Source organism: Syngnathus typhle, linkage group LG3 (genome assembly GCF_033458585.1).
Source record: "Syngnathus typhle isolate RoL2023-S1 ecotype Sweden linkage group LG3, RoL_Styp_1.0, whole genome shotgun sequence".
NCBI classification, from domain to species: Eukaryota; Metazoa; Chordata; class Actinopteri; order Syngnathiformes; family Syngnathidae; genus Syngnathus; species Syngnathus typhle.
In genome coordinates, this window is record NC_083740.1 from 22,371,268 (window position 1) to 22,439,667 (window position 68,400).

General features: G+C 46.8%; 1 long non-coding RNA gene across 1 annotated transcript; it reads left to right on the forward strand.

The window, feature by feature from the left end:
* The first annotated feature begins 47,261 nt into the window (after window positions 1–47,261).
* On the forward strand, window positions 47,262–53,406 carry LOC133152062 (uncharacterized). Its single transcript, XR_009714042.1, has 2 exons — window positions 47,262–47,600; window positions 48,888–53,406. It is a non-coding gene; the product is annotated as an uncharacterized LOC133152062 (long non-coding RNA).
* The last annotated feature ends 14,994 nt before the right edge of the window (window positions 53,407–68,400 follow it).

Here is a 68,400-nt window from a genome sequence, read left to right on the forward strand (position 1 = left end):
CACACAGTGTGGAGGCCCATTCATTTACTTTTGGGCGTTGGCCAGAGTGCGACATATCCCCGGTGGCGGTCCATGGACCCCCACTGAGTGAGAGCCGTGGCCATTGAGGCCGTCATCAGCCGTGCACAACGGCCGCTCCAAAGCCGCACACTTCCTCCTGGTTGAAATTGCAATGCCCATTCATTTACTTTGGGCGTCGGCCAGAGGGCGACATTTCCCTGGCGACGATCCAGCGGGAGTGGAGAAAATAGTCAAGCTAGACGCCTGGAACCCTGCCCGGGCGTTGGGCGCAGGGAGGCCTCGCCTGGATAGTCTCAACAGCCACCGCGTAAAGTGTGTGACACTCACTCATGCAAAATTACAAAAATCTAATGTAATGTAACATTATTATAACTACTGTAAATTAAATATTTCCTTCCTGAGAATTTTGCAGTAATCCATGTATCCACCATTTTGTGTTCCCACCATTTTTAAATGTCTGCCATCCAATACAACACTATAATACAGTTGAACCCCGGAACGAATTAACATTGAGAAGTGAAGCCGTCGCATTCTGAAGAAACAGTACATAAAGCCACAAAAATCAATGAAAATACACTACAGCAAAAGCTTGGAGCAGAGCCTTACGTGGTCCGTATGCGACGCTTGACACGTCAAACAAGACAAATAATGAGTGAAATAAAGTTGACAAAACAAAATAACATTATTTAAACTCAAAACCTACTGACCCATGGTAGAAGAGTCAAAGTCCAGGAAATCATGTCCCAAAAGCGAATCAATGTGAACGAAAGGATATTGATTATTTACAAATACAGTGTGACATAGGTAGTATATACCGTAATTGTCGGACTATAAGTCGCGTTTTTTTTCATAGTTTGGGTGAGGGCGACTTATACTCAGGAGCGACTTATTTATGTTTTTTTTCACAAATTTAGTATATTTAGTATAGTTGATCACTTCACATGCTTTGATATCTTTATCTTGAACAATTTAATAATTTGAACTGCGGCGCGGCACACGGCATTGTTGACAAAGGACGATCGATAGATTTAATGAATTTGAGTGACACAGATGCTTTTATAAACGTGTTATTTATGTAACTGTCACGCTTTGGAGTGGAGAAATGGAGCAGGGCGACCAAGTGCAGCTTGGACCAAGGTTTATTGCAACAAACTCAAAAAGACTAGGCAAACTGACGTGACTAACCAACAAACTAACAGACTAAATTGTGAAACAAAAGACAGGATCAAAACCAACCGTGAGACATGCATGGTCCACGTGTTGCACGCACGCACACGCACGCGCACACGCACGCACACACACACACACGCGCGCACACACACACACACACACACACACACACACACACGCGCACGCGCGCGCGCACGCGCACGCGCACGGATCTTTTTACGAGCAAGCTTAAATGCAGGGTCTATTCAATAATGATCATATTCACGAGATGCAATACACCAGCTCAACTTCTGCACATGCACGATGACACGGTAGGTATGGGTGCCTGTGTGCACATAGTACCGTAATTGTCGGACTATAAGTCGCTCCTGAGTATAAGTCGCACCAGGCATAAAATGCCCAAAAATGTGAAAAAAAAAACATATATAAGTCGCTCCGGAGTATAAGTCGCATTTTGGGGGGCAATTTATTCGACAAAATCCAACACCAAGAACAGACATGAACGAGCAACAACAGGCTAAACGATACGGTATGCTAACGTGACAAACACAAACGAGGAGCTGAGAACGGGCCTGAGGTAACATTCAGTTATTTAAAAAAAACTGTTACTGTCATGCCTCGTCCCCAGTTTTGGTTGTGTCATCGTTTCTGTGTCCGTGTGCTCGCCCCTCCCTTCCTGTGTGTCCTTCTTTAGAGTAATCACACGCACCTGCCTCTCGTTACCTATGTTGTATTTAAGTTCACGCTCTACTACTAGGTCACTGAGCTGAGATGTAGATGCCATGAGCTTCACAACTATGTAGAGACATGTTTACAGTCACTTGTTTATTCTCTTGTCCCGATGCTATATTTTATTTTTAATTCCACTCTGCACTTTCAGTGTTTAGAAATAATTTTGAATGTTTTTTTTTTTGTGTTCGACTAAGCAGAGCTTGTTTTCAGGGAGCACTTCTCATTGCTGCTTAAATGAGCATTTAGAGCAAAGAACTGTGTAGTCATGCCTGATGCCATTGCCTTTAGTCTTTTCTGTTCCACATGTAGGGGTATGTAGCTTGTTAAGTCAACCATAATATCGGATCGGTATCGGGTATCGACTGATACGCAAAGCCACGGCATCGGTATCGAAACTGAAAAAGTCGGATCGGTGCATCTCTAGAAAGGAACAAGGATAAGTGTTGTGAAATAAAATATTACCTGTAATACGCATTTTGTTATTTGCTGATTGAAACTGCTAATTAAACTGTGAATTGAAACTAATAGGTTGAGAACTGAACTCTCGCTCTTTGTATAGTGCGTGTGTGTGTGACGTGTCTTGCGCATCCGTTCTGCGCATACTGTCATGGCGGCCTCCGTATGATATCCGGTCTGCGATGGAGATTAAAAAACAAACAATATTTGACAATAACACACCATCAAGGATTGCACCATTGCATCAAACGATGTCGTCAATTATGAATTTTACTGACTAAGTGTGTTGGGCAGGATGGCTGAATGCGATGTGCGATCGACAACAAACATAGGTAGAGAACTGAACTCTCGCTCTTTATATAGCTGACGTGTCTTGCGCATTCGTTCTGCGCATCGGATCCATAGTGTGCATGCGCAGTGATACTTCCTCCGTATAATATCTGGTCTGCGATGGAGATTAAAAAACAAACAATATTTGACAATAACACACCATCAAGGATTGCACCATTGCATCAAACGATTTGTCGTCAATTATGAATTTTACTGACTAAGTGTGTTGGGCAGGATGGCTGAATGCGAAAGTACCAAAGACAGGAACAGAATGACAGTAACACATGCAATGATCCAACGGTGAGCGAGGGGCAGACAGGACTTAAATACAAAACACGTTACATCGATTGAGGTGACACAGGAAGAGAGGGGTGAGGCGAACAGAAACTATGGCAACCTAGACACATAGCAAAACTGGGGACGAGACATGACAAATCTCCCCCGAAATAAAACTCACCTTTCTTCTTGTTTGTTGTCAATCGCGCATCGCATTCAGCCATCCTGCCCAACACACTTAGTAAAATTCATAATTGACGACACATCGTTTGATGCGATGGTGGAATCCTCGATGGTGTGTTATTGTCAAATATTGTTTGTTTTTTAATCTCCATCGCGGACCGGACGTCATACGGAGGCCGCCATTACAGATGCGCAGAACGGTTGCGCAAGACACGTCGATCCAGATATCGGATCAGTGCATCTCTATTCCTTTCTTCTCTGCTGTTGACTTCAAACACGCTCCATACGAACACAATGCTCTCGTATCAGACGCTTGCTCGATCACCTCCTCGTTTGCTGTCACAATGTACCCTACACAAATCCGAAACATTTCTTCGCTATTGAGTTTCCTAGCGCAGTGATACTGATCGGTAGAATAACATCCGGTTGTTCCCAAAGATGATCTTTTATCTGAAATAATTTTACGTTTACGGACTTAAGTTGTAGTCAGTGCAGCCGCCACCCCAAACAGCAATACAGCTGGAGAGGACGCTCTCAATGGTGCCGCGGTAAAATGCAGTCATGACGGCCAGAGGAGCCCTCGCTCGCCTGAGTTTCCGCAGGAAGTACAGGCGGCGCTGGGCTTTCTTTGCCAGTGACGCGGTGTTGGTGGACCAGGAGAGATCCTCACTGATGTGCACCCCCAGGAACTTGGCGCTGCTCACTCGCTCCACCACAGCACCGTCGATGGTCAGCGGCAGGTGTTGGGTGTGACCCTTCCGGAAGTCCACAACAATCTCCTTGGTCTTGTCGACGTTCAGCAGGAGGTTGTTGTCCCTGCACCACGTGGTCAGAAGGTCAACCTCCAGCCTGTATTGAGTCTCGTCTCCCTTGGTGATGAGACCCACCAGAGTCGTGTCGTCAGCAAACTTCACGATACGGTTGTCGCTGTAGGTTGCAGTGCAGTCATGCGTCAGGAGGGTGAAGAGCAGCGGACTGAGCACGCAGCCTTGGGGGGCCCCCGTGCTCAGCGTGATGCTGGCGGAGATTTTGTCGCCAACACGTACTACCTGTGGCCTCTGACAGAGGAAGTCCAGTAGCCAGTTGCAGAGGTAGGTACTGAGGCCCAGCGCGTCAAGTTTGCTGATGAGGCGTTGTGGCACAATGGTGTTGAAGGCAGAACTGAAGTCCACAAACAGCAATCTCACATACGAGTCCCTCCTCTCCAGGTGGGTGAGGGCCGAGTGGAGGGCAGAGCAGATGGCATCCTCAGAAGACCGCTTGGCTCGGTACGCAAACTGGAAGGGGTCAGTGGTGGGGGGGAGAACGGATCGGATGTGCTCCATGACAAGCCGCTCAAAGCACTTCATGATGATGGGCGTAAGTGCCACGGGGCGGTAGTCATTGAAGCAGGACGGAGCGGGTTTCTTCGGCACAGGTACGATGGTGGCAGCTTTGAAACACGACGGGACGATGGCCTGCTGCAGGGAAGTGTTAAAGATGTCCGTGAAGACATCCGTCAGCTCACCAGCGCAGTCCTTCAGCGCCCGACCCGGGATGTCGTCAGGGCCCGCCGCCTTACGGATGTTGATGGCGGCAAGCGCCCTCCTCACGCTGTCGGCGGAGAGGCACAGGGGCAGCTCGTGTGAAGGGGGAGTGGCCTTCAGCGGGCAAGTGCTGTTCTGAGCGTCGAAGCGAGCAAAGAAGCGGTTGAGGCCATTGAGCAGACGGACGTCGCCTTCACAGCTCTGCGGCGCGGGCTTGTAATCCGTGATGGTCTGAATGCCCTGCCAAAGGCTCCGTGCGTCCCTGCTGTCCTTGAAGTGGGCGGTAATTTTGCACGAGAACGCCCTCTTTGCTTCTTTGATGCCCCGGGACAGGTCGGCCCTCGCAGTCCTCAAGCCAGCCTCATCCCCTGCTCTAAAGGCTTTGGAGGAAGAAAAAAAATCTATTTGATACAGCGAAGGCTTCAGCAATATAGTCCTCTTCTCTTCTTGACTGACAATTAATGTGATAGTTTAATACAATCAGCAAATAACAAAATGCGTATTACAGATCGGTCATATTTTATTTCCCAACATTTTGCCTTGTTACTTTCGTCTCTGCTGTTCACTTCAAACACGCTCCATACGAGCGCAATGCTCTCGTATCAGACAAGGCTTGCTCGATCACCTGCTCGTTTGCTGTCTGTCACAATGTACCCTACACAAATCTGAAACATTTGTTGCGGCTCTGAGTCACGACGAGGGGCAAGTTTTGGTTTCCAAGGGTGTTTTTATTCCTCTTCAACGTCTCTCCCATACAGAGCCGCCTTTTTAACGTCCGCACGCCTCTTTCCCGTGCACGCATTGGTGGTGGTGCGTTTATGGGCAGTCGGAGAAATCATCGCCAACAAAAAAAATTACATCCAGCCTAGTTAAGACCATACCAAAGACTATAAAAATGGGACCCATTGCCTCCCTGCGTGTGTGACGATCATTGGGACTTAAAAAAAAAAAAGAAAAAAAAAAAAAAGAAAAATTTCATTACAAAAATTTCATAAAAATTGGGTGCGTATTATACATGGGTACAGGCTTTTTTCCAGCATCAGCATGCCATTTTTAGGGTGCGTATTATACATGGGGGCGCACTATACACGGAAAAAAACGGTAAATAATATCTTGTTTACAAAATAAATTGATAACTTAATAATAAATAAAGATTTGCTCATAAAAAATAATCAACTACCTCTTTTGGGATACAAAAAAATGAAACTTTTTTCTCTTAAAATTGACTTGTTGCATTTGATTTTGATTTGACAAGCACTGAACAAGCATTGAACAGTCTTGAAGCTTGAATGAGTCTTTTGCACTCATACTACATTTTAGTGAGAAACATGGGCTTGTACCTCACTGAGGATCTTTGTCATCCTTGGTAGCAGGAAGGCAACTGCTGTGATCAAGTTCTTCTCGAGGCTCAGTCTGTTTATTTGCTTTGTTTTTATCACAGTCATTGCAGAAAAGGAGGTCTCACATAAATATGTGGAGGCAAAGGGCAGCAACTGCTCCAAAGCTTTCTGTCCCAGCTCAGGGTGCTCCTGCCTCACACACACCCAAAACTGTGTGAGAGTGGATGCGCCAAACTTCATCTGGTCAGATGCCACTTCCATCAGTTTTTCCTGTTGAGTGACTTGCTTCTCTTTGCTTCAGACAAGAGAAATGGGTTTCTCACCCAATTCAGCTGTGCAGATTTCTCCTCCATGTCAGCAAAGTAGCAATGAAAGCCCTTTATCAAGTTGGCCAAATGTCCCACTATGACTAACTTTCACTGGAGCTGTTTCCACATCTTCATTGGAGAGAAAAGCATCCACCTGAGGAGAGCAGGTGAAATTCTCCTGACCACATGCCCTTTTCCACAGCTCTGCTTTCTTCAGGAAACCACCCACCTTGTCATACAGGTTCAGGATGCTGGTGTCTTTGCCCTGCAGAGACACATTCAGTTCGTTCAGTTTGCTGAATATATCTGCCAGATAACATAGCTTTTCAAGCCAGTCCGTGCTCTCGAACAAGGTGGCATGGGGAGATCCGTGCTCTGTCAGAAAGGTGTGCACTTATGCTCGTAACTCCAACAGCCTGTTGAGTATCTTCCCTCGAGAGAGCCAGCGCACTTCTGTATGCTAGAGGAGTTGCGTGTGTTCAGCTCCCATGTTTTCACAGAGGCGCCGGAACAAACGTGCATTAAGTGGCCTTGACTTGATGAAGTTGATCACTTTGATGCTGTCGTTCAAAACATCATGCAACACGGGGCTCATTTTCTCTGACGCTAACGCTTCCCTGTGTCATGTAACATGGAGTGTGGGGGGAACAAATGGTGCAAAAAGTGAGTATGGATTGCTCCCAGGAATAAATTGGCGGCGCTGACATTCCAATTTGTAACAGCAGATGGTGCAAAATTTGAGTTGGGAATTATTGAATGAATTGGCAGAGTTGAAATTTCAAAATTTTCCAAACGGACCAAAATGGAGCGGGGTCGGATTATGAGTCACACATGAAAGCACAAATGTGGTTTTTATTTTATTCTATTTTATTTTATTTTACTTGCTTGGCTAAAATATATTCTGTAACCGCTTAAAGCAATATTATCACAGAATTAGACTAAGCTGCCCACCCATATAAGAATAGGGGTGTGTTAAAAATTGTTGAAAAGGGTGAAACAAATGAGTTCTTATTTTCTTTTAATTTTATTGTCTTTGCTTGGCTGAAATGTATTCTGTAACCGCATAAAGCAATATTATCACACAATTAGGAAAAGAGGCCCACCACGAAGTGGTGTGTTAAAAAAATGGTTAAAAGATTAATTCAAGGGTTTTGATTTCTGATTTAATGGTTGAGTAAAGTGAAACTTTGAAGTATTGGTTTTATGAAAGGAGAAGTGAAGAAAAGAGGAAGTAAGGGGCTGGCCAGGGTTTCTGCAGAATTTTGGTGGAAAGAGAGTGGGGAGGAAACAGCTGCTCGGAAAACCGCAGGGTGATGAGCGTGGGAAACTGGACAGTATAGAGGCCAGCAAAAAGGGGGGGGCAGAGAAGTCTATAAAAAGGTCGCCTTGGACATCTACAAGGCTCTCTCCCGGACCGCGGTCATATCCAAGAAGCCCGGAGGAGTTTCAAGACTTTTTACAAAGCCTTCGAGATCTTTGTGTGAGACGCAAGATCGCTGGCAGGGATTAACTTGGATTTACTCAAAAGAATTGGACGGGACAACTTTGCTTGAGAAACTAGGTGAGGGGACCGACTCTTTCTGTATTTCCGTGAGGGGAGGGAGACCGTTACCGGGTAGTTGGTCCTCCCGAGGCCAAACTAGTTTCCAAATTGGATTTTTAGAAATCAAATCAAACTGATCACTCAACTTTATTTCCACCAAAAAATAACACCCAATTGGTACCCTTTTACAATCAAAAGTACTCCGGGATTGAATGATTATATTTCAAAGTCAGCGTTATTGTCAATCCCTTCATATGTCAAGACACACAAAGAAACCGAAATTCCGTTTCCTCCATCCCACGAAGACGAGACACAGTACCGTTTTTTTCCGTGTATAGTGCGCCCCCATGTATAGTACGCACCCCTAACAATGGCATGCTGATGCTGGAAAAAAGCTTGTACCCATGTATAATACGCACCCAATTTTTATGAATTTTTTTAAAAATTTTTTTTAATTTTTTATTTTTTTTTTAAGTCCCAAAGATCGTCACACACGCAGGGAGGCAATGGGTCCCATTTTTAAAGTCTTTGGTATGGTCTTAACTAGGCTGGATGTCATTTTTTTTGTTGGCGTTGATTTCTCCGACTGCCCCTAAACGCACCACCGCGCTCCGTGCGCGCAGGGGAAAGAGCTCTGTATGGGAGAGACGTTGAAGAGGAATAAAAACAACCTTGGAAACCAAAACTTGCCCCTCGTCGTGACTCGGAGCCGCAACAAATGTTTCGGATTTGTGTAGGGTACATTGTGACAGACGGCAAACTAGCAGGTGATCGAGCGAGCGTCTGATACAAGAGCATTGCGGTCGTATGGAGCGTGTTTGAAATGAACAGCAGAGACGAAAGGAACAAGGCAAAGTGTTGTGAAATAAAATATTACCTGTAATACGCATTTTGTTATTTGCTGATTGAAACTGCTAATTAAACTGTGAATTGAAACTAATAGGTGGAGAACTGAACTCTCGCTCTTTATATAGCTGACGTGTCTTGCGCAACCGTTCTGCGCATCTGTAATGGCGGCCTCCGTATGACGTCCGGTCCGCGATGGAGATTAAAAAACAAACAATATTTGACAATAACACACCATCGAGGATTGCACCATCGCATCAAACGATGTGTCGTCAATTATGAATTTTACTAAGTGTGTTGGGCAGGATGGCTGAATGCGATGCGCGATTGACAACAAACAAGAAGAAAGGTGAGTTTTATTTCGGGGGAGATTTGTCATGTCTCGTCCCCAGTTTTGCTATGTGTCTAGGTTGCCATAGTTTCTGTTCGTGTCACCCCGCTCTTCCTGTGTCACCTCAATCGATGTAACGTGTTTTGTATTTAAGTCCTGTCTGCCCCTCGCTCACCGTTGGATCATTGCATGTGTTACTGTCATTCTGTTCCTGTCTTTGGTAATGTCACCCTGTCTTTTTGTTCCACGACTTTGTCGGTCAGTCCTGTTGTTGGTTTTGTTGTACCATGACTTTCTTTAAAAAAAAAAAAAAAAAATTAAAAAAAAAAAAAAAATTTTTTTTTTTCTTTGTACCCATGTATAATACGCACCCCAGATTTTAGGACAATAAATTAGTAAAATATTGCGCACTATACACGGAAAAAAACGGTACACGATAAACATACAAGTAGACGACACAAAATAAAAACAAGAAGGCACAAACAATAACTAATAAATAATAAATAAATAAAATGAGTGATGAATAAATAATGAACAAATAACCCAATAAATAGGAGGAACAAAACTGAGCCAGTGTGCATACAGCAGACAGTAAGCATAGCGCAAAGTACAGGACGCTACGCAGAAAGGGAGGAGAGAGTTCAGGATCCTAACAGCCTGGAGTATGAAGCTGTTGGAGAGTCTGGTGGTGCGGGAGCGCAGGCTCCTGTACCTCTTCCCAGAGGGCAGAAGCTCAAACAAAGAGTGAGCGGGGTGACTCACATCGCTCACAATCGTGATCGCCTTGCGGGTGAGATGGAAGGTGTAAATGTCCTTCAAGGAGGGGAGCGAAGCACCAATAATCTTACCAGCCGTGTTCACTATGCGCTGCAGGGCCTTCAACTTGTAGTCAGTGCAGCCGCCACCCCAAACAGCAATACAGCTGGAGAGGACGCTCTCAATGGTGCCGCGGTAAAATGTAGTCATGACGGCCGGAGGAGCGCTCGCTCGCCTGAATTTACGCAGGAAGTACAGGCGGCGCTGGGCTTTCTTTGCCAGTGATGCGGTGTTGGTGGACCAGGAGAGATCCTCACTGATGTGCACCCCCAGGAACTTGGCGCTGCTCACTCTCTCCACCACAGCACCGTCGATGGTCAGCGGCAGGTGTTGGGTGTGACCCTTCCGGAAGTCCACAACAATCTCCTTGGTTTTGTCGACGTTCAGCAAGAGGTTGTTGTCCCTGCACCACGTGGTCAGAAGGTCAACCTCCAGCCTGTATTGAGTCTCGTCTCCCTTGGTGATGAGACCCACCAGAGTCGTGTCGTCAGCAAACTTCACTATGTGGTTGTCGCTGTAGGTTGCAGTGCAATCATGCGTCAGGAGGGTGAAGAGCAGCGGACTGAGCACGCAGCCTTGGGGGGCCAACACGTACCACCTGTGGCCTCTGACAGAGGGAGTCCAGTAGCCAGTTGCAGAGGTAGGTACTGAGACCCAGCTTGTCAAGTTTGCTGATGAGATGCTGTGGCACAATGGTGTTGAAGGCAGAACTGAAGTCCACAAACAGCAATCTCACATACGAGTCCCTTCTACACGGGAAGATGGATGAGCTCGCGGCCCTGACACGATTCAACGGACTATACAGGGACGCGAGTCTGCTGTGTTTTTCTGAATCGTGGCTGACTGACACCATCCCGGACTCCGCTGTTTCTCTACCCGGGTTCAGACTGGAGAGAGCGGATAGGAGTGCAGCTCAGAGCGGTAAGACGAGAGGCGGTGGAATCGCGGTTTACATAAATGAAGCGTGGTGCAAGCAGTCCCATGTTTACGTCAGAGAGAAACACTGCTCCGAGGACATCGAGTTTCTGACTATAAGCATGAGACCTTACTACCTCCCGAGGGAATTTGGACATATTATTCTGGTGTGTGTCTACATTCTCCCGTCTGCAAATGCGGCGCGCGCGCGTGACGTCATTCACAGCGCCGTGTGCAAGCTGCAGACAGACCATCCACGGGCCTTCATTGCCATTACCGGTGATTTCAATCATGCCTCTCTGTCTTCCACGCTGCCCACCTTCACTCAGTACGTAAACTGTGCTACCAGGGACAATAAGATACTGGACCACTTCTATTGCAATGCTGAGGGAGCATTCACAGCCTCTGCCCTCCCCCCACTGGGCCGTTCAGACCACAACCTGGTACTACTCACCTCCCAATACTCACCCAAGGTGAGAAGAGACCCCCCGCAGGTAAAGGAAGTGAGGGTTTGGAGCGAGGAAGCCATCGAGCATCTGAGAAGCTGCCTTGAGTCTACCGACTGGGAAGTTTTCTACAGTGATCATGGCGAGGACATCGACGCCCTCACTGACTGCATCACGGACTACATTAATTTCTGCGTTGAGAGCACTATACCTACTAAGCGGGTGCGTTGCTACTCAAATAACCACCCCTGGATGACCCCGCATCTGAAAGCCCTTATCAACAAGAAGTGGTGGGCTTTTAGACGCGGGGACAGAGAGGAGCAGAAGAGGCTGCAGCATCTGCTCCAGAGGACGATTCGCGAAGCAAAGCGGGAGTTCGCTAGGAAGGTGGAGGAGGAACTCGCACAGAGGAACGTGCGGGATGTGTGGCGTGGCCTGAGGACTATGTCTGGTTCTGGACGGAGAGCGTGTGGCAGCATTAACGGGGATCAACGCTGGGCGGATGAGCCTAACCAGCACTTCAACCGGTTTGGCCTGTCCCCACTCCCTCTCACCCCCCTGTCCGCTGCCCCCCCCAGCCTCCCATTGCCTGGATACCTGGATCCACCCCCCCGCCTGCCTCATGGACAATCAACCCACTCCCCCCTGCTTCATGGCCACTTAACACCCTCCCGCCCACCACATGGACAATCACCCATCTCCCTCAATGACTCACCACGGGCTTCAACCTCATCTCAGCCCCCTCCCCTCTCCTTCACTCCTGCTCAGGTGAGGAGAGAGCTGGGGAAGCTGAAACAGAGAAAGGCCCCGGGTCCGGATGGCATCTCCCCCAGGCTGCTACGGACATGTGCTGATGATCTCTGCCATGTTCTGTGCCACCTCCTCAACCTGAGCCTCAGCCTGGCGAAGGTGCCTAGCGCATGGAAGACGTCCTCCATCGTCCCAGTTCCCAAAACACCGCACGCCAAGGAACCGGCCCACTTCAGACCCGTCGCCCTCACTTCCCACATCATGAAGGTGATGGAACGCCTGGTCCTCAGCCACCTCCGCTCCGTGGTGAGCCCCACTCTGGATCCGCTGCAGTTTGCCTACAAGATCGGCATTGGGGTGGAAGACGCCGTCATCTACCTGCTGCAGCGGACGCTCACCCACCTGGAGTCCGCCGGCAGCGCTGTGAGGGTCATGTTCTTTGACTTCTCCAGTGCCTTCAACACCATCTCGCCGGCCCTGCTACGAGTGAAGCTGCTAGATACTGGAGTGGACCATCACCTCACTGACTGGACCATTGACTACCTCACTAACCGGCCCCAGTACGTGCAACTGCGTGGCTGCCGATCAGAGGTGGTAGTCTGCAGCACTGGAGCACCTCAGGGCACAGTCCTGTCCCCATTTCTTTTCACACTGTACACCTCGGACTTCACGTATAACACTGACATCTGTCATCTCCAGAAGTTCTCCGATGACTCAACTATAGTTGGCTGTATGTCTAAGGGGGGCGAGCTGGAGTACCTGTCGGCCATCAGCGCCTTTGTGGACTGGTGTGAGCACAATCACCTGTGCTTGAACACCAGTAAGACGAAGGAGCTGGTGATTGACTTTAGGAGAGGAGCACCTCCCCACTCACCGGTGAACATCCAGGGTCAGGACATTGAGGTCGTGGACAGTTTCAGGTACCTGGGTGTTCACCTCAACAATAAACTGAACTGGACGGATCACATGAACGCCGTCTACAAGAAGGGACAGAGCCGCCTCCATCTCCTGAGGAGACTCTGCTCCTTTGGAGTGAGCAGGCCTCTGCTAAAAACCTTTTATGACTCAGTGGTAGCCTCTGCTATCCTCTACGCTGTGGTCTGTTGGGCTCCGAGCAGCACAGAGAGGGATAGGAAGAGGCTCAACAAACTGGTTAAGAGGGCTAGCTCTGTGGTGGGCTGCCCTCTAGACACTGTTGAGGAGGTGGGCGAGAGGAGGGTGCTAGCCAGGCTTGCATCCATCAGGAACAACCCCTCTCACCCACTGCATCTGACCTTGGAGAACTTGAGCTGCTCCTTCAGTCAGAGACTCAGACTCCCCCCGTGTAAGAAGGAGCGCTACCGCTGCTCCTTCATCCCCACCGCAATCAGGCTGTACAATGACAACCTGTAAACACATCCTTCCGTGCAATACTTTCCCCATAAAGTGCAATTCTTAATCCCAATGTGCAATTTAAGACCAATGTGCAATATCCTCTGCCACATAATGCCTAGATCTATTTCACTTCCATAACCCGTGCACTATTTCTTTTATTAGCATTACTAAACTCATACACTTCATACACTTTACGACACTTTACCACTACATTTTTATCTTCTTCTTTTTGTAAATATTCATAGCTTATATTTTTAGTTTTTACTACAATTGTTGTTATTTTTCCATATTTTTCTTTTTATATTGTACTCTATTTTTTATGCCGGAGGACTAATAATAATAATAATAATAATAACTGGGATTTATATAGCGCTTTTCTAGATACCCAAAGTCGCTTTACATGTGTGTGTGTGGGGGGGGGGGGGGGGGGGGTGCTGGGGGGGGAGGGAGGATAAAGAACAACTTTATTGGGAAAGAAAACTAAGAAAAGAAAGAAAAAAGAAAATAAGAAGAACAAAGAAACACCGAGGGCAGGGTCAGTTAGGAAAGGCTAATGTGAAGAGGTGGGTTTTTAGGGTGGTTTTGAAGGTAGGGAGGGTGGGGGCATCTCTGATGTGCCTGGGGAGAGCGTTCCAGAGAGAGGGGGCAGCCACGGAGAAGGCCCTGTCGCCCCAGGTTCGGCCCCTGGTCTTGGGGACCTCCAGGAGGCCGGCATCACTCGACCTGAGGGAACGGGATGGGACGTGTGGCTGGAGGAGGTCAGAGCGGTAGGGTGGAGCCAGGTTATGGAGTGCCTTGTAGGTGGTGAGGAGTATTTTAAAGGTGATTCTATATTTGACAGGCAGCCAGTGGAGGTCATGAAGGACAGGTGTGATGTGCTCTCTGGAGCGGGTTCCGGTGAGCAGGCGGGCAGCGGAGTTCTGGACATATTGCAGTTTGTTGAGGGTTTTGGAGGTGATGCCGTAGAGGATGCTGTTGCAGTAGTCTAGTCGGGATGAGATGAAGGCGTGGATGAGGGTTTCGGCAGCAGAGGATGTGAGGGAGGGCCGGAGACGGGCAATGTTTCTGAGGTGGAAGAATGCAGTTTTGGTGATGTGGTTTACGTGGGGGAGGAATGAGAGGGTAGGGTCGAAAATTACACCTAGATTGCGGATGTGGGTGGAGGTAGTGACAAGGGAGCCGTCGATGTTTAGTGAAAAGTCCTGAGTGGAGCGAGTGAGGGAGTCGGGGCCAATGATGATTATTTCAGATTTTTTGCAGTTGAGTTTTAGAAAGTTATTTTGCATCCAGGTTTTTATGTCTGTGAGGCAGGTGGTGAGGGTGGAGTGGGTGGCTGTGGTGATGGTCGTGGTGGAAAGGTATAGTTGTGTGTCGTCGGCATAGCAGTGAAATTGAAGGCCGTGGTGGTGGAGGATCTGACCGAGGGGTAGGAGGTAGATGGTGAAGAGTAAGGGGCCAAGTACTGAGCCCTGGGGGACACCGTGGGTGACTGGGGCAGTGGAGGAGGTGCAGTTGTTGATTGAAATGAATTGCTGACGGTCAGAGAGGTAGGATTTCATCCAGGAGAGGGCAGTGCCGGATAAACCAAGGGAGGAGTGGAGGCGTGATAGGAGGATGGAGTGGTTGATGGTGTCGAAGGCAGCACTGAGGTCGAGGAGGATGAGGATGGAGAGGGAACCAGAGTCGGCGGGGAGGATGATGTCGTTGGTGACCTTGAGGAGGGCAGTTTCTGTGCTGTGGAGTGAGCGGAAGCCGGATTGGAACGTTTCGTATAGGTTGTTGTGGTGAAGGTGGGATTTAATTTGGGAGGCAACTGCACGTTCGAGAATTTTAGAGAGGAAGGGGAGGTTGGAGATGGGCCTGTAGTTGTTGGGGGAGTTGGGGTCGAGACCGGGTTTCTTGAGAATGGGGGTGATGGCAGCCAGCTTGAGGGCAGGAGGGACAGAGCCAGTAGATAGGGAGGAGTTAATTATAGTGGTGATGAGAGGTGAGAGTGAGGGGAGGCAGGCTATGACTAAAGTGGATGGGATTGGGTCGAGGATGCAGGTGGAGGCTTTCATACCAGAAGTTATGGAGGATAGGTCAGCTGTGGTGATTTCGGAGAAGAAGTTGAGTGGGTGGTTGGAGAGTAAAGGGGGGGCATGATCAGGGGTAGGGGAGGAGGTGGGAGAGGAGGCGGCCAGTTCAGTGTGGATGGTGTTGATTTTTGATTGAAAAAATGATAAAAATTCTTCACATTTGCTGGTGGTGAATGAGGTGGTGGTGGTGTCCATGGGTTTGAGGAGTTGGGTTACGGTAGAGAAGAGTATCTTGGGGTTGTTGCTACCAGATTGTATGACGGAGGAGTAGTGGGAAGTGCGTGCATTGTTGAGGGCATCTCTGTATTCCTGTTGGTGTAGTGTGTAAGATAAGATAAGATAAGATAAGATAATCCTTTATTATTCCCTCAATGGGGAAACTCCTGTGTTTGCAGCAGTACACTTAACATATACACACACACACGCATGCGGGGAAGGGGGTAAAGATTTTAAGAAGTAGAAGGTATATATAATTAAAAAAAATATGGACAGTGTATACAAAATACTGGCAATATACAGTGGAGATAAAAAAAATATTAGATAAAAAAATAGTGCAAAAAAGTGCAAAGAAAGCAGGTAAAAGAGTGTGAGGTAGACAGATATTGCACATAGTGTGATTGCACATATGGTTATTGCACGTTATTTTGTCCGTTAGCTACGATGGTCGGCCTGGTTGTACAGTCTGATGGCAGCAGGGAGGAAGGACCTGCGATGCCTCTCGGTGGTGCATCGTGGGTGACGAAGCCGGTCGCTGATGGAGCTCTCCAGGGCTCTGACAGTCTCATGAAGGGGGTGGAAGACATTGTCCATGATGGAGGACAGCTTAGCCACCATCCTCCTCTCCCCCACCACCTCCACCTGGTCCAGACTGCAGCCCAGGACAGCGCCGGCTTTCTTCACCACCTTGTCCAGCCTCTTCCTCTCCGCTGCAGTGATGCCGCTGCTCCAGCAGACCACCCCATAAAAAATGGCGGACGCCACCACAGAGTCATAGAAGGTCCTCAGGAGGCCGTCCCTCACTCCGAAGGACCTCAGTCTGCGCAGCAGGTGGAGTCTACTTTGGCCCTTCTTGTATAGGGCCTGAGTGTTAACAGTCCAGTCCAGTTTATTGTTCAGGTGAACACCCAGGAACTTGTAAGAGTCCACAATCTCTATGTCCGTTCCCTGGATGTTCACCGGCGAGGGGGGGACTTTGCGCCGGCGGAAGTCCACCACCAGCTCCTTCGTTTTCCCAGAGTTAATTTGGAGGCGGTTCCGCCGGCACCAGTCCCCGAATCTGTGATTCAGTTCTCGGTACTCCGTCTCGTCTCCGTTGTTAATGAGACCAACGATGGCGGAGTCATCCGAGAACTTCTGGAGGTGGCAGGTTGATGTGTGGTGGGTGAAGTCAGCTGTGTAGATGGTGAAGAGGAGGGGGGCCAGGACGGTCCAGGTAGATGTCCAGGTGAACAGTGAGACCGGTTTTCTTTGAGAGCCGTTCAAGCTGCCGGCCCTTGGCTTTAAGGTGACGGAGGTGGTCAGTGTACCAGGGGGCGGTGTGGGTGTAGGAGACAGTTTTGGTTTTTATGGGGGCGAGTTGATTGAGACAGGAGGAGAGTGCGCTGTTGTAGCTGTTAACCAGTTCAGTGGGGGAGGCGTTCAAAGTGAGGGTGTGATTGGAGGTGGTGTTAGTCAGTAGGGCGGAAAGAGAGGGGGGGTGGATTGATTTCATGTTCCGGTATGATATGGAGCGTTGCTGCTTGATAAGGGGGGTGGGGATGTCTATGTCCAGGGTGAGGGCCAGGTGGTCTGAGAGGATGTCTGTGAGGTTGAAGCTGGTGAGGTTGCTGATGGAGAGTCCAGTGGTGCAAATTAAGTCCAGGGTGTGTCCTTTTTTGTGGGTGGGGAAGTCAACGTGTTGAGTGATATTAAATGAGTTGAGAATGTCCAGAAATTCAGTGGCAGTTTTGCAGGTGGTGGAATCGACATGAATGTTGAAATCTCCCAGTAGGATGACTGAAGGTGAAATGGCACAGAGTTGGGTGAGAAATTCAGAGAGATCGGAAAGGAATGCAGGGTTGGGTTTGGGGGGGCGGTAGATGATTGCAGTGACCAGGGGTTTGGGGCCAGGCAGCTTGAATGACTGGTGCTCAAAGGAGGAGGGGGTGGTGATGGTTACAGCAGTGGGTTTCAAGTGTTGGCGGTATATTGTGGCTATACCGCCACCACGACCGTCACGTGGTTTATCCATGTAGGTGTATCCTGGGGGTGTAGCTCTGTTGAGGTGAATGTATTCCAGTGGTTTTTGCCAGGTTTCGGTTATGCTGAAAAAGTCTATGTTGTTGTCAGTTATGAATTCACTGAGTATTGGTCCTTTTTTATTGAGTGAGCGGGTATTGATCAGAGCGAATTTGAGGGATGGGTGAAGTTGGATGGGTGGGGGAGCTTTGGTTAACGGTTGTAGATAGGCAGAGCGCACGTGTGGTTTGTTATTGTGATGACGTGTGACGTCACTGGGGGTGGATCGGTTGCGTGACCAGAGTGATGGGATGCAGTGTTGTTCAGTCCGGGAGTAAATAAACTTTCTGCGGGAGCTTCTGTGGATGTATCTGGGTCGGCGAAACAGTCCGTGTGTTTTGATGGTTGCTGTGATGTCTGGAGGTATGGTGGTGTGGTTGTTGAGTTTGAGGAGTTGCAGAGCGGAGTATTTGAGTAGCATACTGGCAGTGGTGGATGTTAGCCTGGGATCGTTGGCCGACGGCTGCACACTTGTTGGCCAGAGATGGAGAGACAGGCACAGCGCGACGATCCACAGCATGACAGAGGAGAGGAGAGAGGAGTTAGTGGAGGGACAGCGGTCCGTGATTTGCGGGAGTTAGCAGGGAGCTAACTATGGCTAGCTGTTAGCCACCAGCTGCTGAGCGGCGGCTAGTTAGCAGGGAGCTAACTGTGGCTAGCTGTTAGCCACCAGCCGCAGAGCGGCGGCTAGTTAGCAGGGAGCTAACTGTGGAGGCAGCGATCCCAGTCAACAAGGACTAATCACACCGACAGCTGGAGGGCTGTCCGGGGATACCTCACACAGTGGCAGAGAATGGCACAGAAAGCCGGGGGCGTCCAGTTACGCGGCCCACTGGTCGCGGGGAACTGTACTGATGTTGCTGGTTGCCGGCTAGCCCAGAAGCCGCCAGCTAACCAGACAGTCGGCGGGTAGTCAGGAGGGCTATCCGCGGTGCGATCCGGTATAAAAGTCCGGGAAACAGCTCGTAGCGGCAGGTTGTTGCTGGGCAATGGTAGCCAGGAGAATCAGTGGAGCAGCGGGTGAGTGAAACATCTGTCATCTGTCATAAAGTAATCCAAGCTGATGCCAGGTGACGAAGTGGGTAAAAGTTGACAAGTAGAAAGCTACACACTTAATACACACTTAGTATAAAACAAAACAAAACAAAAGAAAAAGATACTAAGTCGCATAGAAACTAAAACTAAGACTAAGGAAGGAGAAGCGGCGAACAAGCGAGACCCCAGCGTCCTCTCACTTCCGGATGTGCGTGCTCCGCACTACGGTCCAGAAATCTCTTTTTGCACCTTTATCCCCCTACTTGTACCTTCCTGTAAATCGGGCTGTTGTTACATGCAGTTTCTCACACGTGAGATTAATAAAGTTCCTCTTATCTTATCTTATCTCTCCAGGTGGGTGAGGGCTGAGTGGAGGGCAGAGCAGATGGCATCCTCAGAGGACCGTTTGGCTCGGTACGCAAACTGGAAGGGGTCAATGGTGGGGGGGAGAACGGATCGGATGTGCTCCAAGACAAGCCGCTCAAAGCACTTCATGATGATGGGCGTAAGTGCCACGGGGCAGTAGTCATTGAAGCAAGACGGAGCGGGTTTCTTCGGCACAGGTACGATGGTGGCAGCTTTGAAACACGACGGGACGATGGCCTGCTGCAGGGAAGTGTTAAAGATGTCTGTGAAGACATCCGTCAGCTCACCAGCGCAGTCCTTCAGCGCACGACCCAGGATGTTGTCAGGGCCCGCCGCCTTACGGATGTTGATAGCGGCAAGCGCCCCCCTCACGCTGTCGGCGGAGAGGCACAGGGGCGGCTCGTGTGAAGGGGGAGTGGCCTTCAGCGGGCAAGTGCTGTTCTGAGCGTCGAAGCGAGCAAAGAAGCGGTTAAGGTCATTGAGCAGACGGACATCCCCTTCACAGCTCTGCGGTGCGGGCTTGTAGTCCGTGATGGTCTGAATGCCCTGCCAAAGGCTCCGTGCGTCCCCGCTGTCCTTGAAGTGGGCGGTAATTTTGCAAGAGAACGCCCTCTTTGCTTCTTTGATGCCCCGGGACAGGTCGGCCCTCGCAGTCCTCAAGCCAGCCTCATCCCCCGCTCCAAAGGCTTTGTCCCTGGCCCTCAGCAGCCTGAAGACAGCCCCCGTCAGCCATGGCTTCCGGTTAGTCCGAGTGACGATGGATTTTGAGTGAGTCACATCATCAATGCACTTCCTGATGTAGAAGGAAACAGAGTCAGTATACTCCTCAATGTCTGTCCGATCGTCGCAAGTGGCAGCCCTCCTAAACATGTCCCAGCCAGTAGAGCCAAAGCAGTCACGAAGCGCATCAGAGGCACCCTCAGGCCACACCCGTACCCGCTTTCGAACCGGTCTGGATGCTCTCACCATTTGTCTGTATGCGGGCAAAAGCATAACAGTGATATGGTCAGAAAGGCCAAGATGGGGGCGGCTTTGAAAGCTCCTTTATGCGAAGAGTAGACCAGGTCCAGGAAGCTGTCGCCACGCGTAGGAAAATTAACATGCTGGTGAAGCCTCGGAAAAACAGACTTCAGATTAGCATGATTAGCATGATTAAAATTCCCAGCGAAGATGGTGAAACCGTCAGGGTGCGCTCAGGGTGCGTTCACTGACAGCCTGGTACAGTTCACTAAGAGCCGCGATCCTGTCGCCTCCGATGTTGAAAGGCGGGATGTAAACCGCGACCAGCAGAATCGCGGTAAATTCCCTTGGCAGGTAAAAAAGACGGCACTTAATGATCACAAACTCTGCCAGTGGCGAGCAGTGCTTGCATACCACTACAGAGTCCTGGCACCATTCGGCACGGATGTAGACGCATATTCCACCTCCACGAGATTTTCCCCCTTGTACAATGGCCTGGTCCGCCTGATAGCACGCTAGCCGCTCCAGATGTACGGCAGAGTCCGGAATGTTGACGGTCAACCAAGTCTCAGTGAACACGAGCACACAGCAGTCCCGCACTGTCCGGTTTGTAGATCACAGCAAGCAAATGTAATCCATTTTGTTGTCCAGCGATCGAACATTCGCCAGAAGAATGGAAGGCACAGCCGGGCGAGCAGGGTTGGCCGCCAGCCTGGCCCGGACGCCCCCGCGTTTGCCCCTCTTCAGCCTCCTCGCACACCGCTTTCGACGCTTCCCAACCGGGGGAGGAATAGCATACGAGCCCGGCGACGCTTCAGGACCTAGCAGTCCGAGCTCTTTTAATGTCCCCGCATCAAAGTCCAGAACTCGCCAAAACTCGCTTTTGCCGATGTCAAGCAGAACCTGCCTGCCGTACTTGTAGCACGACTCAGTACGACGAGACAAACAAAAAAAACTGCCGGACAAACACTCATTAGACGGACAAAACACCGTTTGGGCGGGACAGAGAGAGGTCGCTGCTTATGCACGCGCCGCCATCTTGAAGTGTATCATGTTTGCAAGTGTATCAGTGAGTGGAATTGTTCCGTTTTTGGAGGATTGAGATTTGTAATTTTATTTCATGCTTCTTCAATAAAAGTGTTTTATATACTCATTTAATTCGTTGTGCGCTAATTTGTATGATATATACAATCGATTGTTTGTGGATGGGTTGGTAAGCCGATTTATTAACGGGAGATTTTAGAATTAGTGATTAATGCATTAAATTCATTCTCAAACACTATTATTGCCATACTTCTGCTAATTTGACTTTCTTCCGAAAAAAAGTGTCAGGTTTATTTCGCTGACTGAATAAGTGAATAGAAGAGCAACAGCAAACAAACCACAAGTGAGACAGAATATTAAGTCTTTTCTCGCGAGGAGTGCAGTACAGATAGCTTGAGACAATCTCTACACACTGAATATCTATAGGCACTCCCGCTCTTTTTATCTGGATTTGCCCTACCCACAGTGTGAGACATAACCACTAAAGGGGGGATGAAAGCATGTGGGCTTTGTCTCGTAAGCAAAAATCACTAGGTGTTTACATACTGATAAGAACATCTGGGAAGAGGAGTTTGAGTGGACTGGATACAGGAGAAAAAACCTTTGACCTCTAGTTAAAACATAGCAAGGGAAGTTTTACGACATTGTGTAGGATGCAACAAGCTAAGTTATTTATTACTGGTTATATACATTCCAACCTAATCCTACGATCAAGATAGTTGGGAAACCCTGACTTTAATGGTCAGTTGGAGGTTCATCTGGGGTGCAGGACAGCAATGAGGCATGTTGTCTAACAAAGTGGTCTTTGTTAGAAAGGAACTGTCCTTCTGTGGTACACACATCGGTTTAAAGTCCGCTTTCCAGGCGCCGCTGGGTTGGACTGGGTTCTCGATATGGCCTTCTTCCACCGGGAACGGTCCATGGCCATCTCGTGGTTGATGCCGAGTGCCTCCATGTCGGCTGCCACGGTCACCTGCCAGGTCTTTTTAGGTCGGCCACTGGGTCTTGTTCCCTCTACGTTATACGACATAACTTTCTTCACCCAGTCGTTCTCGTCCTTCCTCACTACATGTCCGTACCATCGCAGTCTGCCTCTCCTCACCACATCCACTATAGCCTCCACTCCCATCTTCTGTCTCAGCTCTGCACTGCTCTTTTCTTCCCTCATTGAAACACCACACATCCATCTGATCATTCTCATTTCTGCTCTGTTTAGTTTGTCTTCGTGTTCTGTTTTCATTTCATTTCATGGACAGGCTTCCATCAGCGGCAGTACCATTTGGAATAAATGTGCAGCATTGCTCACCAAACATGGCGCAGACACCACCCATGCCCATGCCTCACTTCCGTACGTCATACTACCTCTAACACAGGCTGAGTACACTTGGCCTCTCATCTTCAGGGATGGGGCCTTAGATGTTAAAAAGGGCATGAGTTCCCTGAATTTCTTCCACCCGCTTCTCACCCTTGTGGTCACTGCTAGGTCCACCCCCCCATCAGCGTTAATCATGTCTCCAAGATAGCAGAAGCTGCCCACCACCTCGTACATCTCCCCATCTACCACGAGCCCCTCTCGCTCAGCTGGGTTTGCTTGGGCGACTTCTCCCCTACACCGCTTGCAATGGAAGGTCTCACTTGCATCTAGTAGGCTGCCTTTTACTCCACTGCATCTTCGATGTACCCATCTCTGGCAACCCTTGCACCGGATAGAGTTAGCTTGCACTCCCTTCCCGCAAACTCCACATGGCCATGCTCCTGACTGCAATATCACTCCCAGGCCAGCACCACCGACCATGACCTTTGATTTTGCCGCATTCACCATCATTCCTTTCACTTCCAGGCATGTCTTCCTGGAAGTGAAAGGAATGAAGGTGAATGCGGTGGTACATCATAAAAACAGCAAGGCCAAACAGCAAGCATATATTGCAGTAATATTGCAGTAAGGCATTGATTAGAGAACGCATGATAACATATATATACATTTTTCTAACAATTCCCTCCTGTTTATCATAAGTTCTCAGAGACCATCTTATCACCTAAAAGCGGCCATTTCAAATAGATTTTCAGCCGTAGGATCACAATTCATAAGAACAAATTTAAACCCGGGAGGAGATCGAACCTTAATAATCAATGTCAGAGTCGGGAAACAAATCGGACAGGTTTACCACAGGAGCTTCACAGATGGGGCCATCGCCAGAGCGACAACCCTCGTCAGTCGCAAAGTCTTCCCCTTGGAGCAACGGAAAAGTCTCAGCTGCTGGAGAGATAGCAGTTGTAATTAACCTGTTAATTAGAGACCGTAGACACGGAATACAACAACATCCACACAAGGTCAAAACAGCAGAAAAAACGGCAAGGGAGACTAGGACCGAGGACACCAGGTTACGGTACTTTCCGAACACGTTTAGCCAGTCGTTCCAAACCTCCGTGTTCACTCCACTGTGTTCCTTCATTTTCCCATTCAAGGTCCTCAGGCCCTCAAGGGCCTGGGACAGGCTTCCATCAGCGGCAGTACCATTTGGAATAAATGTGCAGCATAGCTCACCAAACATGGCGCAGACACCACCCTCTTTTGCAAGGGCCATTCGGTTCTGGAAAGCCATGAGGAAAGTCGCGGCCAGTTGGGAGTGGACCGCCCTGAAACCCGCCTCGGTCCAATTTCCAAGCCTCTGCACGTTGTAATGGATGTAGTTGATCCTGTCAACATTTTTGTTAAGAGTACACCACCAACACAGGGTGGATTCAAAACCAGCTATCTGATTCACCAGCCTACACTTATCCGGCACTCCTCCGGGAACACCAATTGCATCAATTTCGGTCAGATCATCGTCGGCTGTCAAATTCAAAGATATTTTGGTTTTTACCAGCTTTTTTTTTTCTTTTCTTTTTTCAGATCTTGGGATGTTAATACATATACAATTTAGCTTGACTACATTCTCTGAAAGCAATGGCTTCTTTTTTCTTTCTTCAATGGATATTACCGTTTTTTTCCGTGTATAGTGCGCCCCCATATATAATACGCACCCTAAAAATGGCATGCTGATGCTGGAAAAAAGCCTGTACCCATGTATAATACGCACCCAATTTTTATGAATTTTTTTTTATGAAATTTATTTTTATTTTTTATTTTTTTAAGTCCCAATGATCGTCACACACGCAGGGAGGCAATGGGTCCCATTTTTATAGTCTTTGGTATGGTCTTAACTAGGCTGGATGTAATTTTTTTTGTTGGCGGTGATTTCTCCGACTGCCCATAAACGCACCACCGCGCTCCGTGCGCGCACGGGAAAGAGGCGTGCGGACGTGAAAAAGGCGGCTCTGTATGGGAGAGACGTTGAAGAGGAATAAAAACAGCCTTGGAAACCAAAACTTGGTGATTTCAAGTTTCATTTCGAGGGACATTTGTCACGTCTCGTCCCCAGTTTTGCTATGTGTCTAGGTTGCCATAGTTTCTGTTCGCGTCGCCCCTCTCTTCCTGTGTCACCTCAATCGATGTAACGTGTTTTGTATTTAAGTCCTGTCTGCCCCTCGCTCACCGTCGGATCATTGCATGTGTTACTGTCATCATGTCTGTTTGCTTTCTGTTCCTGTCTTTGGTAATGTCACCCTGTCTTTTTGTTCCACGACTTTGTCGGTCAGTCCTGTTGTTGGTTTTGTTTTCTAAAAAAAAAAATAATTAAAAAAAAAAAATAATTAAAATATTTTTGTACCCATGTATAATGCGCACCCCAGATTTTAGGACAATAAATTCGTTAAATTTTGTGCACTATACACGGGAAAAAACGGTACTATATAGAATGATCTGTCACACATCTTACAATCCGATCGACGTGATAGACTTCACACGATCTTTGATCAATGGTGACGGTAGAACATAAAGCAATGGTCGCAAACCCATACACATGACATATTCAATTGTCTTTACAGCTTGTTTTGCCATTAGCAATCAATTGTTTCGTTTAGCAGTTTATTCTTATACTAGTTACCTGAAACAAATGATCCACATTCACTTTAGATATATTCATCCCATTCTTTAACATCTACAGCGGTTGTTGACAAAGTATACATATAAACATCATACTCTCATGGCAGTCCAGATCTGACACAGCAGATCATCCTGCAAAGGTCAAATTGATCTTTTAAATTGCTACAATGCGGCATATATATATTTTTTTTGGAGTGATCAATATAAGTTGTTCACTCATCTCTCCCCTACTCATTATGACTTGGTTCCCACAAATACCATATTGCTGAAGTTAACAAAGTGGCAGCAAAGATAGCCACCTTACATGCAATAACGCCATTGTTCCATTTTCTTGTTCCCGGCATTTCTCTAAGAGGTAAGGCTCCCTTTGGGTCACTTTTTCCCGATTGAACGTTACCTCAAAAGAAATTACCCTTTTGTAATTTGCAAGGACTACCTCAACTGACCTTTCTGCTATTTTAATGGCAGTTGATGTAATTACCAATATTCAATGTGGCCCTTCCCCCTTGGAAGAACACCAGTGTTTTGTTTTCACTGCTCTTAATGAGAACGTGCTTTGTTCTTTTTGCCTTTAAAATATTAATTATAAATATAAAATGTAAATGCCAAATTTAAATCATCCTTAGTTTCCCACTTGGTTTTAAAACATGGTAATCTATATTGTCGCCCAAACAATTTTTCATACGGGGTTAAACCCACAGTACTTGTAATATTTATGTACAGTTTGACCAGATCTAAACATTTTGTCCATGATCTTCCATTTTTCCCATGCACATTTTCACACTTTATACCAGTTCTGTCACGAGAATTAATTTTCAAAATCCCATATCTCGGTATTATTATTATTATTATTATTATTTTTTTTTACATAACGTTTTTGCCACTGTTAAGGCATTCGATGCATCTATTATGACCAGGCATTATAACCCTGTGGATTGTGTTTAGCACATGTTTAAACAAGCTCTACAATTTTTTTATTTATTTTCTTATTTTATTTATTTGTTTATTTATTTTTTGAAAATGTTTTGAATATGAATCAAATCCGTATGTTGTATAAAGCCGACTGACCTGCCCAGCTATCCCTCCTCTTGAGCCATGTGACATACAACCATGGCTCAATATTGCCGCCCATTTGTATAGGTTTTTTGTAGGATAGGTCAGTCTTCTGGTCATTTATAGACACCATTCTCCACTCATGCCCCACTTTTCGTCCATAATTGAGTTTCAGTCTATGGACTTTGTCGCTGCACATCTTCAAACAAAAACATTTCCAGTAATTCAATCCGCTTCTTGTGTGTATAAAATTTGAAGCGTCTTTTGCACCGCAGCTATGCGGTTCCGTCTGCAAGCTTGTTACCTCTTGACACCTTATCAGTCTCGTGCGTGCCCTGCACACGTGCATATAGCCATTTGTCGTGGCAATTGGACTGCTTCCACAACTAGCTTAGTTGTAGTTTCTTGTAGTTATTTTTTTCAATTAGTTTCTCATCGTTTATCACAAGAATAGTAATTTGAACAAAAATCAAAAAGTATGTTTTATTTTACTCAATTGTACGATTTAGAGAATCCATATGTAGTAAAGTGTTGTATTACTACATATGATTTCATCTTCATTTAATTTTGACACACCTTTCAAAATGCTTCCCAGTGTCCCAGTGCACACATGTTTTGCGTGTGTAACTGGTTGTCTCAACCCGTGTTCCACATCCTAATCTTTCCTCCCTCCAGGTGTCAAACCAATCAAGATAAAGATAAAAAACAACAAAGTAACCGCCAGTAAATTAATATAATAGTCAATTGTTGTTTCTTAACTTTAACTAACTCAATCACTCTCTTATTCTCAAATGTAAAAACTTGTGTAGTCTTGACACAACCAATCGACTATTTCTTCTAAATTTAGCTTTGAAATGTTATTTAATAATTTTGCTTCATCCAATTCCCGAAAGCAAGTTCTTTCCATCTTTCAAATTTTGTTTCATCAGGGCTAGCCATTCATGAGGATCCTCTGCGCGCACACGCACACACACACCAGCACAAAAGGATGACGCACAACATATAAGAACACATAGAAGCACTAAGAACACCTTTTTGCTCGTATTACTTGTCTGATTTATTCTCTATTTCACTTTTAGAAACTATGTGTAATTCCTTTCCGTGTATTTTGCAAATTTTAACTTCAGTGTTACTTTATATTACTTTATCCTTTTAACACAAATATCTCCTGTATATTTAAGCTCATTTCTCTTTAATTTTGGCAGCCAGGTTCCCACTTCATTACATGGAAACCTGATTTGATTTGACTTTGACCTAGTCATAACTGTCTTTGGTAATTTATGCAGTCACGTGCCATGTGACCGTTTTCCCCGCAACTCCAGCATTCTATTGGAGGTTGCACAACTCCTCTTCCTCGGCCTCTAAAGCCTTCTCTGTTGGGTATTGCTCGCCCTCTCTGGCCTTTCTGTCCTCTGCCTGCATTTTGGTAAAAAGAGTCACTATCCTGGTCTACCAAAAAAGTGTTTTTTGAAGCTTTCATTTGTTTTCGTTTTTGTTTGTCTATTACTACTCTTTCTGCATGGAGGGCGTGATTTATGTATTCCTCCCGCTATGATCTTTAGTTTTGAATTTGTAGCATGTGTTTTCTCTACGTGCTTCTCTACTTTCTCTAGACTCTGTAAATTTTGGTTTTCTCTACCTGCCTACTGTTAGGCCCAGTCTCATCATCTTCATACCTTCAATACAGTGCTTTCTGAGCTTTCTCTCTTTCCCTCTCTCTTTCTCTCTCTCTCTTTCTCTCTCTCTTTCTCTCTCTCTCCCAAAACACTACATCATCAGATGCCTTCTTTAATTTCTTTAAGATTTATTTATGTTGTTTCGTTTATGGCACCTCTAAGTACTAATAATTTGGTTGTCCCTCAAATTTATATTTTTTAACCCATTTATTGAAATCTTTTTTTAATCGGTTGGGATCCTGCCTTTCAATTATTTTCCAATCTTTGCATTTTAGTTCATGTCGGGGTAGGGACTTTCGCTTACTATTTAAGAGGAGCGCTCAAATGAGATCACTTTCAGTCAAACCGTTCACAAGCATACCACGCGCGTTTTTTAATAACAGAGGAGTCCGCCCTTCCTGCTGCGGAATTTAACTAACATAAAACGTTAGGGGGCTCCACATCCGCCCCTGCGGAATTTAACTGTTTCTAATTGTACTTGATAGGGTCTAGAATTCTCATGTTTTTTTTGTTTTTTTTTAAATGTTTAAGTGAATAACAGAGGAGTCCGCCCCTCCTGCTGCAGAATTTAACTAGCTTGAAAGCTAGGGGGCTCCACATCCGCCCCTGCAGAATTTAACTGTTTCTATTTAGTAGAATTAATATTCCTACTCACGGTCTGCTGATTCTCTTCCTCGGAAGATCTCGTCAACCCTCCCGGTGTCCAGCCGGACTGATCGAGACAGTCCCATCAAAGGGCTTTTGTTTACCTCGGCCGAGGATTGTCACCTGCGTCGAAGAGCCCGCTGGAACCGTTCAGGGTGTGTTGAGATCCCGGACGAGCCCCCAATTTCTGTCAGGTTTATTTCGCTGACTGAATAAGTGAATAGAAGAGCAACAGCAAACAAACCACAAGTGAGACAGAATATTAAGTCTTTTGTCGCGAGGAGTGCAGTACAGATAGCTTGAGACAATCTCTACACACTGAATATCTGTAGGCACTCCCGCTCTTTTTATTTGGATTTGCCCTACCCACAGTGTGAGACATAACCACTAAAGGGGGGAGGAAAGCATGTGGGCTTTGTCTCGTAAGCAAAAATCACTAGGTGTTTACATACTGATAAGAACATCTGGGAAGAGGAGTTTGAGTGGACTGGATACAGGAGAAAAAACCTTTGACCTCTAGTTAAAACATAGCAAGGGAAGTTTTACAACATTGTGTAGGATGCAACAAGCTAAGTTATTTATTACTGGTTATATACATTCCAACCTAATCCTACGTTCAAGATAGTTGGGAAACCCTGACTTTAATGGTCACTTGGAGGTTCATCTGGAGTGCAGGACAGCAATGAGGCATGTTGTCTAACAAAGTGGTCTTTGTTAGAAAGGAACTGTCCTTCTGTGGTACATCATAAAAACAGCAAGGCCAAACAGCAAGCATATATTGCAGTAATATTGCAGTAAGGCATTGATTAGAGAACGCATGATAACATATATATACATTTTTCTAACAAAAGGGAAGTAGGCTCGCCACTTCATCAACCCAGTAGAGCGGGGCCCTATCAAAAGTATTTAATTTTATCGGGCCGCGTCAAAAGCTACTTTGGATGATTTTGAGGGATTAATTCGCCTTCAAAATTAATTGCAAGATAATAATAATTCGATTAAATCATTATTACTCGTATTAAGTAAAATATTATTTTGTTGGAAACAATCGAGTTTGTGGAAGCACTCCCACGGTTAAGTGTTTATATATATAACGTTAGAATTAGTGATTAATGCATTAAATTTATTCTCTAACACTATCATTGCCATACTTCTGCTAATTTGACTTTCTTCCAAAAAAGGGAAGTAGGCTCGTTACTTCCTCAAACCAGTAGAGCGGGGCCATATCAAAAGTTACTTCGACAAAAGTAGTGCTACGGTACGCTAGACGAACGAATCCCTGAGGCCTTAACAAAGGCATCTAAAAAATATCCGTAACGTAATACCAGCATCAAACAACCGAAGGGAGCCATCATTACGGCGCGGTCATATCGACGACTTGCCTCGAATTGAGTTACTCGTCTCGCGCATCGGATGACTTTAGCGCAGGGGTGTCAAACTCCTTTCCTCGGGGGCCGGATTCCTACATGTTTTCCAAGTTTCCCTTGTTAAACACACCTGATTCAAATGTCCAGTTCGTCCTCACTTTCAGCAGGAGCCTGATTAATTGAATCAGATGTGTTTAAAGAGGGAAACTAGGAAAAAATGTAGGGATTCGGCCCCCGAAGACTAGATCCTGACACCCCTGCATTAGCGGGATTGACGTCGTATAGAAGTTGGATTGATTCCAATAGAATTAATATAACTCGGGTGGTCAGTCCCTTCACTCCCGGCTTATTGAACCCGTTACCGGGGAGCCGGAGCCACTTTAATAAAAAGTGCCCTTGTTTTTAAAGTGCCTCCGGCTCCCCAGTAACAGGTTCAATAAGCCGGGGCGAAGGGACTCGTCCGTAGCTGACCACCCGAGTTAAATTAATTCTACTAGAATCAATCTAATTTCTATACGACGCCAACCCCTTTCAAGTCATCCGACGCGCGAGCCAAGTAACTCAATTCGAGGCGAGTCGCCGAAATGACCGCGCCGTAATGATGGCTCCCTTCGGTTGTTTGATGCTGGTATTACGTTACGGATATTTTTTAGATGCCTTTGTTAAGACCTCAAGGATTCGTTAAATTACTAGAGCGCCCTATCTGAGCTCAAGATAACTACTTCGAACCAGATCTGACAATTCCTGATGTTAAGGATTAAAGCTGTCTTCACTTTAAAAATAATTGAACGGAATTAAAGAATGACAATGATAGGGAAATAAAGATATTTTAAAGTTGTAATTACCGCATATAAAACCATGCTCGACATAGTTAATACAAAATAATCGATAACGAATTAAGGCTTAAGAGATTTAATGAATAAGCAAGAAAAAGAATTACAAGTCGAAAAAACAAAATAACAAGACTCACCCACACAGAACAAGAGAGGAGACTAAAGGTCTAAAATCCTATTTGGTTGAACAAGTCGAGTGATCGGCTCTCCTTTGTTCCAAAATCCGAATTCTGTTTAAAAAAGAGGAAAGGTCTGGCCGTGAGGAGAGTAGCCAAAAAAGTAAAATTGGCGACTTCCCCTTTCTGCCCGGAGCGGCTTTCTCCTCTGCCTTCCTCGAAGCTTAAAATTTGACAAAGTCCAATTCGAAGACTCTGGAATTTCATTTTAGTCGATTTTGGTTCAATCTCAAAAAGAATGCAAAATCCATCTTCGTTGTTTTACTCCGGGCAGCGTCACGGCCATCGCCCTGACTAGGAAGAAGCGCGCCCGCTCTGTGTCCGGGCAACATATTTATAGGTTTCTGGCATTACCTCATCGTAATTACCTTACCGGCACGTGAGGTGGCCTTTCTGGAAGTTTCTGGAAGCTTCGAGAATGTTCCTTAGCTGATCCCTGTCCAGGCCAGCTGGAAACCACTGGTTGTCTTGGCAACCTTGCTTCAAGCAGGAAACACCTGCAATCACCGGATGCCGATGTTTCCTGTTTTGCTCGTTCGTTTTTTTTTAGTATTAGCCCTTAATGTATCCTCTCAACTTAATACATTCAGGTATGGATGGAACACCAATGTTAAATACAGGTTGGACAAAACATTGCAACATGAATCACATATATCTTGTCTAATAAAGATCAATCTCAACTCATGATAGTACTTAACACAATAATGGGTTCCTCCAACTTAAACACATATATTGATATTGCTCAAGCTGTTACATCTTAAAATTATGGCATAGCAAACTCATATTCCAAAATTGTGCGTTGCTACGTGTTTGAACAGGTCGTGTCCTCCCAATTGCTAACTATTTAATTTATTAGATTTGTTAATTTCCATCAGGTCACCCCTATATCAAGCTTTAACACCATCTCCTGGTGAAATTTTGAACTACTACATGTTTTGGGATAGCCAATGTGCCTGGGCCAAATTCAATACCTAAATTTACATCATCTCGTACCACCATGTCACTTGATATCCCCTCCTTGAATTTCGGGACAGGCAACATAATCCCCCCACCACCGTTGGGAGCCACCTTGGGATCTCGTCCTCGGAAAAAAAAAATAATAATAATAATTTATATGTCCACAACTTCTCCAGTAGAGGAATCAGGGAGTAGTTCGTCGGGCGGGCTGAGACAGCCACTCCAGGGTCCGAAGCAAGCGCTCCACACAGTCCTGAATGAACACGCCGCCGTGATGGACGCTGATGTCGTCGTCGTTGCCATTGTTGTCGATGTTGTCGTTGACGTCGTCGTTGAAGTCCCCCTCAGTGATGGCTTGAAGAAGAAGCCGTCACCGGACCAATGTCCAAGGCAAGGTCTTCCACGCCGAGGGGAGGGTCACACAGCCACGACAGGAGCAGCATCGGGTCCCTCTACTTGAGTGTAGAAGTCTTTGGACACAGGACGATGAGCCAGGCTAACAGCCACACACCGGCCACACCGCCAGTGGGACGTGAAGCATCGTGAACCGTCCAGGTGGCCCTAAACCATGTGAACCAGAGGCCAGATGGTGCGACAGGATATCACTCAAAACGAGGGCAACCCATGGTCTCGGTGGGCCGTGGGACGTCTCGAGTTGCGTTGCTGAAGTCATCAGATCAGAGTAGCCACCCCATCTAAGGCGCTCCACTCAGCCTGCTCTCCTCGCTTGACATTAGGGGCAAGCCATTTAAGGACGGCGGGGATGTGGGAAAGCCACAGCTCACCACAACCGCCCTTCCGACCGTCCAGGCAAATTTCGACAGATTCAAATCTACTAAGAATGCACCTGGGTGCATTCAAAACACGTACTTGTCTGAAACACATGGACGCACAAGTTTAGAACATAGAACGGTCAATCCCTCCGCATGGCAGAGGGACTGGCCGGCAGGTGTTTATCACTCACATTTGCTTCCAAAATAAAACACAAAAATAAAATGGAAGTTGCTATTACAAAACCTCTGACAAATGCTTTCCTAGACAGGCTTTGAGGAGCCCTGTTAAGGAGACGTTTACAATTTGAAAAGGAGGAAGTTGTCATTACTAACGCCTTCAAAATTATAAAATCAGGACTTATTCTATCGAATTCTTTTTGACACTCTCCCATGCCTTCCTGGACAGGCTTTTTGGAGCCCTGTTAAGAAGACGTTTACAATTTAAAAAAAAAAAAAAAGAGGAAGTTAGGGCCGGGGATTCAAATTCCTCCAGTATTTCCCTTTTTGTTTTTTGCTTTCTTCTCTCAATAACTGCTGAATTTAGTCTTGGGTAATGGGACACACTAGGCATTGCTGTACCATTGTGCTTGACTCTCCCCCTCCTAGAAGAGAGACTTCTTCCAACAAATTTATCCTCCACTTACATTTGCAGGTGCGTTAAACCTACCAAATTTACCTGTCTAGATTTGCACCATTCTATATCACCGTTGCTGAGGAGTTACCCCATCAACTCAACATCGCTGGGACAGTAAGCCTACACACTCACTGGTCTCCTATTTATCTTGCAAAACATCTGGAGACCCGGGGCCGCAGAGGCTCCGGGAGTCGCCAAAGGTCAGTCCACGTCACGTGTCATGCCTCTGAAGCACCGATGTCGTCTTCCTCCTGGAGGCCTGGGTCTTCACTTCAGACTCCTTCCACTTGACAACGATGCTCACAAATGCTCACACAGTGTTTCTTCGTCCCTGTTGCAATAAAAAGAGTCACGTTTCCTAGGGACACAGCCCCGTGTGGCTCTTCTCAGCAGGTCCAGGGCCCGACCGGCCATTTTTCCGTTCTGTTTTCTTCGTATGATAACCGCACCTTTGCATGCGGCCAAACACACCAAGGCGGGGACAGCTAAATTGTCAGCTGTAATTTGGTTCTTTTGGTTACATCTTAGCTCGAATCGGGTCAGCTGGCAATGGTTTCAACTGCTCACCCTCTGGATTTTATTCTTCTAGCGTCTTGATCACGCTCACGATTCCTGTTGGCTTCGGCTCTTCTCACAGCTTCCAGCCTTCCATGTCCTGTCAAGGAGTCCACAAGCACACCTCTTGTGCTGTCAACTCACATGGGTCCAGCGACATACTGGCCCCCATGGCACAGTGCTTGAAAGTCAATCCGTCTGTTCGCTGTCCTCTGCGACCTGTGCTGTACCTGTTACACAGTTCAAGCAAGGCAAGCAAGACGAATTGCACTTTCGGAAATCCAGAGCTCCAGCTTCTCCAACTCCTTCCGTGTAGGCACGGCTCCTCCATCTTCATGTACGGCCGTTACCACATTCTTCACGGACTCACATATGGGACCACTTTCCGCGAGGGGTCTTGTCCCATTTCTCAACTCCTACAACTATAATTATCCTTTCTTGGACGTATCAATGAACCTTTGTTCTTAACCAGCAGGCCCCCTCCTAGGGCCCATCCGGTCTTCCTTTCACACCCCCGTAGCCATGTTCTTCCCAAATGGCCAGAATGTCTATGAGGGCTTCTTCACCATAACGGCTGTCGGTTATGACTCTCACGCTCCCTGCGTGTCTGTTCACGACCTCCAACAGTCTTTCCAGCATTGTGGGAGCAACTTCTCTTGCCTGTGCATCACCGGGCGTTCTTCCCCAACGTCGGTAACCCCTCTTAGGGATGAAGCCCCAATGAGCTTTCAGGTCTCCATCTTTTCTTGATCTGTCTCTTTTCGCAGTGTCTGCTTCTGCAGGCCTGTCTGCAACTCGTTTCCTTTTGACATCTCATCAGTCTTGTGTGTCTGTGTGTGCGTTTGTGTGCTGGACACATGCATATAGCTTTCTTTTTGTGGCAATTGGACTGCCTCCACAACATTTTTTGCATGCAAATCTTCTTCAGTCACTTTTCAATAATCTCCTGATTGTTCATAGCGAAAATGTTTACAATTTTGAAGAAAGGAAAAAAAAAGAAAAACTTCAAAAATGTTCAGCTTCTTCTAAGTCAGCCGGCCTCAGAGGTCATACTCAAGGCTGTCGACAGTTCCTTTTTTCGAGACAGCTGTTTCCTCTTTTTCCTCTCTCAAAGATTCTGATAACTCACTTCCCCAAAAAGAAAAAAAAGAAAAGGAAAAAAAAACAGCTGCCAATAGATTAATCAAAATTCTTGCTTCCTCAACTTTATATAACCTAATCTGTTTATTTTCCTGTGCAAGTACTTGTATAGTCTTGACACAGCAAATCAACTAGTTCTCCTGACTTTAGGATTGACATACCTTTATTTCATAATTTTGCTTCATCCAATTTCAGACAGAATGCTCTCTGTCTTAAAAAAAAAAAAGGAAAAAAAAAAATTCTATTAGGGCTAGTTCCTGTAAACAACTAATCCCCCCACTTTTTTTTTCTTCCATTTTGCGGTGCAAACCAGACAAACTACAGTCCAGCAAATTCTTCAGTGCACCATTATAGCCAATTTCGTCTTACAACACATAACACCGACAGACAACATACAAACAAACAAGCAACGCAGCGCAAAAGTCATCTTCTCCCCGCTTCAAACACCCTGTGGGAAACACAGACTGTCCCTTTAACATTCTCCCCGAGCACACTCACCCCCCACCGGGCAAACGGCCTGCTCTGCTCTTCCTCTTTAGCTTTTTTCTTTTTTTCTTCATTCTCTAATACTCCTTCCTCAAAAAGCGCACACACTAAACAGCGAGGTGCCGCTCCCATGCCAGCTCTACTATGTATTTAGCAAACTCTGGAGGCCAGCTTCGCTTCACAAGCCGCCTCCAAAAAATAGTTGTAGGTTCGAGCTGTCTCCTTTTGAAGCCTTTCCGTGTGCACTCGGAATAGGGACGATACAGCTCGGGGCATCAAAGATGCAAAGAGGGCGTTCTCGTGCAAAATTACCGCCCACTTCAAGGACAGCAGGGACGCACAGGGCCTTTGGCAGGGCATTCAGACCATCACGGATTACAAGCCTGCGCCGCAGAGCTGTGAAGGCGACGTCCGTCCTCTCAATGACCTCAACCGCTTCTTTGCTCGCTTCGACGCTCAGAACAGCACTTGCCCACTGAAGGCCACTTCCCCTTCACATGAGCTGCCCCTGTGCCTCTCCGCCGACAGCGTGAGGAGGGCGCTTGCCGCTATCAACATCGGTAAGGCGGCGGGCCCTGACAACATCCCGGGTCGAGCGCTGAAGGACTGCGCTGGTGAGCTGACGGATGTCTTCACAGACATCTTTAACACTTCCCTGCAGCAGGCCATCGTCCCGTCGTGTTTCAAAGCTGCCACCATCGTACCTGTGCCAAAGAAACCCGCTCCGTCCTGCTTCAATGACTACCGCCCCGTGGCACTTACGCCCATCATCATGAAGTGCTTTGAGCGGCTTGTCATGGAGCACATCCAATCCGTTCTCCCCCCTACCATTGACCCCTTCCAGTTTGTGTACCGAGCCAAACGGTCATCTGAGGATGCCATCTGCTCTGCCCTCCACTCGGCCCTCACCCACCTGGAGAGAAGGGACTCGTACGTGAGATTGCTGTTTGTGGACTTCAGTTCTGCCTTCAACACCATTGTGCCACAACGCCTCATCAGCAAACTCGACACGCTGGGCCTCAGTACCTACCTCTGCAACTGGCTACTGGACTTCTTCTGTCAGAGGCCACAGATAGTACGTGTTGGCGACAAAATCTCCGCCAGCATCACGCTGAGCACGGGGGCCCCCCAAGGCTGCGTCGTCGTTGCCCATGAACAGGGCTCGCTCAGTCCGCTGCTCTTTACCCTCCTGACGCATGACTGCACTGCAACCTACAGCGACAACCGTATAGTGAAGTTTGCTGACGACACGACTCTGGTGGGTCTCATCACCAAGGGAGACGAGACTCAATACAGGCTGGAGGTTGACCTTCTGACCACGTGGTGCAGGGACAACAACCTCCTGCTGAACGTCGACAAGACCAAGGAGATTGTTGTGGACTTCCGGAAGGGTCACACCCAACACCTGCCGCTGACCATCGACGGTGCTGTGGTGGAGAGAGTGAGCAGCGCCAAGTTCCTGGGGGTGCACATCAGTGAGGATCTCTCCTGGTCCACCAACACCGCATCACTGGCAAAGAAAGCCCAGCGCCGCCTGTACTTCCTGCGTAAACTCAGGCGAGCGAGCGCTCCTCCGGCCGTCATGACTGCATTTTACCGCGGCACCATTGAGAGCGTCCTCTCCAGCTGTATTGCTGTTTGGGGTGGCGGCTGCACTGACTACAACTTGAAGGCCGTGCAGCGCATAGTGAACACGGCTGGTAAGATTATTGGTGCTTCGCTCCCCTCCTTGAAGGACATTTACACCTCCCATCTCACCCGCATGGCGACCACGATTGTGAGTGATTTGAGTCACCCCGCTCACTCTTTGTTCGAGCTTCTGCCCTCTGGGAAGAGGTACAGAAGCCTGCGCTCCCGCACCACCAGACTCTCAAACAGCTTCATACTCCAGGCTGTTAGGATCCTGAACTCGCTTCCCCGTTCTGCGTAGCGTCCTGTACTTTTACTGTCTGTATGCACACTGGCTCTTATTTGTTGTGTTATCTGTTTATTTATTATTTATTATTACTCTGATTATTTATTGTTTGTGCCTTCTTGTTTTTTATATTGCGTCGTTTACTTGTATGTCTATCGTGTAATATGTCTTGTCACCGTGGGATAGAGAAAACGTAATTTCGATCTCTTTGTGTGTCTCGGCATGTGAAGACGTTGACAATAAAGCGGACTTTGACTTTGACTTTTTTAGTTACTCAATGGCGCCTTTTGCATCGCCTCTACTCAGAACACCAATTCGAGAACTCCTGCCTCGCTAATCGATGCTCTCAACGGCGGGATGCACTTTCTGCATTTCAATGTACCGCCACGCAAGAAACGTGCCCATGTACCGGCCCCTCTAGCTTTCGCAAGTTCTGCCGAATACTCTGCGAACAACATTAACGTTACTTTTAGTACTCCACACAAGTACAAGTTAAGAAGGAGATCATCGTTATAGCAACGTGCTAAGGGGTAGCGGTCACCGTTTACTATGACACAAAACAGTTCTAATCCTCCCGTGCTTTAAAAGGTTATTTTCTAGGAAACTCTATTCCTTAAAGAGATTGTTTTTATGTCACTCAAGGCCGTTCTGACATTTGTTTGTATCAGTGAGCGGAATTATGACAGTTACTGGTCAAACAAACAGGTTCGTTTTGGAGCTGCGAGCAAACATCTATTAATAAATCTTATTTCACAACCCCCCTCAACTCGTTGGGTGCTAAAATGTCAAACGCGTACTTTTTATTGAAGTGCCTCCAACATACGCCTTATACACGAGAAAAAGACCCAAGCCCATCGTGTATATTTTATACAAAAATCTCAAAAGCAAAACTTTGAGAATTGACATCGCCAATATTACCGGCCGAATAATTTGTCGCAAGTCCCAGGATCCAGAACAGCAATAGGCTGCCCAGATGCTGAACAAAACCCCATATTGAAGTTCATTACTCACTTTTAGTGCTCCAGGCCTTCCCATCGGATTAATAAAAATACTTGCATTACTCGCCATAACCTCTCTTAATTCCTCTTTCTATCTTCCCCTTTTTTCTTTTTCTTTTTTTTTTTTCTCTCCGAAACCTCAGTCACTGAGCTTTTCCGGCCTGAATGAATGGCGACTGCCCAACTTCTTGTTTTTAAGAAGACATCTTGACCCCCCCTCCAGGGCGGGGTATCATTTGCATCGGTAGTGACGCCTCTAAAAATTGCGGAAGTCGAACACATCTCTTGACATTTCCTTTTAAGGCAATACCGCCACGATCGCAACCCCAATCAAAACAAACCCCAATAGTATTCCCGCCCAGACCGATTTCAGCACCACTGTCAAAGCGCCAGTAATTACATCACTAAAAACGCCTACCGCGGCGTTTTTAGCCGCCTGAAGTGCCGATCCGATCTTTTCAAACCAAGTGCAGTCGTGAATATTTTTTCCATGGCCACACTTGATCCAATGTTCCCCGGGGGAGAAACATGTTCCATGTTCTATTTGGCCCTACCCAATCAAATCCCATAAATTGCTGGCCCTCGCAAAGGCTCTTTCGAAACGCCCGCCCTTCTGCAATCTGTATCAGAGCAGGCAGCCGATAGGGAATAGACACGGGGCTACTCAGATTAAGCAATCCTTCATTTGTACCCAAGTTTCACACGGCTGTCGGTCGCTAGTGGGCTGACGCCTCCACCTTTTCTGCGGCGAGACGTAGTCCCACAAGGCTCCCTCTACACTTCTGTACTCCTCGTCTTGATATTTGTCTGCACAATATTCTTTCCGATTAGGCAATGTAATACATTGTTCACGAGCCAAGGCCACCAGGCACTTTGTTCTATCTGCTTTACAAGTCATTGACCAGGGTCGAGGATTTACATAAATGTAGGGGGAGTACATGCCCGTGAGCCAAATATCAGTTTCTTTTGAATATACCGTTGCCATAAATTGGTATTGGACCCAATAATTTATAGTTACATTTAAACAGGGTATCACCCATTGTTTCATTTCATACCCATTAAATCCCCACCATGTTTTGGCGGGGTCTCGAATGTTTATCTCAGACCACGTTTGTAACACCCCTTTTACCATTTTGTTTGCCAAGAGACTGGTACAGTTGTGAACCCACCTAGTGCCCAAGACGGATCGTTTGATCTCATCCAGGTCACATCTTGGCGACTTTCCAACTGTCCAGTCCCTACCATGCAACCCAACATAAATTTTTCCCACTACACATTGATCAATTTTGTCAAATTCTCCCGGTATTACTGTAAATAAATCATCAGGCGTGGGCACCCGCTGAACCCATAAGTGTCTCGCGGACGCGTACAACCGGTGTCCCCCCTGGTACCTGCTTGGCACAGCAATTTTTCTTTCAACTTGCCACAGCCACGGCAACGAATCATTCAACCAAAACTCAAGATTTATCGGACCTTTATTGGGGTTGAATATCCTCCCCGCCCTTGTCGAAGCTGTGATAGGGGCCATCATCTTTTGGTACTTATATGCCCACATTATAACATGGTAATTGTCATCGCAAAATTGTCCCATGTTAAAATAACACAAATCTAACCTACTATAAACCCTCTGGCAATCCCAAAATGCCGACTTGTTGTTGTCGGGCCGGCTTCTACGTACCCGGTTAAGCCGACGCTTACTTTTTGAATAATTTGGAGTTGTCTCACAAACCAAATTCAAACAACTCCAACACGGTTCCCACCCGGAATAAGAACCGTGGCATGTGGAGTTTTTCATCGGAGCTGGGAATGAAAATTCCTCCGGCTTCCTACTGCCCCTTTCCCAATAACCACCTTGAGATTCGGGCAATGGGACACACGAAGCATTACTGTACCATTTTGCCTGCTCATCACCCTTCTTGAAAATCCAATTTCTTTTAACAAATTTTCCCTCCTGTTTTATTTTGCAAATCAAACCAATTGTTAGATTGGCAAAATTTTCGGGTGCCCTAAAATACCTAATATCACAAGCACTGATGCTGCGCCTGGTTTGTCGTGTCCCATTTATAAGCTCTAAATGGTCTGAAAAATGAGTCACTTCACTCAAGAGTTCTCTTTTCGTCTTATTCCGTTTCTCTTCCTGATCACCAGGGAGCGGAAAGGCCCCTGGTTTGAACGGCAAAGCGGTCATCTTTTCTGGTTGTCGTAGCACTGTTGTCCAATGTTGTCTAGCAGAAATGCCAGGTGCTGTGGAATCGTTACACTCCTTGGTGATGCTTTCAAACTCCACAGCCCAACAGGTCTGGTTGAAAAGCTTTGTTCCATCATATCTGACGTTGATCATCTCCATTGGGTCGTACCGGGCTGCACACTTCCGAAGCGCGCAGCAGACTAGGACGCATGCCAAAATGACTGAAACAATTATAGCCGCCAGCCTGTCCATCGTCAGGGTCCGCTTCCATGGTAAGGGGGGCAGAGGAGAAATAGTTGGCTTCCAATCAATTGTGCTCCAATCCACTGTAGGGTAGTCGAGCAGGCTTGGTGGCTCGTCGTAAAAAGGTGAGATTCGAGGAACCTCATACCCATCGTTCGCTCCTAAAGTTGCTCCTTGCTCTCGACGGGGGACAGCATATCCATCCACCGGTCTTGAGCTTGCTCCGCGGTCCAGGGGAGGAATCCCCTCTGGCCAGGCGCCATCAAGGTTTGGCCCTGGATTATTCCTCCTGGAAGCCGCGTTCGCATAAATTGGCTCCAAAGTTATCCATTCTTTATTCACATAAATTTCTTGCCTCTCTTCTTCCCGTTGTAAAGCCTTCTTTCCAAAGGCCGGATTGCTCCAGCCTTTTGCTTCGTTGTGTGGGGCTGCCCCGGTCCCGGGGCACCCCCCAACCCCTGGATCTGCGAGGTTGCAGCCAGTAAGGACAGCTACGTAGTCGGGGAGAGTAAGTGGTGACCCACCACTCTCTAAACCCATCGTTCTCCTTCTCTTGGCTCCGTGCGGGTAGTCCATGGCTGATCACTCCTCGGGGTCGAATGAAGATCTGGTACATCTCCCTCTCGTTATACAGGATTTTCTTCAGCCCCTCCTCCGTCACTGGCACCTCCCCTGTGACATCATCCAATCCGCACGTGGCCTCCGCACTCCTTGCTGTCACCCTCTGGCATTCTGTCTGATTCGGGGCATCTTCAGTCCATTTACAACACATTGTTATCATATGTACATATACACACAAAAAAACAATTGTCTCCTCTATTTGTTGTCCCTGCCCGGGGAGTCTGACTGACTCCACTGCTTAGTCAGCTCATCCACAGCGGCCCGTCGACTTTCCTCCCACCGCTGTGGTGGTGGTTTGTCAAACCACAATGTATAATAGGAAGCTGCTCGAGCCAACTCCGCTAATGATGTGTCAGACGCGGACAGCCCTGGTTCCTCAGGACTGGCGTCCACCGTATCCTCTGACGTGTCGCTCTCTCGGAAGCCGACCTGTCTCCTAGTCTCGTAGGCTCTTCGCTTCCTCACCGCTAATAATGCACACAACTTGAGGGAGCGGTGGCGGTCCGGTCCCCATTTGGTGTTTCCACTCCCATCACAGCCAGGCGTGGGACACGCCTCAAGGGTCCCTGCATACACAGGGCATGCTCTGAGCGAGCGGTGGGTACTTGACCCTGGTCGGGTGCTTCCACTCCCATCACAGCCAGGCGTGGGACACGCCTCAAGGGTCCCTGCATACACAGGGCATGCTCCGAGCGAGCGGTGGGTACTTGACCCTGGTCGGGTGCTTCCACTCCCATCACAGCCAGGCATTGGGCAAGTTGCCGGATGTAACTTCGCCAAGCACTGGTATGGGGATGGGAACTTCCCGGTTTGGTGACCTGCGCCACTGTCTTCCGTGTTTGGGCCCATCGCTAAATTTTCCCCTTGGTTTGCCGTAGTTTCGGGGAGAGAAGTTGTTAAATCCATTAATTCTCCCGCCCCGCGTTTTTCAACGTCGTTCTCCTTAGTCAATATCGACTGAAGCAGGCCACCGAAAGCTGGACCCTCCTGTGCCAACTCCTGCTCCGGGGCTTCCTCCCGTTCTCCTCTCTCTGGCAGATCCAGGTCATTCATTTCCTCAACCGTTTCTTGAGGTCCCCCTGCCGCTGCTGCGGCCTTCTGTTCCCCTCTTGCTTCGCGGAGAGGAATCAGGACTTGCTCTCGTTTTTCTCTTGCTCCTTCATAGCCATTTTCTTCCCAAATGGCTATGTCAAATTTGAGAGCTTGCGCACAATAATGACTGTCATTTATGACTCTCATCCGTCCAGCGTGATTTTTCTCTGCTTCTAACAGTCCTTCCAGCACTGCCGTAGTTTCTCCTGCCTGCGCGCTGCCGGGTGTCCTGCCTTTGCGACGGCAACGCTCCACTCCATTCTGCTTCAGAATAAAACCCCAGTGGGCATTCTGTTCTCCTTCCTTCTTTGACCCGTCGGTGTAAAGAGTCCATTCATAGGGCTTTTCTTTTTCTGTTTCTTTTTTCAATATCGGCTTTCTGGTGGAGGTTGTCGTCGGACCAATTTCCAAGTCGGGATCCAGTAGGATGTCCTCCCATCTTCCCCACCTGATATTGGTCGCTTTTGTGCTCTCGATTGTGGACTTCCTAAGAAAACGATGCACGTTACTTCCGGTTTGAACTTTGATACCTTGCCCTTGTGCCAGGTCCTTCAAATTGCTCCAGTACTTGGCTATTACTCCAAGTTCTTTCTCTTCCTGGGTAATTTTCTTCTCGACACTGGAGAGGGTATAGGTCCACAAAGCCACCAAGCCAGCACCTTCGTTCCTGACCGTCACCATTGCATCATTTTCCTCGCAATGCACCTTCGCGACAAGTTTTACTGTCAAACTTCGTGGCTCAAGCCGCACGGCTTCTCGGACGGCTTGTTTCAAGTTATTCAAATTTTGATTGTCACTGTCTGACCACTGCCACTTCGCCGTTTTTTGGCTTTCCGGAATTTTCTACAAGCGCGCGTACAGTGGTCTTGCATGTTTCTGATAGTGGGGAACATGATCCCGCACATAGTTGCACAGTCCAAGTATTCGCTGCAACTCTGTCTCCGAATTCGGAGGTGAAATCCGTTCGATTTTTTGTCGAAATCCTTCTGAGATGCCTAAGTCCTCGGTCATCTGGAACCCCAAGTAATCCACATGGAACCGGGCTAGTTGGCATTTCTTGAGATTCAGCTTCAGACCTGCAGCGGAGACTCGTTCCACAACTCTTTGCAGCAAGTCTAGATGTTCCTCTTCTGTGTCATTTGAAACAAACATATCATCGATATACACCATGACATCCAAGCCATCCAAAACTTGTAAGACCGCTGATTGAAACACATTCGGAGAATTCTTGCATCCTTGCGGCAATCTTTGCCACACGTACGACTTCCCCCTGTGTGTAAATGCTGTTTTCCCTTGTGATGTTTTGGCTAGTCGTAATGAAAAAAAAAACATTTGCCAAGTCAATGCATGACTTGTATTTTTTCACTCTCAGCGTCTTGAGGGATGCCTGGGGATTTATGAGGCTCGCTCGATTAGCCACCGTCCGGTGGTTAAGAGCTTTAAAGTTGATCACCGGCCTCCAGCCTCCCCCGGTCGCCTCTGGTTTCTTCACTGCTTGAATTGGGCTGTTGGTCACCGGATTCGGCTCTTCCCGAATGATGCCAAGCTGTAAAAGCTCCTTTACAATTATTTCCATTTCAGCCACTGCTTCAGGGTTCAGGGGGTATTGTCTTACCGGTGGATGAACTCCCCCCTCAATTGTGTGGATGTGATTTGATCCAAGGTCTCCACAGTCGTTCTTGAAATGCGCCACGGCTGCTTTCTCCAATATATTGGTCAGTTTCTGCTTTCCGTCCGGGGACAGGTCGCTGTCCTGGACCAGTTGGTTCTCGACGGTCTCCACATCCACAGGCTTGTACCACTCATTAAGTGGCATAATTTTTGTCGGGCCCACACGGACTGTTTTTGCTCTTATCATTTCCAATCTTGCTTTTACTGACAGACGCTGGTGTTTCGGTTTCTTTAGATCCTCTGCGTCTCTCAAAGTCAAAGGATTATGGGGCCCTTTGACCCAAACTATTCCTTTCCAAATTCCAATGGGCATATTAGTCACTGATCCATCTGCCACCATCACAGTTAGGTGTCCTATTCTTTTTAAGGCTTTGCGGGTCATTGACACCTCGGCTCCGGTATCCACCAAATATGGAGCTCCTTCGATTTTAGCGTAGCGGTTGTCTCCATCTCTGTAGACACCCGTCAGGGTGACCCGCGCTTCTTCTTCACTCATTTCGAGGGCCCTGCAGGGGCTGCAGCCTTGCGAGCCTCCGCCAGGGCCTTCTTCTCTTCTGGTGACATCTTGTCATATACGTCTTTTGCCACGTAACCTGTTGGATTTACTTTACTACTCATCGATTTTGGCCTGACCTGAGTGTTCTGCCTCTGGTCATCATTAGACTTTTGCCCCTTCTCATAAGTTGGCTTTGGTGGTGGCTTCCGCCCTGCCTACGTTTCTTCTGTTCGAGAGCGAGCACTGCCCGATGGATTTGACTTTTGTCTCTCCATGTAGTGTTTTGTTACTCTGTCCCATTTCTTTATGGATTCTTCTATTCGTGCCAGTGTTGCCTCCGCACCTAGTTTCACAAAAGTAGTGTCCTTGTCCTCGGTAACTGCTCTCAAAACTCGCACATATCTGTTTGGGCTTACCACTTGCTTCAACTTATGCCACACATTCAACAAGGTGAGACTGTTCAAACGGACTGTTTTTGCTCTTATCATTTCCAATCTTGCTTTTACTGACAGACGCTGGTGTTTCGGTTTCTTTAGATCCTCTGCGTCTCTCAGAAGTCAATAGATTATGGGGCCCTTTGACCCAAACTATTCCTTTCCAAATTCCAATGGGCATATTAGTCACTGATCCATCTGCCACCATCACAGTTAGGTGTCCTAGTCTTTTTAAGGCTTTGCGGGTCATTGACACCTCGGCTCCGGTATCCACCAAATATGGAGCTCCTTCGATTTCAGCGTAGAGGTTGTCTCCATCTCTGTAGACACCCGTCAGGGTGACCCGCGCCTCTTCTTCACTCATTTCCAGGGCCCTGCAGGGGCTGCAACCTTGCGAGCCTCCGCCAGGGCCTTCTTTTCTTCTGGTGACATCTTGTCATATACGTCTTTTGCCACGTAACCTGTTGGATTTACTTTACTACTCATCGATTTCGGCCTGCCCTGAGTGTTCTGCCTCTGGTCATCATTGGACTTTTGCCCCTTCTCATAAATTGGCTTTGGTGGTGGCTTCCGCCCTGCCTACGTTTCTTCTGTTCGAGAGCGAGCACTGCCCGATGGATTTGGCTTTTGTCTCTCCATGTAGTGTTTTGTTACTCTGTCCCATTTCTTTATGGATTCTTCTATTCGTGCCAGTGTTGCCTCCGCACCTAGTTTCACAAAAGTAGTGTCCTTGTCCTCGGTAACTGCTCTCAAAACTCGCACATATTTGTTTGGGCTTACCACTTGCTTCAACCTATGCCACACATTCAACAAGGTGAGACCCTGTTTTAGTGCTTCTTTAGCTCTGGTTATATGCACATCTTCGTCATCATATTCGTCATTCGCCCATCTTTGATATGCTTCCTGTGCTGTCTCATCTTGGCCGATGGGCTCGGCTGGAATGTATTGCAGCCACATCTTTTTTGACAATTCTCCACCCGGACCGTCTTTGATTACTGGCCAAGTTGCCGATAAATATTCCTTGACACTTTCCTTCTAGTACTTAACGCGCACCATGCCTTTTAGGGTCTTAAAGGCTCTTGTTTCTCTTTCCATGTCGTTTGCGGGCATCCCTGTGTTATCCAGGTAAGTCGCTCCCATCTGCGTGGTGTTCGGCTGAGCCTGCTGGGTGGAGTTTGCAATTATGTTGGTTTGTGTGGACATAGCGGGATTAGCAGCGTGTATGTCCACGCTCTCAGTTCTTCTTGAGCGGCATCATAGACGCCCTGCTTCATCCTTCGCAATAGTACATCATACATTATAGTCACAAAGCCTTCTCTAAAATCTTTTGTCAAGTCGGTGTAACTTACTAGAGTATGGTAGGCTGGTGTGTTTAACACGTTCATTGCCTCCCTGTAATTTTTTATTTTTTTCCGAGGACGAGATGCCAAGGTGGCTCCCAACGGTGGTGGGGGGATTATGTTGCCTGTCCCGAAATTCAAGGAGGGGGATATCAATTGACATGGTGGTACGAGATGATGTAAATTTAGGTATTGAATTTGGCCCAGGCACATTGGCTATCCCAAAACATGTAGTAGTTCAAAATTTCACCAGGAGATGGTGTTAAAGCTTGACATAGGGGTGACCTGATGGAAATGAACAAATCTAATGAATTAAATAGTTAGCAATTGGGAGGACACGACCTGTTTAAACACGTAGCAATGCACAATTTAGGAATATGAATTTGCTATGCCATAATTTTAAGATGTAACAGCTTGAGCAATATCAATGTATGTGTTTAAGTTGGAGGAACCCATTATTGTGTTAAGTACTATTATGAGTTGAGATTGATCTTTATTAGACAAGATATATGTGATTCATGTTGCAATGTTTTGTCCAACCTGTATTTAACATTGGTGTTCCATCTATACCTGAATGTATTAAGTTGAGAGGAGACATTAAGGGCTAATACAAAAAAAAAAGAACGAGCAAAACAGGGAACATCTGTTTCCGGTGATTGCTGCTTGAAGCAAGTTTGCCAAGACAATCAGTGGTTTCCAGCTGGCCTGGACAGGGATCAGCTAAGGAACATTTTCGAAGCTTCCAGAAACTTCCAGAAACTTCCAGAAAGGCCACCTCACGTGTCGGTGAGGTAATTCCGATGAGGTAATGCCAGAAGCCTATAAATAGGTTGCCCGGACACAGAGCGGGCGCGCTTCATCCTAGTCAGGGCGATGGCCGTGAAGCTGCCCGGAGTAAAAGAACGAAGATGGATTTTGCATTCTTTTTGAGATTGAACCAAAATCTACTAAGATGAATTTCCAGAGTCTTCGAATTGGACTTTGTCAAATTTTAAGCTTCGAGGAAGGAAGAGGAGAAAGCCGCTCCGGCCAGGAAGGGGCAGTCGCCAATTTTACTTTTTTGGCTACTCTCCTCACGGCCAGACCTTTTCCTCTTTTTTAAACAGAATTCAGATTTTGGGACAAAGGAGAGCCGATCACTCGACTTGTTCAACCAAATAGGATTTTAGACCTTTAGTCTCCTCTCTTGTTCTGTGTGGGTGAGTCTTGTTATTTAGTTTTTTCGACTTTTAATTATTTTTCTTGCTTATTCATTAAATCTCTTCTTGAGCCTTAATTCGGTATCAATTATTTCGTATTAACTATGTCGAGCATGGTTTTATATGCGGTAATTACAACTTTAAAATGTCTTTATTTCCCTATCGTAGTCATTCTTTAAATCCGTTCAATAGTTTTTAAAGTGAAGACAGTTTTAATCCTTAACATCAGGAATTGTCGGATCTGGTTCGAAGTAGTTATCTTGAGTTCAGCTAGGGCGAGGGCGCTCTAGTAAATTAACAAATCCTTGAGGTCTTAACAAAGGCATCTAAAAAATATCCGTAACGTAATACCAGCATCAAACAACCAAAGGGAGCCATCATTACGGCGCGGTCATTTCGACGACTTGCCTCGAATTGAGGTACTCGACTCGCGCGTCGGATGACTTTAGCCGGATTGACGTCGTATAGAAGTTGGGTTGATTCCAATATCTCAAGAGAATATAATTAAATTAAGCAACTGATAGCCACAGTGTTACCCACACTGATTAAAAAGTGACTAAATACAAAACATAATGTGAAGAAATTACTGAAAAAAAATATTCAATACTATGCTAGTGTATTTTTTATACAGTGCAAATGAAATATTGGCTTTAACTTTAAACTGTAATTGTTGCTTTGAGCTCTTACTTTTATCAAAATTTCTCTTGGCAATATTTGTATAAAGTTAATTTACTGAATTTATTTTTTAGAAATTCGTTGCGAGAACTCAGTTGTAAGAAATATTAGGCAAGTAGTTTTTTTGGGGGGGGTTAGGATTAATGTTGTTTTTGAACAACGACAGTGCTCTTGGTAAACCAAAATGTTACTAAATCTTAAACTTGAATATTTAAGAGAATAATAGTGAGATTCTGGATTTCTTGAGAAAATTTCTACGTGTGCACAATTATTAGGCAACTCTTAGTGTGCAGAAAATAATGTAAAAATGGAAATTTTTCCATTCTACTTGTTCATTTTCATTTGTTAAAGTGAGAATAATAAACAACTCAAAATTGACAAATTAACATTTAAAAAAAATCAGTGACCAATATAGCCACCCTTCTTTTTAATAACGGTTAACTTATATGTATAGCTTTCATCTATGGAGTCAGTCAGTTTCTTGATTTGTTTATGATTCACTTTTTGTGCAGCAACGACAGCCTACCAGACATTGTTCACAGACGTGTACTGTTTTCCTTCACTGTAAATGTCCCGTTTACAAAGGGCCCACAAGTTCTTAATTGGTTGTAGGTCAGGTGAAGAACCTCCCATCTATCCAAGACTTGTACCTGTCCAGGACCAGGAAACGTGCAAGGAACATCTCTACAGACCCTTCTCACCCAGGTTGCAGTCTGTTTGAACTACTCCCCTCTGGACGGCGTTACAGAGCTCGGTACGCCAAAATCAGCAGACACAGAGACAGCTTCTTCCCCCAGGCTGCTCTGCTGAACTCACACCACTCTTAGAGTCTCAGAGTCATTACTGTGCAATAACATCCTGCTCTCCACACCTTTTTGAATTTGTCTACACTGTTTGTACTATCTGTCCTCTCTGCATCCATTGCAGCCTGGTCATCCTGAAAGAGGGACCTTCCCATCTGTGGTCTCTTCTCAAGGTTTCTCATTTCCCCTAGCTGTTTTGAGTTTTTCCTTGCCCTTTTGGGAGTTTAAGATCAGGGGATGTTTGAGAATATTTGCCATTTTTCACATGTCCTGTGTTGTTAGTCACCTAAATGTTGAACAGAGGGTGTGATTTACGGAAGTCAAATTCCTTGTTTGGCACGCTCAAACATGGCGAATAAAAACTCTTGAATCTTGAAGAAGGGGGACACGTTTATTCTATCATGTTTAAGGCCTTTACGGGCGAGCCACACAGTGGAGTACTTTGATGCATGTGATGGAATATTTTCCCGCATAAAAATTATGGTTTTCCTGAAAGATGCAAACTATTTACTGTACCACTGCTTGAAGAAAGTGTCTCCTAAAAACTGTCAGCTGGTTAATTTGAATTATTTTTTGTTTCAATTTCAGAGTAAACTTTAAGTCCACCTTTAACTCGAAAAGGACTAACCAACTCATCTTAAATAACAACCAGTCCATACCATTACCCCGCATCTAATTTGAAGTGGTAGTAATAAAAATGTAGATTTCAAATCTTCTCATCTTGGTGCATTCAGCTGTTTAGTGGTGCATGACAATTTCTTAATGTCTTAGAATTCAAAATCTCTATTTGGGGACATATCTGATATGAGATTGCATGACAATTTCTTAATGTGTTAGAATTCAAAATCTCTATTTGGGGGCACATCTGATATGAGATTAAAATGCAATTAATTCGATTAATTAATTACAAATCCCGTCATTTATTAGATTATTTCTTTTACTCGGCTGACAACACTAAATACTATCCAGGAATCCAGATTGAGTTAGGTAGCATAGTAGGTAGTCATAGTAGATATTCCGGAACAGAGACAAGTGGAAAAAATGTACGTTAACAGTTTGTAGTATGCGTTTCTTCAAGCGGAACAAGACAATATTCAGTTTATGTTGATTATAGCGGCACCATATGGACAAAATCGATAGTGTTTTGCCTAAAGTCGACCACATTTCTCATAATGCCAGCGTGCAGTGTCATGATATCTTGAGCGCTCGCTCAGTTGCAGTTGGATTGATTTACTCTTCTGCCGAGTGTGAAGTGGTCGCATCAGGCTCGGTGGTCCTTCTTCTTTGGCCACTTCAACTTCATGCTCTCATATAGGCTGGGTTTCCGCAACGCGAAGGCGGGGGCCTTGTCAAGTGCACCACCCTTGCCACACCGTAAATCTACCAGAGGATTCTAGTCAATCAAAATTTGTTCTGTACATTGATGAAGAATGGAAATAATAGGATGCATGCATACGCACCTACACACACAACCTTGTCTGTTTCTGTTAGTCATACACACAAACACACTCCAAAAGACATTTGTGCCTTTAGACATGAAAACCAAAATCCAGTAATGCACACAGGTAGAGCCCGTATGGACAGCACAAGTGCTTGTGTTTTCTGTAATTATCTGTAGTGGTACCTTTGTGAGTCATTGACAGTTTCTCCATTAGTTTTGAGATAAGCCTCAGAAGACTGAAGCTGCCTGCTGTGTTTATTAAAATCATCACAGCCCTTACTCATTAAGTCATTGCACACACTGAGTGCCAACAGCAAACATAAAGCCAACCTCAAAATGCATTTGGAGACACAAGGACCTGTGTCATGAATATATGGTTAACCAAAACATGAATTCATCTGTCTTTCCCTAGTTTTAACTTAACTTTTAACTTTAACTTTTAATTTGTAAGTCTTCATCAAAGATGTACATTATTTAATTGTACAATTCTAAATGTTTTCATGTTCATATCTGCCATAACCGAGTCCTGATGTTCTCTCCAAAGGACATGTTGTAAAAAAATAAATAAAATCATGTTTTGACTTTTTTTTTTGCTGTGGTAATGTCACAATTATATGGTGTAAAAAAAAAAAAAATTCTAAAAAAAAAAATATATCTGTGGGATATACATTAAATAAGACAGATGATATGAACAATGAGGACTGAAATGGTGCAAATTAACTGTTATACAGAGGTGACCCACTTTTAAGTCAAGTCAAGTCAAGTCAAGTTTATTTGTATAGCCCCAAATCACAAGCAGTCTCAAAGGGCTTCACATAGACAAGGTTTTAAGGTTGACCTGCTACCTTTTTAGACAATATTTGTTTTATTTCACAATTTTAAGTTTACCTATTTGTTGCTTTAGCAAGTCTTGGTATTTTTACATTATTTCTACTCAAAAGATACATTGCTTCTATTTGATTTATATATGTAATGTAGGTATTGTGTTTTTTTGTAATTTTTGTGATCTTTTTGTGCTACAGGACCAATTAATGCCCCTTTTAATTGCTTTTTGGATATAAATTCATGAATGGCAGCTCAACCAGGACAAAACTAAGGTTTTAGTTACTGGACTGACTGGACTGACTGGACTGACTGGGCGGACGGACTGACTGGGCGGACGGACTGACTGACTGTACTGACTGGGCGGACGGACTGACTTAATGGACTGACTGGGCGGACGGACTGACTGGCCGGACGGACTGACGGACGGACAGACGGACGGACGGGACGACGGACGGACGGACCGACGGACCGACCGACCGACCGACCGTCTGTCCGACTGTCTGACTGTCTGACTGACTGACTGACTGACTGACTGACTGACTGACTGACTGAGTGCTAATGGGACGTCAAACGCTTTGTGTGGCGGGCTCCATCTAGTGTGGAAACTGAGAAGTGCAACAGAGTTGAGCTCAAGCTTCTTGTGCAGCCCATATTCAATTATGTTTCCAGAATTTGCTATGGGCCAATAAAAACTGGACCGCCGGCCGCAGTTGGCCCGCGGGCCGTAGTTTGGACACCACTAATGTAGATAGAGATAGAGAGTGGGTCAGTCAGTCAGTCGCTTGCTTCCTTGGTTTATTGAACATACAAACATTAAATGTTAAAATTTGAGAAAAAAAAAATAATCTATTGTAAATTCTAAGTTGTTTACCTGATGTTTACATGACTACATGATGGAAGTACAATGAACTTATCTAGCCCCCATCCCTATGTTTTCTGTTATATTTCACTTAGAACAAAAATGACACTGGCAGGCTATACTAAATTCTTCCCAAGGCTATTGTAGACAGAACAGAAACGCATTTCTATTACCACACTATTTCATAAAGAGTCTATATTATAGACGTATGACACACACAAACACATTACTGGTCCGTAGATCATTTGGTACCAGGCCGCACAAGAAAGCATAAACAACTAGCATTATTTCTGTTTTATTTATTTGAGTCTGAATGATCTTTTATTTTGAAAAATGGACCAGATTCTCGACTACACCTCGGTGAAATGAACATAACATTACTCATGTTTTGTTGGCACGATGTTATGAGGACGCTGCGACTAAAGTTACATAGGTGTTCGCATACCAGCTCAGTGGCCTAGTGGTAGAGTGTCCCCCCTGAGACTGGAAGGTTGTGGGTTCAAACCTCGGCCGGGTCATACCAAAGACTATACCCTGCTTGGCACTCAGAATTAAGGGTTGGAATTGGGGGGTTAGATCACCAAATGATTCCCGAGCGCGGCACCGCTGCTGCTCACTGCTCCCCTCTCCCCCAGGGGATGGATCAAAATCACATGGGGATGGGTTAAATGCAGAGGACAAATTTCACCACACCCAGAAGTGTGTGTGAGACGGTCATTGGGACTTTAACTTTAAAATACATGATTCCCACATAAACTAAGGGTTTTCACTCTTTGTTCAATCTCCTGCCCTCTGGGAAGAGGTACAGGAGCCTGCGCTCCCGCACCACCAGACTCACCAACAGCTTCATTCTCCAGGCTGTTAGGATCCTGAACTCTCTCCCCACTTCTGCGTAGCGTCCTGTACTTTTGCACTATATTCTGACTGTCCGTTGTATGCACACTTGCTCCATTTCTGCTCCTCTTATTTATTGTGTTATTTGGGTATTTATTATTTATTCATCACTCTTATTTATTCATTGTTTGTGCCTTCTTGTTTTTACTATTATTATTTTTTTTATTTTTTTGTGTTGTTTACTTGTATGTATATTGTGTACTGTCTTGTCACCGTGGGATAGTGGGAACGTAATTTCGATTTCTTTGTGTCTTGGAATGTGAAGAAATTGACAATAAAGCAGACTTTGGCTTTGACTTTGGTTAAAAATGTGTTTTGAGACCATGGTGTTGTTCTTTCTATTACTCGTTTAAGGAGTATGTTCAGTAAAATCTTTTACAACACACCTCCTGCGTCTCCTTACCTTTTGCACAATACCATTGTATTTATGCTGGTTGTATTATTTAAAAAAACGAGTGAGAAGTTCGGTCATCCGGGAGAGACTCGGAGTAGAGTCGCTACTCCTCCAAGTTGAGAGGAGCCAGATGAGGTGGCTCGGGCATCTCATCAGGATGCCTCCTGGACGCCTCCCTGGGGAGGTGTTCCGAGCATGTCCCACCGGTAGGAGACCCCGGGGACGACCCAGGACGCGCTAGAGAGACTATGTCTCTCAGCTGGCCTGGGAACGCCTTGGGATCCCCCGGGATGAGCTAGATAAAGTGGCTGGGGAGAGGGAAGTCTGGGAGTCCCTCCTGAAGCTGCTGCCCCCACGACCCGACCCCGGATAAGCAGAAGAAGATGGATGGATGGATGGATGGATGGATGGATGGATGGATGGATGGATGGATGGATGGATGGATTATTTAATTTGTTGTATTTATCCGCCACATTATGGACAGGGTGTCCATGTGAGCACCTGGCACCAGGACACCCTAGGCCGCAGTTCGATGATCGACTTTGTCGTGTCATCGGATTTGCAGCCGCATGTTTTGGACACTTGGGTGAAGAGAGGAGCGAAGCTGTCAACTGATCACCACCACCTGGTGGTGGGTTGGCTCCGATGGTGGGGGAAGATGCCGGTCCGACCTGGCAGATCCAAACATACTGTGAAGTTTTGCTGGGAATGTCTGGCAGAATCCCCTGTCAGAAAGAGCTTTAACTCCCACCTCCGGCAGAGCTTTTCTCACATCTCGGAGGAGGTGGGGGACATTGAGTCTGAGTGGACCATGTTCCGTGCCTCCATTGTTGATGCAGCCGACCGGAGCTGTGGCCGTAAGGTGGTCGGTGCCTTTCGTGGCGGCAACCCCCGAGCTGGTGGACACCGGCGAAGAATAATATATAAATAATATTACATGTGTACCGAATATTTACTATCAAATTCCTACGGTCGTATCATCCCACCGTGGTAATAACAATTTGAGAGGTGATGTCAGGCCTAGAGAACACAATCTTACTCGCATTTCATTTAAAAATCCTTCGATAGATACGAACCCTGATCGACCGATTACACTTAAACTCGGTTTTATGAATATTATCATACGAAAGCAGTTCTCGTTAATGATCACGGAACATAATATAAAGGTTTTTGGTCTTTGCGAGACCTGGTTAAAACCTAATGAACTGCTGCCACTCAATGAGGCCTCGCCTCCAAATTTTGTGAGCTTGCATGTGGCAGGTCCTTGAAAAAAGGATGGGGGTGTCCCCCTCATCTCAAATTCTGATCTTAGATTTAGGCCTCGTTCGATTAACTTATTTAAAACATTTGAAGTTCTCACTGTCCGATCCACCGCTTTACTGTCATTTTATCTTGCTGTTATTTACCGTTCACCCGGGAATTACTCTGGCTTCCTGGATGAATTTTCAGAATTCGTGGCTGATCTAGTGACAAATGCGGATAATATAATAATCATGGGCGATTTCAATATCCACATGAATTTACCGTCAGAGCCACTTACTTCGGCGTTTCAGACTTTAACTGATACGTTTGGTTTTACGCAAGCCGTACAGGTAGCAACGCATAAGAAAGGAAATACCGTAGATCTAGTATTATCCCGAGGACTTGCAACCTCAAATATAACAGTACTGCCATAAACTACTGTTTTGTCTGATCATTACTTAATAAAATGTAAAATTGTAGTTCTTTGTCAAAGACAAGAGAGCAATCAGAAGTACACCAGTCGTACTATTAACTCCGTGACTGCAACTGCACTATCTGAATTACTGTCATTACATTATAATCATGGGCGATTACAATATCCACATGAATTTACCGTCAGAGCCACTTATTTATTTATTATAAACGGCGTTTCAGACTTTAACTGATACGTTTGGTCTTATGCAAGCCGTACAGGCAGCAACGCATAAGAATGGAAATACCTTAGATCTGGTATTATCCCAAGGACTGGTGTGGTGAATGGTCTTGGTTGTTTCGCTGGTCTCCAAAAAACACTCGGTGGACAATGGCTGTCCCGGCCAAGCACTCCAGTGACACACGGCTGATTGGGAAAAGATTTTATTCAACCGATGTCAAAGTGATGTCTCTCCAAAAGTTTGAGTGGCCCCAAAAGCCAAGATGTTTCAGCTCTCGACGGCACAGATGTTCGCCCCAAAAAAGCTCCCCCCTCTGACAGACAAGCCTATCTTATACCTGCCTGAACCGTTGATGTCATGACTTGGAGTGCAGCTGCTGTTCGTATTTTAGTCTACTCGTTGCTCCCAAATGTCCTAAGAAGGACATGTAGAAGACTCTTTCCCCTGCATAACAACAGCTGCACCCTTCTATATTCTAAGTTGCTATACCTTGCAGAAACTGAGGCATCTCCAGCCAGCCAAAATAGCTTATGGTCTCCTCACTGCAGCTAAGTCACCATTTAAGGTGACATACAGCGACGCCTAGAATCTAAAATTTACCTCATTCCCCCCTCCGGGACGTTATAAATGTCCCGAAAATGGTCAGAAAAAAGAAAGATGACATCGGTAAACATCCAAAAACTTCACCCAACCAAATTTTACAGTCACGTCTACAATATGGCCTAGAAATTCGCAGCCTAAATCTCGCTCAAGACATGCTACGTAAGGTTACATTGTCTAAGAAAGCTCAAACTCTTTAGGTATCCAACTGCTCCCTGACAGCAACCTGAGGCCTCACAGGAACCACAAATAAAGAAAATTGAAGTCCACCTCCCCCAAATGACGATAACCACCCCCCTTAGGTAATACCGTAACACCGTCGATAATTTGGGAAGTAATGAATTTGGCGTGGTCCGTTAGAAACCCCAAAAAGCTGTCGGCCCTCCCTCGAGAGAAAAAACCTGCCAGTCTAATGACAAGGAAAAAGAGGGAGGCCCTTTCTAACAACCCCAGTGATTCCCTCCACCTGGCGTCAGCCAGGTAACAAGGAGTCCTGGCACACATCACAAGCCACAAAACAGTATGAGCTCACAGAACAGTAAGGAAAAGAAATGACACGTTCAACGACTGCCAATCAGTCAAGTCGCATCGTCACCTAATCAACATGCCATGATTTAACAAAATGAGGTATAAAAAACGGAATAAAACAACGAGGTATACAACACAGAGGTATCAAAACATGCTTATCGACTCAAAACCCCGCAATGTAGCCCCCCCTTCTCATGTGTGAGTGCGTGCTGAAGCAGAGTCCAGTCCACCGAATCTTCCCATGGTGGGTCGTGTCAGGTACCCCTGCCCAGGGCCTGCTGTCCATACAAAGTCCTTATGTCCAGTTCACTGTCCATAGAGTCCCTTGCACGGCCCCGGTCCACATCCAGGGGTTCTGCAACGAATGAGAACTTCTGCCAGTATCTAGTGATGGCAATGGCACGAAACACAAAGCACACATGCAACTTTGACATAACGAAGGTGGTAAAGTCTGTCAAGGGCCGGGCAACACTGTACGGTGGACCACATCACACTGGAATCATGCAACACAGCACACAAAGAGACAATTGAAATTCGGAATACCAAGACATTGGTGCTGTGTTTTTGTTCCCTACACCTGGTTTTCCGCTCTCATCACTGTCCTATCCCCGGTTCTTTATTTCATTATTATTATTATTATTTCTTTTACTTTTTTCTTTTTCTTTTCTTTTTTTTTTTTTGTTTTTATCATCGCCACTCTCAGTCCTCCCTTCCTTTGCACTCACGTCGCCAATCTGTTAATTTTAGTCCGAGTATTTTAGTCGGACGGCCCAAAAGAATCCCGAATGACTCTAAGCGCGTCGATGATACTGGTGATGTTGTCAGTGTTATCTGGGATCAAAGTGTAGCAAGCGTCGTCCGTCAAATTTAGGGCTACGCACAACCCCCCTTGCCTTGCCAAGATATAATCCAAAGCCATGTCGTGTTTAAGCAGAGTCAGCCGATGGCTCTTTTGGGTAAGCGACAACTGTCTGAAACCCTTGATCGTCTCATTTGCGAACCCCTGAAGGGTATACGTGATGTTATCAATGTGATCTGCCAAAAATGTGACCCCATACCAGGGAAAAATCCCAAGGCCCCATTTTTCTCCCAAGCTAATTCTCCAATGATACGCGTCTGTAGTATGAAACGCCGCCATCTCCCTCTTAGCCCTACTAGGGACCTCCCTAAAAGCCTTCTCCTCAGGCTTGTGGCCCTTCCTAATCGCCAATACCTCGAACGGAAGCTTCAGGGTGGCAGAATAGCAGCAACCCATCCATCCATACGGCAAAAACAAATACGCTCTAGTTCCACAAACCCACCAGATGTCTCTAAGATTCCCTACAGTCGTGTTCCCAGGCACCGTGCGATTCGCCACCATCACAGTAATCGCCTGATAGGAGTCTGGTAGAGCAAAGGTCACCGGATGGACGGCTCCCCTCTTCCCCCATGCTTCTCCTGGGAATTGCATGGAGTAATAGTCGCAGTCTGCCACCCCCATAGGCACCCCCGGCCCTCCATGTGTCACATTAGAGCAAAAACAGGTGGGCACCTTTACAGATGGCACATCTATGGATTCTGGCACCGCGACTTGGATGTCCTCATGCACGGCGAGCAAATCCAAGTAGGGAAGTTCGCTTATCCAGGCGCACTCCCCTGTGGGCTTGAAAATCTTCCTGACCTGCGCGTCGGTTTCAGGTGCCTTTCACGACTGTTCGTATACCAACCAAAGCAATAATCTAAGCTGGCAATTGTCGGATACCGGCACCGGTATGGTCTGGAACACAGCCTTAAGCGTGCTTGGTGATTTCACCCTTACTAAAAACGGCCCACTCACCGCCTTAGACGATTTAATCGAATGCACCATCAGTTGATACCACATGTTCCTTCCTGCCCATTCATCAACCCCAGGTAATGCCGAGGCATCGAACCCATAAGCCTTCCATGCAGCCTCCCGCCTCGCCATGGCATGCAAATGGGCTTGCACCTCTGCCGGGGACCAGTTCGATTCTGCCAGCGCTTTGTTGACATTTTCTGGAACGTCAGGCGTCGGCTCTACAGCCTCTACCTCCGACATGAGCGTCCCTGAAGCGGCAGACTGTGTTTCAAAGCTGTCACCAATTGTCGTCACGGGTAAGGCGACATTTTTCATGGTGACTGCTTCTTCCCTTTTGACACATTCCGCGACGGGGCTGTATGGATGCTGTTTCGCAATTTCTTTTTTCTCCATCAACGTCACGAAATTAATGCTGTCCACCGTCTTATGACCGCCCGTGCGGTCTGCTTTTCTCGCCCCCCGTTTGAGACAGGTACACGTATAGTACCCGAAATCATCTATGCCAATTTTTGTCAGAAGTAGAGCACAATCTCCTAGCACCTCAAACCGCCTATATGTATTTAATAACAGCACATTGTCCGTATGTGTTCGCCCGGCCAGGGCAAGTATGTTACCGGTGTTGTCTTCCCATTCGGCGGTGCGTCTGCACAGGGACCCTTCTTCCTTTCTGCAATTGCATGGCAGTATTGCAGCCCCCCCCCAACACTCCCTCAACATTGCTCAATGTACCGCTCCGGCCGGACTCTGTGGCGGACTGGGCGTCCGCCGCTGGGTCCTGCTGGGTGGCGTTGTTCTCTGGGGGCACAACCTCTGGCGGTAGTTGGCTCAGTGTTGTTGTGCTGAGGGTCGTCATCTGCGCCTGGGGAGGGTGCGTCGTCAAGATTGGTATCGTTGAATTGTTGGTTTCCTCTGTCGTCGGCTGTGCTGCCCGCGATGTCCTCAGGGACAGGTTCAGCAGACACATTATCCACCACAGCTTGATCCTGCCCATCTTTGTCCCGATCCGGGCCCTCTGGCGATTCTTGTTCTGGCAGTGGTTCTGCAGTTTCGCAGTCGCTCCTCCCTCTTTGGGGATCTTCATCGTTAGGCACCTTGACGCAGTGTGTCAAATGGTACCAAGTTGGCGACCCTTGTACTTGCACCGCAGTTCCGGTACAGCGGACAACTTCGAATGGCCCCTGCCGCCTTTCGTTGAACCACTTGCGCCGGAACACTTTCACATACACCTTGTCTCCTGGCTGAACAGTGTCTTTAGTATTTGCCTCGAGTCTCTCTTGTGCCTCTTCTTGTTTCTGCCTGTCAACAACATAGGTGGAAATATTCCTATGTATCGTGGTTAAGTGTTTGACATAGGCTTTCATTTCGTCCTCCAAAATTGACAGGCTTGGGCCTTTCCCACTGGTTCGCAAACATGGTGAAGGCATGCGTCTACCGGTTGCCAATTCGTGTGGGGTCAAATGCAAATCGCGTAGTTGACTCGACCTGCAGACCATCAGTGCCAGTGGTAAGGCAGCTATCCAATTCAAGCCTGTATGTTGACAAATTTTGGAAATTCAATTTTTTAAAACGCCGTTCATTTTTTCACAAATGCCTTGGCTTTGTGGATGATATACTGCGCCAAGCCGCTGTTTAATTCCCAATTTTTGAAATATGATTTTGACCGTTTTATCCACAAACTCTCTCCCGTTATCTGAAGAAATCCTATCCGGCAGACCCCATCTGCTGATGACTTCACGGCACAGAAACTTGGCCACAGACTGAGCATCTTTTCGTTTAGTTGGACAGGCCTCCGGCCATCTTGAGAATCGGTCTACGACCACCAACATGTATCTTTTCCCTTCAACAGGTTGAATCATGTCGACGAAATCTACCACTAATTCTCTCATGGGGCCATTAGGAGTCGGGATGTAACCCGCGGGGGTGGCTACCCCTCTCCTCACATTGTTTTTCAAACAAATTACACATCTTCCAATGACCTGGTCGATTTGTTCGAGTAGATATGGCGCCCAAAACCCATATTCTGCGGTTATTTTTCGCTTCACCTCCCCCCTTGACACATGGGCTAACCCATGTGCCTCCTGGATTAACAGTCCCAACAAATCTGGCGGCGCCACTATCAGACCCTCGTGATTTCTCCAAACGCCGGTAGAGTCCTGACTCGCCCCCCTCTGCGCCCAAAGATGTTTGTCCATCGGATTAACGGCCGCTTGCATCAACAGTACATCTCTGAGCGTGACCCTGTCCTCGAGGTCAACCTCATGCGTTACTAACAAAACTCTTCCCTTCTGGCTTCCCTTCGTGACAGCCCTGGCTGCCTCGTCTGCCATCTTGTTTCCCTGCGTAACCCTGGACGCATCGGACTTGTGGGCCGCACACTTCGCGATGGCTATTTCACTGGGCTTCATCATAGCCATCAGCAGTCTCATTATCTGCGCATGATGCTGGATGGGGGAACCGTCAGTTTTCTTGAACCCCCGATTCCTCCACACAGCACCAAACAGGTGGCACACACTATGCGCGTATGCGGAATCTGTATAGATCGTCACTCTTTTCCCTTCCGCGAGCAAGCACGCTTCCGTTAACCCCACCAGTTCAGCAAGCTGGGCCGAGGCTGGTTGTGGCACCACTTCGGCTTTGATTGTCACAAACTCAGGACCTTGCGCTTGTACCACTGCATAGCCAGCGCACAAATTTTCCCCGACTCGATAACAAGAACCGTCCGTCCTGTGTTCGAGATCCGCCTCGCCCAAGGGGATGGCTTGCAAATCAGACCGTAATCTCGAGTATTTTTCTGACTCATGTAAGCAATCGTGAGGGTCTCCGTCCTCTGAAGTTGGCAAAAATTCAGCTGGGTTTACAGTAGTACACCTTGCTAGAGTGACATCCTCTTGCTCCAAAAGTCTGTAATAGTCCCGGAGCCGAGGCTCTGTCAAGGTGTACTTGCCATGGTTTAACAGAGTCCGAAGACTATGGTGAGTCAGAATTGTCACAGGATAGCCCATGGTTATGGCAGAGGCTTTGTTGTACATCAAATAGACTCCCACCATAGCTCTATAGCAAGGCGGCAGTCCCATCTCCACCTCGGAATAGGATGTTGAATAATAGGCCACAGGTTGGGGTCCAGACCCGGTGCCTGTAGGCTGACAAAGAATCGCACATGCAAACTTTCCCCCTGCTGAGATTGACGTGAATAACACGAAATTTTTGGAATAGTCTGGTAAAGCCAATGCCGGGGCCTCTTGCAACCTTGCCTTGGTTGTTTCAAACGCCACAAGGCCATCCTGTGTCCAATCCAGTGTTGCGTGGAGGTCATTATTGCCTGTGTCTTTGATCATAGCCCTTAGCGGCCCTACCAATTTGGCGTATTCCTCGACCCAGGAGGCCGAATAGCCCGCAATTCCCAGAAATGTTAACATTTGCCTGACGGTTCTGGGTTTCGGAGCCGTCCGTATCGCCTCCAAATGGCCATCTGAGATACGTCACTGTCCATATGATATTTTCTGACCCAAATAGTCAACTTGTTTTTTACAGTATTGCAATTTCTTTTGGGACACTTTATGACCGTTTTCTGCCAAAATTTGCAACAGTCTGATTGAGTCTTTGTGACACGTTTCAACATCTACGGCACAGACAATAATATCGTCCACATATTGAATAACAGTGCTCTGCACCTGTCGTTCCAGCCCTTCGAGGTCATCTTTTAACACTTTGTTAAACACATGAGGGCTATGTTTATAGCCCATAGGAAGTCTCTGATATTGATAAAACTGCCCCTTGAATGTAAACCCGAACAGTCCTTGTGATTCACAGCTGAGTGGGACACTGAGAAAGGCGCCACAAAGGTCCACCACTGAGAAGCACTCAGCATCCGGCGGTATCTGTGCCAGCAGGGTGTGCGGATCCAGCACATCGGCTACATTGTCAATTACCACCTCGTTCACTCCTCGAAGATCATGTACCAGCCGATGGGTGTTGTCAGGTTTTTTCAAGGGCAATATTGGCGTATTACTAAGAGGGGTCTGCGTTATTCTTAACACATTTGCCACGAGCAGCCCTTCAATCTGTGTCTCGATCCCTTGAACTGCTTCCTCTTTCAGTGGATACTGTGTTTTCCACGGCGGCCTGCAGCCTGGCCGAAGATCCACTTTTACCGGTTGCGCTGATTTTACAAGTCCAATATCTGTACTATGGCGCGACCACAGGTAGTCAGGGATCTGCCGTAACATGTCCTCTTTGAGTTGATCAGTCGCCATACTGAGGATGGAGTCGTGCGACAGCTGCACCGTTTGGGGTTGTCCGTGTCCGTGCGCTGAGATCATGATCTTCATATACCGCTTATCAGCGCTCACCCACAGCGCAACGTTTCCTTCCAGCGGGGAAAACTTGCGCCTCTCCGCCTCCACCATCATCTCCCCCACATGTTGCTGCTCACAGTCCTCTGCTACCAACAAGGTCACATGTGGGATGCTATTTTTGACCTTGAATTCCTTGTTGATGTATATGTCTCTCTGTATCTTCATGGCCACTCCCTGTGGTCCCAGGACGATACAAGTCCCATTCAATTGCACTCCATGGGGTTGCCGACGTAACCACTCTTCTGCCTGGGCCTGCGTTAGGTCTTTGTGGTATTGTAATGTACAGTGAAACGGGTACTCGGGGGTCCTTGCTCCTGGTTTATTGGAGTGGATAAACTTTTCCCATTTCTTGTATGGTTCCAACAGGTCGTCGCTGATCTTACCCACCCAAAATACAGTGGGCGTTGACTTCCTGGACTCTGACAGCATCATCACCTGATGGCACGCTTGGTATGGGATTTCAATCTCACATCCATCGGGGGAACACTTTATGGTGCAGTTTAATCCACACAAAGCATCTCTGCCAAGGAGGGCAATAGGTGTACGGTCTGACACCAGGACTGGTATTCTTATCATGTTGTCTTGCCAGCAGAGCTTCACTGGTCTTGTGGAAGGGATCAGCTGTTTAATACCCTCGAACCCTATTGTCCGCACGAAATGACCGGACATGGGGAGATGTGTACCGTCTTCGGGCCGGATACAAGTGAAAGCAGCTCCGCTGTCAACCATAGCTGTTAATGGTTGATCATTTACTTTCACTGTTATTATTGGCTCCTGTTCCGGACCTGACACTACCAGCTGACATCCCCCCTTAGGGCACTCTGGGCACCCCTAAAATCCGGGCTCCGGGCCCCCAAAGGGGTGTACCGGGCCTTGTTTGACGCCCCCTCTGAAGCCACCTCCAGGGGAGCTGTTGTTGGGTCTGTCGCAGTGGCGAGCCATGTGGCCTGGTTGCCCGCAATTGTAACACACAGTAGGTCTTTGTTGTAGGCCCCCCGGGAGATTCGGCCTTCCTGCCCGTCCTTTGTCTCCACGGGCTTTGGCTCCCCAGAGATGGGTCTGTCTATTTCCCCATTGAGGGGCTGGACTGAAGGGCACTGCCATAGCTGACTGCGGCGGTTGTCCAGGCGGGGGCGGGGGCGTGGGCTGTAATATGATTTGTTGCGGTGGAGCTTGCACCACGACCGTCTGCTTCTTCTCCTTCTTATTGTCCGCGAGTTGCACCTGGTTCAGCCTCCTCACCACTTCTTGGTCTTGTTCGTTTTGGGCCGTCTCCTTCTTGCGGAACCAATCAACTTGATGAGCTATGTGATCGGTGTAGACATTAGTCGTCATGTTTCCCAGTCCCACTACTTCAGCCAGTTTACTCCTCACTTGCAGGGGCAGGCCCTTCTGGATCTTATCCCGCAAGATAGATTTTTCCATTTGGGTTGTGTCCGGGTCGTTTCCAGTAATGTGTCTCCAAGTTTGATGCGCTCTTGCCACGTATGAGCGTGCATTCTCCATCGGTCCCAGGGGTTCGATCACAATGTTATCGGGGTTTGCATTGGTCGGATAAGCTGCCTTCAGTGCTCCCCACATCTGGCCTCGGACTGCTGCAAACAGGTCGGAGTCATTCGCTGATGTTGTGGCAAATTGATGTAGCCCTGCTTTTCCCAAAAGGTCTTTCATGGTATGGACTCCTACCACATTAGCCAGGAGCCTCTTGATGTCGCCTACCGCAAACTGCGTCCCCACCATGCACTCCTCCAACTTGGATATCCAAGGGTGTGCTCCATCCTGAATGGTGGGCAGCTTCTCAAGGATGGCTGACATGTCGGAATTCTGCCATGGCTTGTATTCCAGCTGTTGTCCTCTTACCAACACTGGCAGAATTGTATGTGCTCTCCTCGATCTTTGACCCAAAGGATTCGCCGGCAGCTTGGATGCTTCTTTCTTCAGCTCGCGTTCAGCAACCTCTAATCTTTGCAATTCTTCTTCCAGCTCCTCTTGCTCCCTGGGCTCCACACTCCAGTCCAATTCCTCCAGGCATTGCTTTTTCTTGGTCTTAATGCTTATTAAAGCAGTTCGTCTCCAATCCTCTATAGCCATGGGGGTGGAGCATGAGGTGGGCGCTGGGACCTTGCCGCCCCACTCGTCATCACTACTGTCGCTCCCACTGTCGGTACTACTAAAATATGTTTTTGTCCTAATCTTTTTCCCTGGAGTGCGTCCTTTTTCCTCCGCTCTTTTTAAGATGCTTTTAATTATGGGGGCGTAACCCCCAGCTGCTCCTTCAGCGTCACTCTGGCTGTCATACCGCGCCCCCTTTCTGGTGTAGTCAGAGGTGCCTTGCTTCGCAAATCGTGTTTTATTTCTTTTGTGGGTAGGGCTGGGGTGCATGATGATGGTTGTCTTCGCTCTTCCTGTTTCGACAATGTCTTTATCCTCCGTCTCCAGCTGGTAACTTCCTTCTTGGTTGATTATCGGGAGTTGTGGATAGACATTACCGTTGTTTTCACTTGCATCATACGGTGGGGGATTCTTAACAGGGGACACGTGTGAAAAAGGCGTGTTTGCTTTTTCCATTAATTTCCTAGCTTCCTCCACATTTTTCAGCATTTCAGCTGTCATTTTCTCTTTTTTCTGTTTGAACTCTCGGTTCAATTTGAGTCCTTCTTCGTCAAATATTTTCAACAATCCCAATTCCCATTCTCTTTTTTCCTTCCTTTTTTCTCCTATTTTTCCTTTTTTATGTCCTGCCTTGTATGCTGATACAAGTACTCGTATAGTCTCGATTACTTCCCTGTTAAAAGTCCCTTCCACCGGCCAAGGCCTTTCAATATCCGGCCATCTCTTATTCCATCTCTTAGATATTTCTTTGACCCCCTTGATAAGCGGGTTGTTTCTCAACACCACCTCTATGGGGGTAGTCATCATTGGGCTTGCAAAGCTCCTTTCTCCCATTTCTTTTTTTTTTTTTTTTTTTTTGATTCAATGTCAATTAAACAATTGAGATAAGATTTTGCCAACTTCAGATGCAACCCTTAGGACCGTATTGTCATGCGCTTTCTTGATATTTAATTCGGTGTACTCCGCACGCACTATTCCTGTACCAGCACTCGACTTATGTTTGAGATGATGATTTGTCTGAAAAACAGTTATTCACAATCTTTATGATGATCAGTCTGTTGTCAGTCTGCTATGCAATCCTTTGATTCCGGGTGAGAGTGAAATGCAAGAGTTTGTGGATAAATCACACTGGCCTTAAGAATTTTGGATGCGGCGCTCCACGAAGCTCTTCTCCAGACGACCGGTAAGTTCAGTCTGTGTCTCTTTGTCCTCCTGGAGAAAACGGATGTATCTGCCGTCTCAGGTTTTTTATGCAAACAGAAAATCAGAAGCATTGAGGAGAGTCCCAAAGAAACAGAGCAGTATCACTAATTTGTTTTAAATTTGTCCTCCTTCACTATTTAAATTAACAAGTTGGGCTCTTCTTCAGTTCCACCTTGCCATTCCTCTCAGAATGCTAAAGGTGGCGCCAGCTGGCCTTAATGGGGTCCCCCATTATTTACGAGGGGGCTACCCTCTTCAGCCACAACTTGTTGTCTCAACTTACATGCACATCTATATTAGTGTCGTATTGGGTAACACACGCATGCTCCTATTTCTCCAGTTGGTCATGCATTCTTTTGCTCCTTCAGCATTCCGTCTTCCACCATTCTATCATAGTTTCTCTCGTTGCTGGCAGGGCAGGCCCCCTTAATTGGGCATAAATTCGGCCCTGCGCCCCGCCTCGGCATCACCGCGCGGGGAGGGGCCAGCCTTAAACACAGTGGGCAGATACAGGTTGGCCACTCCCTGCCCTACCCACCGCCAGATCTCCCCCCGCGCGCGGGCACCGCAGGCGTGCACGCACCCCAGAGCAACGAGAGCGCACTCTACTATCCGTTATTTTTGGTGGTTTTCCAAACACTCAAACTCACCCCCATGCGCGCTCATGAGCACATTCACACACACACACACACGTACTTACGGACACGCGCGCACCCACACAAACACGCACGCACACACCCCTACACACACACTTACGGGGCCCAACAAGTACACACATCAAGCATCCATTCATTCGGAAGCTCAAACAGACAACATTAAGCTGACAGAGTTCACAAAGATTACACACGGACACAGAAGACATACAACGGGATTCAAATCCATTCCACATTTTGCTTCTTTCCAACTGCTGCTGAGCAGTTTGGTCATTTTAACTGTCATCAGAGCAGATGCACTGACAAATACGCACGTCTTACTTAACTTTTTGTTTCGTTTCGTTCCTAATAGCGCTGTATATTTCCCCTTTATTCTGCAGAATTTAACTTAAGTGTGCACACAAATTACTTTTTATATCACTACCAAACCCCCCAGAGGCCTCTTTTCCACGTTTTCCATTTTCACACAGCAGCCGCACAAAACCTTCGTCCAATAGCGGTTTTGTCGCCGGCTCAAATTTATCAAACTTTGACAGACGTGCATGCTATTACAGTGCGCCTCGACAAATCGGGATCGGACCGTTGCCGCGATAACGCACCAGCTACCTCGGTATTCAAAAATAACAGCCCACCGGGTTTACCTATCATTTCCTTGCACCAGCGTTTAAATCGAGGAGCCTTGTAACCCACACACACTTCTAATTCGATCAGTGTCCAAACGACGTGGCTTACGCGCGCTTTATTTTCCTCGGTACCCTTAAAATCTGACCGGATCTCGGCACCCATAACTGGGTCTGACCGGGTCACTTCCACATTCATGCTCACAGTTACGGATGCCAAGGCTGCACACTTTTCCTATTTGCCAAACGCGGTCAGCGCAAGCCTCCCTTTTTTGTTGGACTTTTGACGGAGACTAACCCGGCCACCGAAACTCTCAACAGGTGCGCACTTGGCCCGTACGGCCGCTGAGTGCGACTGCAGTGTCTCGGCTTTTCCAGGAACTACATCTGGGGCGGGTCGTTTCCTGTCGCAACAGTGTGCAATCGTATCTGTGTTCTCGCCTCATTCACACAGCTAAAATTTCCATCCTCCATCGGATCTGTCGCCAAACTCAAGTCCACGTTTTATGGGACTTTCTACTATTCTTTTATTGTGACGGTCAACAGCGATGTCCCTGACAACCTGTCCCGTCACGAGCCACACTACTTCGGGCTTCTTTCTTTTTCATCATTCATCATTCTCACCAGACATGTCACTCACTCCACTGTGCACATTCCCCATTAAGTTTTAAGTTACTGTTCACTTTTTATTTCTTATTTTTTATTTATTTTTCTATTTTTATTTTATTTTTCCTTTGCTGCTTCTATTTGGGGCCACTCCCCCTTCGAAAGTTGAATTATGACGACTTTTTGACTGCGAGAGACAACTTGCTCCCGAGACAGCTCATGGCCACATCAGATTCGGTTGTAACTGCCCCCCTCAAGGGGCCGACCCCCCACCTGTCCAAGAACCGAGCATATCGCGGCAACTGTGGGCGAAGCATCTCACCTTAATGACAGCCGCTGGTCGACCGCTGGATTCTCGCTCAGGAAGCGGGCACGAATTCCCCGGGGGAACACGAATCCTGTTCGTGACGCCAAAAATGTGGTGAATGGTCTTGGTTGTTTCGCTGGTCTCCAAAAAACACTCGGTGGACAATGGCTGTCCAGGCCAAGCACTCCAGTGACACACGGCTGATTGGGAAAAG